The sequence below is a fragment of the Apteryx mantelli genome, chromosome 7 (genome assembly GCF_036417845.1).
Source record: "Apteryx mantelli isolate bAptMan1 chromosome 7, bAptMan1.hap1, whole genome shotgun sequence".
In the NCBI taxonomy this organism is placed as follows: domain Eukaryota; kingdom Metazoa; phylum Chordata; class Aves; order Apterygiformes; family Apterygidae; genus Apteryx; species Apteryx mantelli.
In genome coordinates this window covers 27,479,140-27,551,228 of record NC_089984.1, presented here as the reverse complement: position 1 = coordinate 27,551,228, position 72,089 = coordinate 27,479,140, and positions in this window count along the sequence as shown.

Here is a 72,089-nt window from a genome sequence, read left to right as displayed (position 1 = left end):
ATAGGCATGACTGAGGTCCTATGAGGTGGTATTCATGTGAATGTCCGTGTGCACAGAAGTTCACATGGAGAGGGAAGCAGGCAATGGGAAAAAATGAAAAGAAAATTTTGAGGAAGCTTGTTAGCAGACTAAACCCATGCTGTTGCCTGTATCAGAATATCATATCCTCAAACTAATGAGATCCAGCACATTATTATTACAGCACCCCAAGACTGCTGGCAGTTTACAAAACAAATTAAGACACAAAACTTACCCCCAAGGAATTTACAGCGTAATTTTAGATATGCCATAGGGTAACACAATGAAGAAGAAGAAAAATGGGGACAGGAATGATAGGGTTAGGCTGTGTCATGGTGTGCATGTTTTAATGATTGCTTCACAAACTTGAAATATAATTACTTCCTTTCTTCTCTAGCTCTCTTAATGCTACCCCCCTCTTTTTTGACTGACACTGGATGGTGTTCAGACGCACCTGAAATAAAAGCGAGCCGTTTAAATGGCTCAAACAGGTGAGCCATTTTTCTTCTGCCTCATTATTTTTTGATGTCCAATTGTTTTCCCTGAAAATTAGGATGGATGGGTTTATATAAAAACTCCAACATCAGCTGTTTCTCTCATTGTGATTGCAATCCCATGCAGCTTGTTTTCCAAAGGTGTTAAAATCCAGGATATAGACAGAAGAGAAAATCATATGAAAACTATCACTGCACTTAATTAGCTGCAAAGCATGAAACTGTTCTAGCAGTATAAAAAAATATATTTGTAATATGGTATCTGCTTAGTATGAGGCAGCAGGAATTTTTATTTTCCTTTCACATATTTCCCTCCTTTTACTGACTGTAACCTTTTTCCTTATAGAATCAGTCTTTCCTTGCATATTTTTGCCTTTTTACCATTTTTGTAAAACATCCATTCCAACCATTTTCCAACCATTGCCTATTACATAGCATCTCCACACAGACATAATTTTTATTATGTGAAATTATTTTTTTCAGTCTTTCCACCTTTTTCCACCACCATTTATCTTGCTTGTCACAGCTACCCATGGCATCTTCTGTTTTCATTTATGTTGTAAGCCATTTCCTATGTTCCTGGCAGGAAAATGTAACCATTGCTACTAACTTATATATCAGGTAAACTGAAAAACACTATGGAAGGGCTTTTCATTATCCATTAACTTACTGGGGCAGCATAAACCAAGTAGACACCTAACCTGATCACTGGTATAAGTGTCTCAAAATACACGAAGCAAGCCTCTGTTGTTATATATTGTCCAGTCCCAACGGGAGCTCTTAGAAGTTACTGCACTATGAAGAACAACATGCACAATAATAATACATTTTGAAATGCACAGTGCCTTCTCATTATTTGCTCAATAAGGATCAGTAAAGTCAAGCTCATAAAAAATTCTAAAAGAAGAATTTTAATATTCTGTTGGAAGATGACCTATTTCTATTTCAGTACCATATAAAATATATTACAGAATCCCAAATCAAAATGAAACATTTGAAATTTTACCAAAAATGACAGACTTTTGATCCAAACTTTCTCATTAGAAATAATTTCCTGGGAAAATGTGAATTATGTTTGTCTAGTTCATATCCATAATGTTTCAGAATGGAAAAAAAAGAGTGTAATAACGGATATTCCAGTGAAATGAGAAAGCCAGAACTTACCTGGTCTAAACAATATGAGCATGGGATAGGTGTTTTCTTTAAAGAAAGAGTTGTTAAAATTCCCTTATGATGTAGTTTAAAGCTCTAAGGCTCCCTGTATTGGCTTTGAAATACATGGGCTTTGGGAAATCCTTCTAAAAGCACAATGTGCCAGTCTCATACAAACTCATTCTACTGGCTCAGATTTGAGAGAAAAATTGTAGTGAATTAGCTTTTCAGTGCACATGTTACGCTGGATCAAGTATTGTCCACCCCACTACTCTTCAGCATCCTATGCTCAAAATGATCTGTACATTCAGCCGAGAAAACTGCTACCTCGCATGTCGACAGAATGGTCGGGATTCAATTAGCAATCGGCTACTTCAGATTCTCTTTCTGTGGTCCAGTTCATGACTTCATGCTTTGTATTCTGCACGCTATTCAGAAATATGTGTTTCAAAACAGAAATATTAATGAGATGACATAGGCTTTGGCCTAACATGGGAAGGAATGTCTCCAGCCTTAGCTGAAGAGGTAAGATTGCCATTTTTGAGGCATTAAAATGCTTTTTTCTGAGATTCCTGTGGCTGTGGTAGACATTAAAGCGTCTGATGGACACAGTGAACTGTGAGAAGGGTCACAACTGAAGTGAAATACTTCAATACACAACTGAAGGAAATATATCTGAGTATTTTTTTGCTCCTGAAATTTGCTTTTTGAAATTTTGAGCTTTTGAATTCCGGAGCAAATTACTAATTCTGTAATGTAATAATGTATCAATATTGAAATATAGCTTTTCTTGGTTTGCTTGCAAATTTTTAAGATATGGGTCCACAAAAGTCTCTCATGAGTTCAGAATTTTATAGAGTTTATCATTATTTGTCTCTTAAGAGACACCAACATTTTCTTCATAGAGTTGGGATCCTGTAATAGTTCATCTTTCTAAGGAGACATGAGGGCCAGGTATTCCAAATTTCCCAACAGCCTAAAAGAGCTTTTGGTGTTTGCAATTTGTGTGAGATTTGTGAACTATAATAGGCTCAAGGCATTTTTAATTTATTTTAAATGAATAATTGTTTTTATGAGTAAAATAATTGTAATGTCTAGAGTTAAGTTTTTAAAAATAAGAGTGGCCAGCGCTTTAAACTTCACTAATAACCTCTCCCACCCCTCAAAAGTATGGAAGACTAAAATATAGGTGCAATGATTAAGGTTTAAAGACTTTGACTGCATAACATAGGATTCATAAAAAATTAATACTTCTTAATTACTATCAATTTTCAAAACATTTAAAGTATAAATCAAATCAATTAATAATTATTATCAAGTACATATGGACATGTAATTACATTTACTGCAAATAAGAGCAACTGAAAAAATAGAAATTAGGATGTCAATAAAAGCTGAAAAAGATGCCTTTGAAATCATTCATTACCCATTTAATAGAGCTGTGTCTTGTAGTGCTACAAGCAGAATTCTAAGCGTGGTTGCGTCTGCAGAAATAGAGAAAGTAAAGTTAAGATTTGGTGGAAATAAAGAATCGATATAAAGCCTGGTACTGATTCTGATCTAAAGCATATTGAAAACAAAAGAATACTCGTGTTGATTTTAGATTATGTTGGAGTTTGAGAAAAAAGCCCCCTGAAGATTTTAAACAAAGATTACTTGATGTGAAGATTTATTATAAAATGATTCTAATTTAATCATTTTTCATAGATATCTTTACAGCCCCTGTCATGAGATATGAAGCCAACACATTTTTGTATCAAGCTCCAATAAAGTTATGGTGTTACATATGAAACTTGGTATTTTTAGTTCTTAACTAAGAAATCGGAGAGAAATTAGGAAGTTCAAAGCCATCTGAACCAAGCCTAAGAAAAAACTGTTGAAAAGAGAAATGGCAATCTCTTACAGAAATCTGCCTCTGTACCTCATTGAGAGAATCTGCAAATGCTAAATAAAAATTTTTACACTTCTGGGCAAGAAAAATTATAAACAAGTTTTAAAGGAATGTAATTGTTCATTGGCAATGTAACTGTGAAGACACAATCAACATTAAAATAGGAAATATTATCAGACCTGACAGGTTTTTTGCAACATGCAATAAGGAAGTCCACTGGAAACAACAGTTGCTTCTTTGCCAATGAAGAGAGATAATTTCCTCTTGGGGAAAGAGGAGTATTTCCTTTCTTTCTCTCTTTCTCTCTCTCCCTTCTTTTCCCCCTCCCTCCCTCTATATATTTATACTCCTGTACTCTTGTACTCATTAAAGAACCACTGTGCTATTCTTCTGTGATCTGATGTCTCTGAAAAGAGTTTTCAGCTACTATCAACTATTATGTACCTGTATTAAAATGGACAGTTTTTGATGAAAATTTTAAGCAAAGATTTTCCATATAAAACCAGAGTTAAGAATCGTGCATGCCACTAAAGTTATATTTCAGTTCAACAAAGATTTAACAGAGAGAGATAAATGTTCTGAGTTTGAAAATGAGTTTTCTGGTTTTGTATATATCTAGAATGAAGATTTAATTGGACTATTACTGTATTTCTCTCATGGTCTTAAGGCACTACACAGATTTCAAAATGCATAATATTTAACAATATCTATAAGTAAGCCTTTAAACAAAGGCTTTACATTTCTTTTCCAATTGTCAGTCTCAAACAACCCTTTAAAATGCATCTTAAAGAAAAGCTTTAAAACATATGAATTTTGCAGGTCTGAGGAATTTATATCGGGAAGAGAGTTTCTGAGCCATCTGTGTCTGGTTGCAGTGCTCTGGCACCATGCAATTCTTGATTAAAAGAGCTATCATGTCGCCATGGTGTAGTCTCAGGCATGAAGTTTCCAAATCACACAGCACCTTCTAAGGCCAACTGGTATCTGATATTTCAGTTGAAAATTTATTGGCGATTTATAGAGGGCAAACAGGAAAGTCTACTTAAGTAAGCTGCTGCATTCCCAGAACTTATAGTTCTCATAACATCAGTACACAGGTCTCCATGTAGAAAATTACAACAATCTTAATAGAGAGGCAAAACTACAGATAGCTTTTGGGGTATCATAAGTGAAAGGAGAGAATCTCCATGTAGCGTATAGATGCAAGAAGCAAACTGGCCTAGATATTCTGGAAGTAGCTGGGGATCTAACAGGACTGTTAAAAGGGGATGACAAGCATCTCTCATCAATCACAGGTGCCAATATACCCTCTTTTATTCCCTACCCTCCAATCCACCTCCGCCAGCTAGCTGTGTCCGTTAAACATTTGACAATTTACTTTGCCCTGCAAAGACACGGGTACAGCTCAATGCCATCGTCCCACAGAAGCCACAAAGACCCCAAACAGAGGCAAAGCCAAGCAAAATTCTAACCCTATTCAAAATCTGACACCATTTGGGGAACCAAACTTTGTAAATTAACCCTATCTGGAAATGAACTACTACAGTTGAGAAACAAATAACAAAATTCTCAGCTAGCTATGCAGTGTGTATATCCAGGTCCAAATCCAACAACTTAAGCCCCACTTAGCTAAAGATATAAACACAGTGCTGCCTGGAACTGACTGTCTATCAGGGTTTTTTCAGGAATCGCATTACTGAACTACGATTCTGGCATTTGTAATTCAGCTCTCAGAATCCTTTTTAGAACAACCTTGGCATGCAATGTCCCTCTGGAGGAGTGAATGTTTTCAGCAGGGTATCCAAAATAAATTTTTACTTTTAAATTCTAAGTTCTTAAGACTCTCATCACTTTAAAACAGTTTGGTAGCATAAAATTAAATGGTACAAACCAGTAATCTATCAAGTGGACTTGACAGGTTTGGTATTTAGAAAAAATGTTAATAGCTGAAAAACTGAAGTTTAAAAAGGGCTTCCTCATGTGTGTGAGTGAAGTAACTACTTTTCATGCAGATTTTTACTGCTTATATTGTATGATGAATCTCTATTTCAGAAAAACTCATTATAGATCCACAATACACAAATGTGTCCGAGTATTAAAATGAATTAACAGCATACCATGCTCCATTGTAGGGTTGCTGGACCAACTATAGGATATGCACTTTAAATATATTTACTTGAAACAGCACACAAGCACAGCTACTTTGCATTGGTAATGCTGGACTTGTACTACTAATAATATGGAAATGTAGGAAGAATCATCATGGTGCATGAAATTAGTTGCATACTGAAACAAACAAAACAACTAACTGGATTTTTAGATGATGCCATAAAACCTTCTATACATACTACTTAAATTTATTATTATCATCTTCCATCTGGATCCCACAATAAACTGAAGACAGACCTAAGTAGGAAACATGATCCTTTAATAGGAATATGCCCAAAAGCTGGGTGTATTTGAAATTTCTACTGGTGCTGAAAATTTGGCTTTTAATTATTTTATTTATTATGTTTCTTTATTTTGAGTTCTTGGGTACAGTCAATGTGGAATATTATTACATTTTTGCCTCACTTCAGCAAATTGCACTTTCTCTTCTACTGGCATTCCCCATTATCAAGAAAAATACTGTGTTAAGATAGTGCCATAGCCACCAGTGAACTGCTGGCTGACATTTAAAAAAATATTTTCTTTGTAGCCTTTCTGTAGACAGGCAGAACAATTAATTATTTAGTAACAATAACTATAACGAATATAACGATATAATTGTAATAACTCATATGCAATAATGGAATCTCTTTTGATGCAGCAAGAGATGGGGCACAGGCTGGCACTGGAGACCCCACAGCTCAACCATGTTCAGTTGAAGAAATGCAGACATGGAGTTGGAAAAGACTGGTTTTAGAGGTAACAGAGGGAACAAACAAATAGTATTTAACATACATAAAAGATACCATATATCACAAATTCAAATGGAGATGCACACTAATGAAGAAAGAGAAAGGTATAAAAGTATTTCAGTAAATAAATATATTAAAATGATCCCAAGTGGCTCCCTGAGGAACAAGAAACCCTCAACGTGAACTTCATATTCTTCCTGGTGAAGGACTCCAGATGCTGACAACTCACTGTAACACCCCCACACACCACCGCTGCTGCCACCACCATCACCACCACCAGAAGGAAGTCACTGACCTTAGGACCCAGAGGAGCAGTGAAATGGTGAGCATAAGACCAGGAAAAGGGGTAGAAACTAAGAAATATAGTGAAGTGTATATATAACAATTTTAATTGCATTAGCATTCTTTCTTTTTCTGTAACAATTAGATATGGACTAATAATAATTAAAATGTTAAGATTTCAATTATACTAACAATGAATTATTGGCACACACTCTCTCTCTCTAAGGTCTGCTTCCTCTTTGCCCATAAACAAGATTTGAGCATAACAAACGGCAGTACTCAGTTACCTAAAGCATTCAGAAGGCCACAATGGAAGCAGGATCTAACCGTGCCAATCCACCTCTGACTGACCTCTGAAAGGTCCATATCTTGTCATAAGAACTTGAGGAAAATCAGCCATCTAAAATAGATCCACTGAATCTACACTTAATGACATCTTTTGGCACGCAAATTTGGCATAGTAGTTTTGTTCAGTTATTAAATCACACAAAATCATTTTCATTGTGTTTAAATGCAATATTCCAAAATGTGAAAAAAGGTTGCAAACAGAAGTCCCTGTATTTAAGGCTTGTCCTCAAGTGTATCAGGCTAAAGAGTGCACATCTTCAGTCTATTTCTCCTAGTCCAGTTTTTTATTTCTAGCTGTATTTGAAATTGGTGGGATGACTGACAGATCAAATAAGCAATTACAAGCAAGAAGAGGCATCAATTGTGCTTATTTTGGAGAACAATTTTCTCATTGTTGTCTAACCAGTAGAAGAAAGGGATAGATATTCCTTGTTACAGTTTAAAAATGGAAGGCGGACAAAGAAGGTAGCAGATCAATAAAGAAATCAGTAACGTTAGCCAGAGGATAACACAAGACCTTTGAGTGCTGAAAAGCTTCCAAAAATACCATTTTCAGGTAATGTACAGAAAGAGCTAGATAACGTAAAAAGAAAAGGTGGGAAAATATAAAATTGGAGATATTGTTAAATATATTTTGCAATAAAAAGGGAAAGATACGGAAAACAATCACAGTCAAATCTACAAACTTATGTAAAAAAGGGAAAGGGGAGGGAAGCAGCTAAGGACGGACCCTTTCTAGTGAACTCAGATGTTACGATCTTAGACTTCAGCCTGGATCATTGCAATTGTTCTTAAGAATGAAATTGCTGACCTTAGCCGAGCAGAGCTTGGTTTGTAATCCAAAGCAAACAAGACAGGACAATGACGGCACATCAGTTCCGTGCTCTGCTCTCTTCACTTATTTCCATCTGAATACAGGGATTCAGCGAATACAAATCCAGCAATAGGCTGCACACCTTCAAAGCACTCTCTATAGATTCAGACCACATTATCTGAGAAGTCATCTACCTTTGTAAACATGTAAGGCATGTCCACATAGCAAAATAAAAAGTGGTACTTCAAAGATCCTTGCGAGAGTGAAAACCAAAGCTATAAGATGAAATAGTGCAGCACAGCATGGATTCGCCACCTCTGATTTGGAAGCAACAGCTAAATTAATCACTTAATACTAAGAGTCACTGCTAAGATAACATTTTGAAAATGGTTCCTCTGGCTTTATCTCAGCTGTACAACAGGTACACACCAGTACACACCACAACCATACCAACAGGTCTCAACTAGCAATCAGTTCAGGCAAGGACTTGCCTGGAGTGTACCCTGACTGCTTTCAGGCCCTTCTATCCAGGTTAGGTTCCCACAGAAAACAGAGTACATGAAAAACGGCCGGTATGCCCTGAGCTTACCTGAACGAGAAGATGGGATGTCCGCACTTGCAGCCAAGAGCTACTGAATCCAGAAGTTTACATATGACACAAGACACCTAGATGTAGTACAATTTTATACTATCTCTTCCGCAAAAGAAGGAATCCCTGTGAACAGAGATTATAGAGCTTAGCCAAAATTACTGAGTGAAAAAGCAATGACAAAGCAATTAAAATGCCTACATTTTAGTTTAAAAGAGTGAAAGACTTTGTTTTTATGGCAAAAATTATTCCTCCAAAATATTGATCCAGTACAAAAACAATAGTCTATTTAAACACTGGAGTATGAACAGCGGGATTCACTATAAAATTCAGGCAGTCAGTACACTTTTTAGAAATGAGAAAATAGATGTACGGTACAAGTTGCAAATCATAAATGAAACGTTTATCACAACATGATTGGGGTATCATTTAAAATGCCTGATTTCATTCATGGTCCACAATTGAAATTAGGAAGGAATACTTCCCAGGATATAAACAACTTTTCTATATCTGCATGGGATAAATTCATGGACCAATAAATGCTAAAGATGTGCAACACCTAGCAGCATTAATTTATGAAGCTTGGAGTCAAGTACCAGCTGGCACACAAAAAAGAATACAAGGGATTTTGCACTCTCATAACCACTACTAAATCAAATGTTATTTCTTTTAAATACTGTATTGGGAAAAGCTGTTTTGAATTATCTGTGGCAAATCTAGACCATCTTTTTTAGCTCTGCTTTGCAGTTGTAAGCTAGTATTTTTATGTCCTCATGTATTTAAACACTGCAGTATAATCTAGTTCTTGTATCTTGGCTATTCTTTTTCTAGACTTGTCTTAGGTGATACTAACACTCACGGGTTCTGAGTTCAAGGCAGTTAAGATCTGTGCAGTTTTGCTGCCAGACTGATTGAGAAAAGTATCTGCATATTCTGGATCCCTGGCTAACAAGTTAATTGTTCAAAAGTTGGTAGGTGGAAGCTGATGACATATAGCACACAGTCACAAAATATTTATTGCTTTTGGACAAATCTGAAAAATACAAAATAGGTTGATGAGATTCCTTTCTTTTTTCTTTGTCCTAGGGTGGATTAACAGTGGTTATTAAACATAAGTCAAGTAAGAATAAAAACATATTAAATAACAACTAACATAGTTATATTTACTTCTAATTTCTTATATTTGAGGACCATGCAGTTTTGGTTCAATGATAAGGTTACACATTTATTGTTTGATGAAAAATTGTATCCCAGTAATTGGGATATTGGGACTTAGGAAAGGAAGTATAACAAGGCATCATTAACCCTCCTACCTGAAAAATGTTGTGTTCTGAAGTGGAAACAAAGATATAAAGATATAAAACTGATGCAAGCAGAGGAGCTATATAAATGCATAGTATTTTTCACTGATGTGCATACAAGATGGCAGCTTAATACAGCCACTTAAGTCTGAAAGAATTCATTAAGGTTATAAACAAAGGAGAATCCTCAACAGAAAATAAAGCAGCCTTCTTAAATTTATAGTACAGAAACTATTTTTAAGATTCATAATTAAATATATAAGGCAAAATCCCCAAGTGGTTTGAATTTCCAGAGCTCTGCATGTGTTAAGCCATTTCACTGTAGGCGTTGAGCCACTGAAACTCTGTTGTTAAAAAATTTTGCAAAAAAGGTACACATATATAAAGTGAAATAATCTTGTCAGTTGCTTTTGCATGTGAGTAAAATTTTTTTCTTTGTTATATCACCTGAGTTTAGCAGCTGGATTGCTACAACATATACCTAATCATGCATTCCTCAAAGCTGGAAACACAGGTAACAATTAGATAGTCAAAGTGGAACAACTGCATGCATCTGCTATGCAATAATGAATAGAAGGAAGCACAACCCAAATAGTTGGATGTGCCTAAACTTCTGTATGTAGGAGCCTCCAATCACCCAGAGAGAGACCATCTGACTGAGGGAACTGTTGATCACTCACTAGTCATTTGGATAACAAGTTATAGGTTGTCCAGGGCTCATGCATAGCTTGTTTAAGAAATCCCTACCCTGCAGACCCTGAAGTCCGGCCTCACTTGGAATTGAACCATGCCAGAACTCCTATTTGGGAATAACAGTTCTGTTGAATTCGAAAGAGCTACAGCAACTGAAACCAGACTGTGACTTTGAGTATACAAAGGGCTAATAACGGAAGTTCAGGAGAGCACATGCCATTACTACTCATTCCAATTAACTAGAACAATTTTTCCCACTGTAAAATTTAATACAAACCCATAAATGATACATGCAATATAGCATACAGTTCATTCCATATAGAAAACAAATCTAAATTATTTAATTATTGATAGAGTAGTCAATGGAGCAGCAGTACAGTCTACATGCTAAAGCTCAGCACAATAGAATTAAAAATTGGAGGTGAGTGAGCTGGGAATATCTTCCATCTACTTCCTGTCATTTCAAGCTGCAAATAACCAAATGAATTTTCACAGGCAATTAGTTGTTAGAAATACCTGTGAAAGCAAGTATACTCCCAATGTCTCTGAGTAATTTAGACCGGCAGGTGTTGAGGAAGCAGTACATCTCCAACAACACACAAAAAAGTTGCATAGTACCATTGGTAAGACCAAAGTAAATTAATTTCAGGAGGATAAGATAGCCTACTGTTTTTATCTTACATTTAGCCAAGGAACAACCAACTACAGAAGCTATTCACACAGCTGTCTTTGGAGCAAACCCTTTCCCTCTATTGGAAGACTATTTTACAGCGCAGTATTGTGAACACTAATTATGCCATAAAACAGTTACCCAATAACACACATAGCTTTATTGAAACACCCAAAAAACATCAAAATTTGATTCTGGTTGGTTTCTTTAAGTGTGGAAAGGTAAAAGGCCAAGAATTCTATGTGAAAATAGCAAAGTGGTATGTCAGTGAACAAAAAAAACAGTGAAAAAACTGATTAAGTAGACTTTTCAACATATGCTCACACTTAAATATATTTATATGTGTGCTTGCATACAGAACACTCAGACAGGGACTGTCATCGTTTTGTAGTTTGAGCAATATCAGATTCATGCCAACACTGTCTGTTAAGTGCAGCTGTCATCCCACTTTCTGTTACACTATCTATTTTAAAATAGAAAGAAGGTACATTAGTGCACAGCTAAGAGATACCTGTAATTTTGGGGTGACTGAAGTCAAGCAAAATTCAAAACTGTGCCCAGAAACCTTTCCATCCCTCATATTTAAGTATAGAGATTTTTTAGTATCAGCTCTAGGCATGAGCTGATTTTCTAAAATCAGCCAGTTTCCAAAGATGACAGTGATTTACTGAGAGAATCTAGAGCTATCTATAATAACCAGATCTAGCTGAGTAATACCCACTGAATAATTTATGAAAAAATGTATGATATTATTTGACAAATGAGTAATTTTTAAATGGACATTTTATATGGACATTCTAGGTAATATTCACAAAAAAAAAATACAGATTTCTAATTATTTCAATAAGAAAAAAGTTTAAAACCACTGTGTTTCCTTTGTCCCTTTACGGAACAATTCTCTGAAATGTAATCCAAACAAATCCAAAAAAAAGCATTTTATCTGGAAGAAAATAAATCTTTAAATTTTGATATAGATTCTGTAGATTTCATTTGCTTGGAAATTCAAATAATGGATATAGATTGGATGAGTGGTCTTTTTCATTGAATAGAAACACAGAATTGAGTATAATTTTGCTGTAGCACAGATGATCTGAAGAGAAATTATGATCACTACTTCACTACATGACTTTGAAGTTCCCATGTAATTTAATTATGGAGTATGGCCCTGGTGTAATGTAAATAAAGCATCAACTACATTTTTACATTATGCAAATGTTCTGAGATATATGGCTATATAAACAGTAGGAATTTGCTCAGTGATTATAATATTCATAATCTGTACAATTAGTTTTCCAAGAAAAAAGCAGCTCATCTACAGAAAACAGAAGGAATGGAGAAAAGAAAGAATTAAGTTCATTCTACTTGACCTAACGACTAAGCTGAGATATCTAAATTAGAAGCCTGGTAACCCTAGGCTTCCTCTGTAGTCAGAAAGAGAGAGCGAAGGTTCCATAAGTCTGTGAGTCTGCTTACTCAAGAGAAGACTACCTGCTTTCACTGGTGAGCACCAGCAAGGATCTCAATTTGGGGATCTCAGTTTAATGTCTAAAAGCAGGTAGGATGAATCCGTGGGTGCAAACTCAAGCTGTTGTTGAAGGCCTGGTATGTGTGTATGGAGATGCACAGGATGACCATGCCGCTGAGCTTGTGCGGAGAAGTCTCCACTGAAACTGTGTGTAGTGAGGCTACAATTTACCAGTCAGAGAGAGAAACTTCTATCACACAGATCTCATGTACCCAGTGAAGTGTTATATAGGGTCTAAGACCAATTTACCAGCCCACAGGTTGCAGGAATATCCTTAGTAGTTTCCTCTAAAGTCACAAACCAATACTAGTGTCATAATTACAGTCCTTCTACTTCTGAATAAGCAAGTTTCAGAAATCAGTGGAATTAACTAGTGAAGCCTTCTGGAATGAAAAGCTCAAGAATTTAAATGTAGAGCAAGCTTTATGAAAAAATTGAAAAAGTGACCTGAAATTTATACCATAAATAGGGTTACAAGGCTTCAGTGCTAACTGAATAAACTCATCCTAATACTATTAGAAGTAAGCAGACAGCCTACAGAAAAATGAAGACAGGAAATGTTTACCAAAGAGGAATGTATCCTGGATTTCAGAAAACGTACAGGGAAAAAATGAAAGCTGTCAGAAGTCATGCTGAATTTGACTTTGCACCAGAGATTAAAGCACATTATTAAGAGGTTATTCAGACAGAAGATTGAAAACAAAAGAAAAGAAAAAGCAGGATTTCAACAGAAGAGCAACAGAGTACAGCTCAATAAAACCCTTCAAATTTGGGATAATAGGGCCCTGAAACTATAAACATGCGGCCAAAGGAAGAACGGCTAATAGGAATGATGACATGAAATGAAATTATCTTTTTAGAAATAAAAGCAAAAGTAGACTGAGTTCATCTAGTTAAACTGTGGGGGAACAGGTATTCCTCATACTAGAATGTTTAACTAGTCTACCAAACCCATGAGGTGCTTCAGAGTGAGAGTATAGCAAACAAGGAACATATATTCAAGAAATGGTTAAAAAAAAAAGGGGGGGGGGAATAGGCAATTATAGGCCTGCCAGTCAACAGTATGCAAAAAACTGTTGAAAAAAATAAATAGTTATATAGTAAAATGGAAGTAGAAAAAAAGCAACATAGGTTTACCAAAAAATATTGTCCCACACTTATTTTCTGAAGTGGGTAGCTGAAGCTTTTGACATACCAACCATGGAAGACTTCAGATGCAATTGATACACCTGAAACACTATTCCTGTAAACTGGAGAACATACAAGTGGAATGATAAGATCAGTAGCAATTGACTAATGAAAAAGCAACTAGTAAAATTTCTTCCCCCAAAATTTTTGGAATGACATTGACACCAACCACAGCTCTGCTACAATTTCACAAATTGCACTATACACTGAGGGTAAAAAACAAGCAACAGAACTGCATTATTGCAATTGGGAAGATCTATGTTTTATCTCCTAATAGTGCACTGCTCCATTTGGTACTCTACCAGCTAAGACAATCTAGCTAGGAGACATGACATCTTTCTAACCACTTACTACTTTTTTTAGTATTATTTTGCATTGATTTTCTTTAAGTATTTTATCCTTCATTTCTTAAATTGACTTTTACTTATTTCTGACTTTTTCTTTTCCCTTTTAAAAAGTTCCTTATTCCTATCCCTTCCTAAAGAAAACATTAAAGCAACCTTTGTTGCTTTGTGTAATTATGTCATCAAAATTAGGACCTGCTACCTGAGAGCTTGTTTACTAAACACTTTTAAAAAAATCTTTTGTTTATACAACAAATACACGACAGTGCTTACAACAAACTGAAATGTATCAGGATGGAGAAAGAAAGTTTTAAATGAAGGAATGCAACAGGAAGGTAAGGGAGTTTCCTCGCACGGCAAGTGGATTGCTATGGCAGCAGGACTTCACTGTTTAACAAAGCAAGGTGAATTTACAAAAATGAGCAAGAATCTCATTCAATGTTTAAACAGAGAGTGACTTGGGATACTTTCTTCTAACCTCTTCCATTCAAATCTTTGAGTTGCTTTTCTCCAAACGGCATTAATTTAGCATTGGTATCTGCAAAATAAGAAGTCTAACACCTAAAAAGTATATCCTGATATCTTTACTTTGGCTATACATTAGCATCATATTCTGTTTGGAGAACTGTAAAAAATGCATGTGATTTCTTCCTACTTAGAACTGACAAGCATCTTCTGAGAGTATAATCAGAAAATCCACATCAATGTGCTGTGCTGTTGAGAGATTTCACTTCTGCTTTGTGAGAACAGTCCAGTATTTGACTATTCAGGTCATAAGTACATAAATCCAAAATAACATCCTTGAGGAAAAAAAAGTAGGATAAAGGGCCCTTTTGGGATTCAGTAATCCCTGCTCTTTTCCTCTCTGACTTTCTGAGGGTGAAACTTCACCTCAACTGAAAGGCACAAGAACAAACTATTCAAAAGAAGGTAAGGATTTATTGATCAAATGACGAACAACATCCCAAGAGTTTCAATAGCTCCAATAACTGATGTTAAAGAGAAGTCTGAAATTTTCTGGCAGTTTTGTGACTCACATGAGTATTCCATAAACTCCCTGTTTAAATTCTATTTTTTGTTACATGGCTTACCTCATATTTAGGAGTGCTGTAACACCCACTGAATTTACTAGAAATTTCACTTGGTATGTGTGGATGTTGGGTTGGACCCCTAAAAATTTAACTTAGAAGGGGAAAGATCAGTCAGGTTTTGTCGTCTCTGTGAAGACGACGACAGCAGTGTAAGTACTATTTTTACATCATACACTGCTACGTATTAGATGACACAGTAAGAACAGCAGGTTACAGGAGGCGAAGGGTAATGCATTTGCCTTCCCGGGCTTTCTCTTCGGAGAGCAGAAGGCAGCCCGTCCTGCTGCCGAGCAGAAAGGTGCTTTGAACTGCAGACGTTCCAAAGAGCTTCCTTAAAGCCCCCGCGCCGCCAGCGCAGTGACAGGCATATCCGAACAGGCTAAGAATGGACGGGAAAGTATGAAAGGAACAAACTTTTAGAAGACCTCCCCTTCGCAAATACACAGTTACAATTTTAGTGTTACTACTCTAAGATATCTTGAGGCAACCTAAGTTACTGAATTACAAAGCCATAAAGCTTAGTTGATTTTTTTATTACAGCATCTGCAAAGCTATGAAGATAGTTTTAGTACAAGGTTTTAGGGAAGCTGCAGAGAAAGGTTTAGAATTTGATATCAATTAAAAATGTTACAGTTCCATTTCTATATCATTTCAACACAATCATTTATCAGTTGTGCAAAAAGGCTCTCTGACCAAATTGCCAGATATCATTAATTCATTTATGACTCAATCATTAAACCATTATGAATCATTAAAAAGATTCATTTCAGTCAAAATCTAATCACAGAATTTGTGTATGATTTTTGCCACTATACTTATTGATATCAACAATGGATACACTAATATCCTACGTAGATAAAATATTTTCTTTCTAAGTCTTAGATTTAGTCAGTCACAATTCCTAATCCATTTGAATTTTTGTATGAATACTATTTTAAAATTATTATTATTAAAAAGTTCTGTTTTTTTATAAACTTTTTTTAAACAGACTAGTTTTTTATAATCAAAACAAAAACACAAAATGTGCAATCCAAATAAATACTGGAATACTCAGCTAGGTGGAATGGTTGCATTTATGAGGACAGAATACATGTGATATGAAGCCATATTTTCTGTAATATTAGTGAGTTTTCACCTAACTCATAGATGTGTTTTTAAGCAATTATTTCCTGATTCTAGAGGATTTCCTGCCTTACAGCTGTAGTCAGGCTCTTTACCACTGAAATAAAAGAGTAAATATATAAGTGATTATAAACTGGTAAAAGTGAAAATTCCTTAAATTCATTTCACATCCTTCATTTTCAAGACCTTGTAGCAGTGTATGCGGAGGTTTGCAGGGAACACTGAAGTTTAAAACTGAAGCTTAAAAAGCAGTAAGGAAACGTATCTGGAAAAAGTGCAAAAATACTCTAATTCTTCCAGTTCTTCTGGAGATACACCAACTCTGACTGTTACACATCAGCAAAGCTGCTGTGAGTGTGTATCTGAACCTTAAACACGATAATAACTTGGTATTAGGGAAAGAAAGGGCAATCTTCTTACCATTTGACATAATTTTGCAGGTCATTATAAATTTACATCAATTTTATCAGTAACCAAAGATATTTAGTTACAGGATAATAAATTTATAAGAACTTACAGTATAAGCCAAAAATATACTTTATAGGAACTATATAGTATAAGCCCCAAATCCTCAAATGTTACCTAGCAACAAGTCTACAGATGGTCCTATATGCTAAAATATATATTTATGAGTTTTGAGAGAGTTCAGCTAAAAGATTTTCCTCTTTATTTAATAATTCTAACATTCTTTAATATTGTTCATTTTCATGAGTACTCTCGAGTCTTAAACGATTGCTTTTAAAAAAAGTTTATTCTTGGTACTGATGCAATTTTTTCCTTCTCAGCTAATCTAATATAAAAAATAACATATAAAAAATAAGTTATTTCATAAAATGCAGTCTAGAGAAGACTTTTTTTGCATAACGGAATGACATGGTTAAGGTACAATTTATTTCAAAGGTACTAGTTAAATGATAAACAGCACGATTTGGAATTCCTTTTCACTAGTGATTTTATAACAGGAAACTCTTATTGTAACATCAATTTCTGTTCTGCTGGATGTTTAAGTTCATTTGAACTGTTTGAATAAATTACAGCTTACCAGCATTATTACACTGTACGGGGTACTTGTCCTCTGGAAATTTCCTGACATGGATTAATTTAGCCATGTTACACATCACAGTTGCTGAGCCAAATATGTAATACCTAAGGAATTCCCTTATTACTGTAGTATGGTAGTTTTCAACAAACCAGTAAAAATTTTGCAGATAAAAGACTGCAATAAAGGGCTTGCTTTGCAAATTTTAGTGTTATATTTGCAACATTATAACCAATGAGCATACTGGATGAATTTAAACTATAAAAATTGCACAGAAGAAATCTGTACAGAAGAATTTGTCCCTAGACTGATCTAGGCAAGGCAGGAACCAGATGACATACCTCTCATGCATCATATGCATACGTCACACACAATAGCAATCCGCATTCTTCCTCACTGTTGCTTCCATTTATTGCAAGGCATTTAGCACACTATTTAATATTCAAAATGAATATTGCATCATCCTTGCTCAACCTTTCTGCTTTAAACTTCCCCCCACTATCGACATATTCTGCTTTGGAGCTTTTCTGAGTATCACAAGAACACTTTCATTTTACCTGCTTTTGTAATACTACTTGGTTTCGCAGGTTGTTGAGTTCGTCAGAACAAGATAAGCTGTCTAGATACACACTATTGTGCAAGAGAATCTAAGGAACAGACAGTCAAACTTAGAAAAGCAATCTGTTATTTACATGACAATAATCTAGAAAATTTCCTGTTTTGACATATTTACATCATGTTTTCTAACTACCATTAGCAAGTACATTTTAAGTTTAAATAGAAGAATAGACAAGCTAAACTATTTTGGAAAAACTCCCAAGAATCCTAAACTGTTTTTACAGATATTAATTAAGTAGTATCCCTCCAGAATTAGTAATATTATTGCACAACTTTCTCAGATGGTAAAGGCTATTGGAGTCTGTGACATCTGCATAGGTGGTAAGGTTCTGGCCTAAATTCTCCAGTGTTTAAAATGTGTAGGCCAGTGAGTTGAAGGGCTGCTGAATGTCTACTGTGAATAATTCTCTGGGTTATTTTACTTATTAAACCTATTGAGATTAAGGACTGTATGCAGTGGGAGCTCAGAGCTTGTGATTTTAATGCAGTGTGATTGATAGTAGAGCTCCTCCGCAATTTTCTAAAGAGACACATTAATAGTCCGAGGCACTAAATGAGTTAATATTATTAAGCAACGTGACATTGTTTAGTAACATCAACCATGCAGGCTAAGCTTGTGTGAAAAATACCGGCCATTACATGTCAGTGACTGAACAGCTATGTCCATCATAAGGAACTGAAGTCTATCCCAAATATTAACCTAAGTGCTTTAGTTTCTTTCCCATGAGAAAGAGAGAATGTAAGCTAATTTCAATATGCTATATTTGAATATGAACAGACATATCCATCATATTTTATTTTCATATGATAGTAACTTTTTCGTGACAATTTATTTTCTAAGCTTTTTCAAAGCATTTGATTTTACTACAATTCAGAAAATCAAGTATCTGTAACAATAAATTTGGTGGAATTATTTCAAGAATATAAAAGTTCTCAGTAGTTAATACTGCTGGTATTTATTCTATTGAATTACCTGGCACTTGCACAAAAGATGTGATAGAGGGATATTAAATACAGAGAACAAATTATCACAACAGTCAGAATATCTTTCAGCTATATTCCCATTTGTATCTCCACCTCCTGTGCATACTTTTCAGTCTCATTAATCTATTGGTTGAAATTCCACCCTCCACCTTCATTACCTTTGCTAATGGGATTCGCAGTCAGTTCAGCCATTCCATCATTTTAGCCATGACATCTGAAATCACTCTTGCCACTCTATTTAAATATGGCTCTTTTTAAAATAAGATAGTGTATCCTACCCATATTAAGTTGGGAAAGCTGTCTTAGATGCACACGTTCAACCATTAGTGTTCAAGCATGCGTGGAAGCTATAAATGTAAACTTACAGTCAAACTTCGAGGCTGCATGACTTTCATATGCCCCTCACAATCAGCACGACCTCTCACCCATCTTTTTGTGATCATTAATAGGATCTTCTATGGTATGATTATATAGTGATCTCATATACGATCTTATTTGGCAGCACAGGCCTCCCTAAAGGAGTGATATACTGTATTTTGTCCAGGTCCTACTTCATTATATGCCCCACACTGCCTTCAGTCCTGTCGTACGCTCTGTGTTCTATAATCCAACTTGCCAGCTTTTGCCAACTTGAAAATTCCACCTCATTTTAACAGCAGTTTTGCTTCATCTCCTAAGAACCCACAGAAATCTTGTAGGACATAAGCAAATTCAGACAATTATTTATGATACTATTTGTCTTATCTCTCAAACGTCATTTTAACCAAACTTTTTATAAAAGCTTATTTGTTGTTTTGCTAAGGTATTTTGCAAGTTAGCCACCTGATACAATAAACTGGATTATTAATTTAGATGATGAAAGCTATGTGCTACTAAGATATACTTTTTAAATCTATGCATTTCTTACTTTACAAATTATGTGTTATTTAATGCTTACAGGGTTAAATGCTTTTCTATTATTCTTACAGTTATGAAAATTGTGATGTATATAATCACATTTATTACACATATATTGATTTTATTATAAATAAAAGCTTTCAATGGACATATGCCTTTAACTTCACATCTTTGCAGCCTCCTACATTTATTAAAGCTAGTCCTCATTCAAGCCATGCTTCCTCTAATACCTTTTGAAATCTGTTTGCCAGATGGAATGGTCAGCAGGTGCAAAGTACTAAATCTGTTTATTTTGCTCAGTGGGTCAGAAACTACAAGCTGACAGATCTTGGTAGAAAGTTAATGGAAAGACAGATTTATTCATAGAATAATAAGGAAGTTAGCTTGGAAGAGATATCTGGAGGACATCTAGTCCAAATGTCAGATCAAAGCAGGGCCAGCTTGCAAGTTAGGTCAGGTTGTTCAGCCACTTACCCAGCTGAGATTTGGCTATCTCCAAGGATGGGGATTCCACAACCTCTCTCAACAACTGTTCTGCTGCTTAAACATGCAGACTGTCATTTTTTTCCCCTCACATCCAACTGGAATTTCCCTTTAATTTCCCTCACTGTGTACCTCTCAGAAGAGTTTGGTTCTCTCTTCTCTACAACCCTCCTTTGCATAGTAGTAGACAGCAATTAGATTTCTCCTTAGATTTTCCCCAAGGCCCCTAAGCCTCTTAGAAGCCCCCCACCGGACTCCCTCCAATTTGTCATGTCTTTTTTTGTATTTGGGTGACCAAAATTGAACACTGTATTCCAGATGCAGCATCACGAGTGCTGGAGGGAGGCGAATCTGCACTTCCTGCTGACTGCATTCTTGCTAATGCAGCAGAGTGTGTGTTTAGTTCTTACTAAAAAGGCACATTGCTGACTCATATTCAATTTGTTCACCAGGACTCCCAGGTCTTCTGGTGAGCTGCAGTCAACACCCAGCCTGAACTGATGCATGGAGTTGTTCCCCCCCAGATGTAGGACTTTGCTCTCCCAGTCTGGGTGTTAATCACAGCTTGGTTAGGGTGCATCTGTACCATCATCCTACTGAAGATGTTGTTAAAAAATATCAGCACCTGTACTGATCTCTGAAGGACACAACACATAATGGGCTGCCATCTAGAATTCAAGTCATTGATGGCTACACTTTAAGCCAGCAGGCTAGCCAGTTTTTCACCCACAGGTTTTAGTTCACCCATCCAGCCCATATCCCTCTAGTTTGGCTAGAAGAATCCTATAGGAGACTCTGTCAAAAGCCTTGAAAAGAGTCAAGGTAAATGATATCTAATGCTCTCCCTTGTCCACAGAGCTAGTTATCCCATCACAGAAAGCAATCAGGTAGTCAGGCAGGATTGGCCCTTGGTAAATTCATGCTGAAAGTTCATGGCCACTTTCTTGTCTTTCATGTGCCTTTAAATGGCTTGCAGGAGGACTTGCTCCATAATTTCCCTGTGGTCCGAAGTGAACATGTAATTACCTACCTTCTGCTTTGTCTTTTGAAGATGGGCATGACATTTGCCTTTTTTCTAGTCATGAGGGACCTTCTCTGAACACCGCAATCTTGCAAAGCTGATAGAGAGTGGACAGCCCTTGTTTGCTGCCTGTGCAGTCCTATGAACTTGTACACATCCATTTTTTATTGCTATATTTTTCCCTTGCTGAACATCCAAATCTTTACTGTAAGAGCCAAAGTAACCCTTATAGACAGTAGATTTGAATATTTCCACTATGGAAGTATTCAGTAATAAGCATATATTGGCATACTGTGATAACACACATATATTGGCACTAAGTGATAAACTATGGAAATATTTATATTTCTAGTAACTGCCTCCCACATATATTGCTTCAGAATCTAAAGGTATGTTTTCAGGCCTTTTAGACATCTTTTAACATTATAGGCTTAAGCTGCATTGAGGTTGCAGAGCTTCCTTCAATTTCTGTGTTGCTTGGAGCTTAAACAAAACCCACTGTCCTCCTTCAACAAGGATTTTATTTTTTAAGAAATTAAGATATTAGACTACTTTTTTCTGGTTTGAGAGTTCAAGATAGTATGTCAGCTTTTCCTTATCTAATCATTATATTATGTGATATAACACTGATGGATGAACAGACTTCGTGACGTCAAAATTATTTGACTGTCCTGGTAAAAACTTTCCAAATGAGATTTCAAGGTTATATGATTCACATTCCACAAAATGCTGAAAAGGAAAGGTAGAAAAGTTGTCATTATTTCCCAGGATTCTCCTGTGACTGTAATGGGATGGGATCAGGATCTTTGGCTTTATTCTGAGATTAATGGAGAGAGTCAGGTGGACAAAACCAGAGTTTTGCATGCATTAATGAATGAGGAGATTCTCAGACTCCCCGTCAGCTACTTTTGTCGTATTTCATAGAGTTTTTCCAGACCGTGTTTTGTTGCACAAATGCGACTCAAAATACATGCAATACTTTATTACCTATTACTACCTGCACAATCAACCTTTAAGTACAGATTCATGGCTACAAAAGAGAGAAATATTAAAAGCAAATTAAAGCTGCAAAATGAATCTTACAAAACAATTCTAAAAACACTTACGTACGTGCCCAATATAAGTATATAATTAAGAACATTATACCAAGTGTATATCCACACATACATAAAAAAGCTGGAGACATTTTTGTATCAGCTATGCCTCGCATTCATTATACTTTTCAACTTCCATAGTTTATTGATGCTTCATGGATATCCAGCAATATACGTGAAAAGAGAATATATTATATCTGCATTTCACTGTATAATGTAAAAAAATCAAATTCCAGTTGTAGTTATTAAACATATTTGATTTATACTGAAAACAGTGTGGACTTGCAGGAAAATTTATGAGGTTTGAAGTGTCTCACATTTATTTTCAACAAGAAAGGCTTGCAAGATCTGCCAAAGGTCTGCAAACTTCTTGAACTAAGCTCTGAGAGAATATTACAAAAAATGTAATTAAACAAGATGAAACTTGCATTCTTCCATGTTTCACAATTGAGTCAAAACAGGGTCAACATTTATCAGTTATGCTTGCAAACCTGTGCCTAGTTTGATGTGAAGTTATTCTCGGATTCCCAAGAAGAAATTTGAGCACAAGGAGATACACAGAATTGCATAGCTTACTTTTTTTGCCTTCTTCTAATGTTCCATTAGCATAGAAATTCAATGTTCCTAAGATTAATATTGTCAGAACTCTTTAAGGATTTGTAATCTGACAGTCAACCTATCCCTTGCTACTATCTTCAACATTGTTAGATTTTTCTGTCAGAAATGTTATAAAACCCCAGAGGGTTGGAATGAAATAATTACATGGCATACATACATCTCTCTAATGATAACGAAAATATGCCTTGGATTGTAGATAAATGGAAACCTCCTGCACTGGTAGGAAAATGGTGATCTAATATGTCTTTTCCACCTCTACTTTATATAAGTGTATGAAGAATCTATTTTCCCATAGGAGAGAATGCATCTTTGGTAACATGTATTAAAATAAAATTCAAAGTTTCTTCTACAATAGAGCAGTAGCATTGTCTACCACTGAAGCTTCAACATATTTAAGATTCAAGATGTAAAAAGAAAAATAGGTATGGCAGCTGTAAAATGAAGAGTGAACCTACCTTTGCAAAGTCTCTCCTTTTAAATCATATGCCTCTTACTGTGCCCTTTGTAAAAATAAGTATGAACCTTTAGTGAAGGAACTGGACCATGAAACACAAAGACCAGTAAACAGAAGAACTGGGCTGAAGTTTTTAATCAAAATGTTGAAAAAAAAGCTATTTTATTTAAACAGTGGTACCTGAAAATTTGATGATTTTGCATAAACTCAGTTTAGAAAAAAATTAAACATTTCTTCTCTACTGGCAAAACATCAATTTTACCATTCTATTGAGGGTGACCTTTTAGATTTTTTTATTTAATTTTTTTTAATATAGAACAAGTTCAAAAAGTCAAAATCAAATAAAAATATTTAAATTCAACACAACACAATATTTTTATCCACATATGACTTCTAATACCTTTTCACAGGAAATTTCAATTGCTTTTGTTTTATTTTCAGCAGCAATGAAGTCTGATTTCTATTCGGCTCTAGTCAGGGCCTACCTTGACACTAACTTTGCATATGTCCTTGGCAAAACTTTTTAATCTCACTATAACTCAGTTCAGTCTGGGAAAATAATAGTTCCTCATGAGTGCTAGAGATTGTAAATTAATTGATTTTCTGAGATGTTCTGATAATATAGTGGTATCAGCACAGCATACCAGAAATCATTTGAGAATAATTCCTCAAGAATTCTAGTCCCACTATTTTTTCAAACCAAGCCATATCATAATAGCTCTCAAGCAGAACTTCGCTGGAACGCACGCCTTTCCTGGCTTTCTGCCAGGAATGAATTTCACCCTTGGTGAGTTTTACTGCTTTCTTCATTCTATCAGATCCATAAAATAACATCACTACATAAGAAAGTAAATTTTTTTTTGCCACCTAATAGTATTTTAATTTGCAAATTACTGAGATGATATTTGAAGATCTGCAAAAGAAATGTCTCAATTCAGTAGAGGAACCAGAGAAGAAATTAAGCAAGTTCACATACTACTAAGTATCAGCTAAGGACTCATCAGTGTGATTTATATGATAAGTTTAAACTATTTCACTACGGACATTACAAAATCCATGGCTTTCTATTTGTTTTTAAATGCAGATGGTTTAAATGTCTTTGTTACCTAGAGTCACAGTTCCTAAAAGTAAGTATAGACTTTATTCACATATTATAGTAAATGAGTAAGGTTAGAGCTGGGTAGTGAGGGAGAGTTTATAGAGGTTTAGCATATTTTCATTGCTAGAAAATTATTTCAATTATCTTTGGATTTTGTGAGTGATAGATTTTGTGAATTCATATATATGTGTGTGTATGTATATATACTTATTTTCTGTGGACAGAACCAGCAATTCTGAACATCAATTGTAATTTTTAAAACTTTGGGCTGCTTTAGGAACTCAAAGAAAAATTAAATCTACCAGACTACTCAATGAGATCACTGGGGAAAGAACCTGAGTGAAGAAACACTTCAGAGACACTTTGACTTCTGTGCTTTAACGAAAGCATACACTTTATCTTCCTACAAGCCTTCCTTCTGCCTGCCACTACTACTGCTGCTGCAGACCAGCAAACTCATCCCCTCATTTTCTACACATAAGTAGGATGATACTCTTCCAGACATATATGAGACTCTTACAATATTTAAATGAAGCAAAGAGCTTTCTCATTAATTATTTTTTGGACTGTCAAATCTCTAGAACAGGAGCAATGTTTTCAATATGCACATGTACAATGTCTAGCAGGAAATACCCCAAATCTACTTTTTTTTCTCTAGTTGCTATGACAAATCACATAATAAACGAATCACTGTTTCCAAAGGTAATAAAGGAGGATTACTGTCATCTAATGTTATCTGTATCATAGCCTACAGCTTCACACAAAAATTCCTGTCTTAATCCTGTAACTTTTGGAATTTACTGTAATTTATATAAAAAAGAACCCTCCAGATTTAAATACTTGAAGCAGTGAAAAACATACCCACTGTTTTGGTTTTCCAAATTTCCCTGATAAAATACACATTAGGTACCTAATCTGAACTTGTCTAGCTTCAGTTCCAGCTACCAGATCTTGTTATACCTTTATCAGACAGATTAAAGAGCCCACCACTATCAGAAATTATCTCTCTACGGGAATACCAATAATAGATATTTTAAATTGCTTCTCAGTCTTCTCTTGGATAAAATAACTAGATAGAGCTTCTTTTCTTTCATTCCAAGTCAGGTTTTCTGACCTTGAATCATTGTTTTGGCTTCTGCAGGAACATTTTCCAGTATTTCAGTGTCTATTTTAAAGCATGGAGGCCATAGCTATAATGGTCTTATTAATGCAATACAGTATAGTATCACTTATTCTACTCAGTGTTTGCCTACTCATATACCAAGAAACTTTGTTTGTTACAGCATCACTTTGGCAGCTCTTACATTTCTGGCTATGCACTATGATACCTAAGACCTTTTGGCGTCATTACTTTCTCAGGAACAGTTCACAATTGTAAGTGATTTACATTCTTTTTTATAGCGTAACAACATGCTAAAAGAAAAGGGAAAGAAGCACACAAAGATTATTTGTTGGCTAGGCCATCAAGACAGGAATTCACTTTCTCGCTCCCTTACACAATTCTTGTGTAAACTTGGATACATCTCTTCAGGTTCAGATCCTCAATACAGGTGTTGAATTCAAACTAAAATTTATTATATCATTGAGAGTTTGCTACCTAAATACTTCTGAGAGGAGAAGAATATTCATACCATCCACCTTTAGGCTTATAATTTGAATTTCAGCCATAAGACTACTTACCCAGGACTTCTAAAATCCACAGGGAGAATAGGACACCTTCCATGTGTAAGCTGGGCCATCAAAAATCTATGTTGTCCTCTGGAAATGTCTACATTTCTTCACCGTATATGGAAGATCACTAAATTCCTCACAACACCACACACAAGCCTTTATACACTCCTAATTTAAGCCTATAGAACATATAACCTCAACCTTTCAGATAATATACCAGAGATTTATTGTTCCAATTCTGCACATTATCAAAGAGTGGTTGCTGTGATAATAGATTGTTGTAATAAATCATTGAAGTGGTGCCATCAAGAATATCCTGGAGACAAACATTTTTATATTGTATTTAGTGTAAATAGGAAGGTTTTTTCTTTTAAACAATTCAATAGGAACCTTTTATATAATTCTGATACAATAACAGTAAAAAAAAAAGTTAAAAATGTTTTGACCTAGGGTATTTTCCAATGAAGCCAAGAATGATTATCAACCATGCTATATGAAAGACTAGCCATCACTATTTTCTAAATGCAATGGATTAAATGTGCCTAATTCAGATTTCAAAGCATCTGGAATGTCTCACTCTTAGGGAATTTTCTCGAATAATACCTTAATAACATTTCATCATAAAGATAACCAACAGATCATAGCCATACAGCTGAGAAAGGATTACTGTGTGTTCAGATAGTTTACTCTCCTGCATCACACAGACAGGAAGATTTCCCTGAATTAATTCCAGTCTGAGATTCAAAGTCCATCCTTCCCAATCCTCTCAGAACGTATTTGTGAGTCTTCGTTGAATCTCTCTAATCTTTTGGCATCTTCCTCAAATTATGGGTTCCAAAAGTGAACATAATATTTCAGGAACAGTTACCTTCCTGTTAAATACAAAAGTAGTATTCAGCTTTCCACCTCTTTTTGATAATGTTTCTGCTTTTATGTCTTAGATCACATTAGCTCTTTAACCTCGGCATCACTATGATGTTCAACCAGTCTTCTACCCTGGCCCCAAAGTGTTTTCAAAATCACTGATTTTCAGCATACCATCCCCCAATTGATAGGCAGGGCCAACATTCCTAGTTTCTAGATGACTTTACATTTGGACATAAGGAAACTCATACTATTTACTTCCCATGATTTACTAAGAAATATCACATATAGCATCCCCATTGAAAAGCTTAACTGCAATGAAATATCAAGGATTATTATAATTATTCCATGGAGAGTCTTCAGTTAAATATAAGGACTATGTAAGGAAACAGTTAAAATTTATGTTATTTACTTGACTGACTTTCTGAAATTTAAAGCCATATAATTTATCATCAACTTAATATAAAAATGATAGATACTTAAACAGGATCAAAATTTTTGCTGTGAAGAGATGATATTGTGCATGCTATACAACCAATGCATTAATTTGAAAACAATCTGCTGAACAGTTCCTTTTTTTTCTCTCTCTCTTTCTTTCCTTGTAATCAATAATAAATCCCAGTGACATCATGTTCTCCAACAGCCTGAGTAAGTTTAACGAATTGTAATAGGATCTCTAAATCAATTCAGTTCCATTTATTTAAACAAGACAAAAACCCTGAGGAGAACTTCATGAACTCATTTAAATGACAACCTTAAAAGTTAGGACATAAGATAAGCAGTGAAAAAAAAAAGTTTAAAAAGCATATCCATTGTGCAAATGCTTTATGCCCATTTCAGTACATCCAGAGCTTTATAAAAATAAAATGCAGATCACTGAATATCAGTTAGCTACTGTTTAAATAAATTATAATTAGGAACCTATCTTAGAAAATTTTCATTTCCAAAGTTTTAGTGTATCAGTGTCTTAGAATACTGATACATAGAATACAAGACCTCAGAGTCTGACTTATGCTTCCATGGATCAATTTATGAATAAATATAAACTAACACAGGTAGAATATTCATTTCAACATAATCAGTTCAGTCTAAGCATCTGTCCCTTACGGATCCCCCAAAGGAAAGAGAGGAAAGTTAAATTAATAGAAATATGCCATATTGTTTGAATTTAGGTAAAACTGAAAAGAAAGTTACACTATATGCATGTTCACCATGATGAATTTGTGGAAAAGCAAAATGGGAAACTAGCCTTAAGTGTCTTTCACAAGAACAGCATCTTACTAATTTAGAGAAATCATCTCTTTTTTTTTTTAATAGTTGTTGATAGAATAATCAAGGAAAGGTATTAAAAGCTAAAAAATAATCTTTCTAAAAGCAAAAAAAAAAAAAAAAAAAAGTATTTTCCCAAAAGGATTATGTTCAAATGGCATAATTTGCAGAACTCATTCCAGTAATTCAGATTAGGAAGTCAAGATGAAATGGGAACAGCTTGTTAAATCTATTTTTTTAGGCAATCAGTTGCAGAAGGCTCCAAATGCATTGTACTTCCACAGGAAGGCCTGTGACAGATGGCCCACTAATGCAGATTGCAAAGTCATCTACATAAAAACAACACTGGAATCTACAAGGAATCACAAGGACCACTAAATTGCCTAAAGAGGAAAGAATATCACAATACATGGAACCCTCTGGGGCATCTTGTTAATTATTGCAGGGTCACATTTCAGGATGAGATTTTATTCATTACTCTAGAGCTAATTTACAGTCAGTTCAGTGTACGGTTCTCAAAGCCCAAGGCCAAAAAAGAAATTATAGTAAAAACTCGTGAAGGACAGTTTGAGAGTTTTCATTAATAGAAATCAGTTTCTCATCACTGGTGATTAACTAGAGACTAAGAACTAGTTCCAGTCAGGAACCAGTGGATCATGTGAATGAACTGGTCTAAATTCCAACCTATAACAAGCACAAAAGTTCCCATTCAGGGCAACGGCTGCTGTGCCATTCACTCCTAGCCTAAATTAAGCCTGCAGTTGCAAATATGAATTTTAAACTGTATTATCATTCAAAACTTTGATTTGATTTGAGGTCACATGCTCCGTATTTCCACTCTATCAAATCTCTTAATTGAAGCAAGTATTTCTTAGAGCTCCTGGAGAGCAGCTGCAGATTTCCACTTGGAGAGTGTACAGTGTCTGCTCCTATCCTATTATCACCTGCAGGATGAGTAGCCTTATCCAAATACGCCACACTTCCCTACTCTCTTCGGGAACATCAGAGCTGACTGTGCTGCTGATTTCATGTTGTGCTATACCTCCTAAAAACAGTGTACTTCTCTCAAGGAATTTATATTTTCATGTCTTCAAACTGTATCACAAAAAAGGCTGCAGGACATTTATCCTGTATAATATGAAAGGTCAAGAAAAAGCTGCACAGGATGGAGGAGGGGAGTCCTGACAGTTTTCAAGGGGGAGCCGAAAAGAAGGGAGAAACAGTCACTAACAGCAAACACCAACTGGATAATATGCAAGGCATAAGAAATAGCATTAGAAAGAACATTTTGTCTCTTTCATTCTTAGGTCATGGGGAGCTATAGACAACAACACTCTTTCCTTAAGCTGTAGAGAACTGTATCCTATAGCAGTCAGAAGCTTGACTCAAAGCTCAGTTTCTTTCACAGCTTCCACAAGACAGACAAGAATTTTGTAGTTAAAATTCAGATTAAGCCACATCAAGAAAGAATGTAATCACTATTTTTTGCAAGTAAAACCTTTCTGAATATCAACTACAATGCCAAGCCTTCCTTAATAAACCAATGGAGTCTTACCATTTACTTCACTGAAAGCAGGATCAGACAAATAAATCTGCTTTTACTAAGAGATAATTTAATTATCTGTTCAATTAGGTCACACAGTCTGATTTGTAAGCCATCAAGAGCTATGCATGACCCTCTTTTAACTCTTCTCCTACTCAATTTCTTGTCTTTCAGCCCTGGATGGATTTTAAAAATAAGATTGCTGCATACTAGAGACAATATACAACATTAGAATATTCTTGAGAACGTTCTGCCTGTGAATCTTTTCATTAAAAATGTTTTCTGCTCTTTATTTCCTCTCTTATCAGTAATGCCAAGTTCATCCTATCCTCAGCATGTTTCCTAGAACTACTTCCTCTTATTGCTAGCCATACTGTTCTACTGTTCTATCATATTATCTTTCCTGTAGTTTAACTGTGCTTTTGTAACTACAACTTGAAAAAAGCCCCAGCAAACACCTCAAAATTATCGAATGTAAAGCAGAAACTTCTTAAAAAAATCTTTTGTCTATAAGCTTCTGATTCACAGTTGTCTTTCGGTCACCAAGACCCTTTTGTGTATTTCTTACATTTTCACAATGTCATCAAAAGCAGACTATACAAATATGTATCTTCTAAAAAGAGAAAATGGAGAATTTGAAGTAGTTTTTAAACAACATTCATCGCTCATGTCACTCACCGATATTCACTGAGGTGTATTTCTGAGTTATTATTTGTGGATTTCTGTCTGCAAGACAACACTGAACTGGTATTCTAAACAAGCATCATTCACATAGATCTGAAGTCCAAACAGGGTCCTTGAAATATTTTCCTTTTCAACATAAGTCCAGTTCGAAGTGATGCTGTGTCAAGCTGTTTTGAACTAGCTGAGCCTGACCCCCTCTGCTGTCAGACGACACTTTGAAGTGCATCTGTCTCACCAATTCAAGTGGGCTGGAGAGCCAAATTGGCAGCCTACTAACTAAAAAATATGAAGAATGTTAACTATTTATAATAATAATTCAATTACCACTAAATAATAAACAGAAATGTTCCTCTTATCGTGATCAAGAAGCATTTCTTAACAGAGCACACCTCCCTCATCTATCTATTATTGTATTTTAGATAATATATCAGCAATATGTAATATAAATAGAAAAAAGGGGGAAAATATATCCTTTATTGCTTCCCTCTGACAGAGATAAAGAGCTCAAGCCTTTTAAAAGCACCATATTCCATCTAAGTTCTCCTAATTTTTGAATGTCAGAAATATGAGCTATTCCTTCATTTCCCTCAAGGACTCTGGCAAAGTCTTTGGAGTTCCTAAATAGTAATACCACATGCAGCTTATGGCTTCACAGGTTAAGAGCTTTGAAAAAGGCCAAAGTTATCTTTCAAGTTATTTATAATATTATTAGGTGCATTTTTAGCTAGACATTTTTAGCTTAGATTTTTTTCTGCAGGATTAAAAGCAGTGACTGAAATGTACTATCATGAGAACTTTTAAAGGTCATTAGTAAACAGAGCCAACTGCACCTGGAAGAGAATTTCAACTGTTGCATGGTGGATAATTTAAAGAGAGCATCTAGTAAATTGTAATAAAAGACATTTTTCCCCATTATTTCTTAAAAGGGTGACTGTTTGAACAATTTGCAGAATAACCAGGATCTCCTCTAATAAATGTTTTTAATTGGAAAGTTGAGCACAGCATGCACTAGAGGAAGCTGAAGCGTGGCCAAAGCCCTGATTCTCCATGCGTACATAAAGCAGTTGTGTGCTGGCACTGGAGAAAGGAAAATCATTTTATCTCTTTGAATAATGTGCATTGCATAATGTGTTATGGAGGTGGAAAATAACAGGCTACAGCCTTCATGACAGAGTTTTTAATTGAAAGACTGTACATAGTTTGGAAAGTGGGATGCTGTCTGTGAAATGGTTATACACTGACTACTAGGTAATAATAGTCATCACTGTTAAAATATGAAAGAGGGCTGTTAAGAATGGAGAAATATACATTCCTAATTGGTAGCTAGAGGAAAAAGCTTTGAAAGGGTTAACCTTCTTTTGAAATATCCCATATGAAACTGATGAAAAAGAAAGTCTGAAAAGCTTGTAGGTATATTTATAAATCTTAAAATAAACCCAGGAGGCAGCTGACTTGAAATACTGGAGGGTCTTTCATGCCTAAAAATTCTAGCTTATGAAAATAGCTAACTATTCTTACTTGGCAGACGTGAAGGGATAAGCATGAGCAGAATGATCTCCTACCAAAATCCAGCAGGGATCTAATACAAGTGGAAAACTTGTCCACTCCCTGCGGGTTCCCCTCTCTGCCTCTAAGCAGCCCAGGGACACTAAGCTAACACCGTCTCAAGTCCTGAAGGTGCCCAGAGGTGGGGCACAGAGGAAACAGATATTCATGGGAACAAATCCCCGAGGCCCTTCCCCATTCCCTGGAACAGGACAGTTAGAGGACAGAGGTCAATGAACTCCAATATCTTCTACTACAGTAACTGAAAGAAGATTGGCTTAGTGAAACTGGTTTACTTTTGTACAGTTAGGAAGCTCCATTTACACAAAAAGTTTGCTGAACTATTTACAGAAGCAACCATTTGACAGAGTAAAAACTGTTATTAGTGATGCATTAACAATCAATTGCTAGTGAAGTGCAGGCCTGCCAATTTTTTGAAGTCAGCTGGCCTAAGTTACAAATGGGATATAACATATGGCAGGATATCAGATAGGGCAGATTAAAAACATTTCAAAAATAATTCAAAGTTTTTTAGGTGCTACAAAATTAATCATGACTGTTGACAGCTGTGGTCCAGGCAAAAAAATGTAATTTAAAAAAGTATGCAGAGCTCTTAAAACCATACTGGGTTTTTGATGAAGTGCATCAAACTACTTTTTATAGGTTTTTTTTTTATGATAAATGATTATATTGATGTCACTACAAAGAGAATTTGTTATTTATGAGACTGTTGTACATTACCTTTGTGCTTCTCTCCAAAGGGTGTCCATGAAAGAATTATAATAGAGGTAGGTTTTGATGTTAAAATAAATTCAGATGAACTTTTCCAGGTACTGAAGAACTTCAGTGTATTACAGATGAGATCTGAATCTCTTAATCTCAGTTCATGGTCACTATATTGTCTTAATATCTTAATAACCAGTTATCTGAAGTCTTGGCAGAAATAGTTAAGGCATTTGCTCCACATGAACTAGACACTACTGTAAGAGTAAAATTACAGCGTGGCTGCTTAAAGCCAGTAACAGGACATAAGAAGTAAGCGTCAAAAAAACTTGAAATCATGTTCAATGATACATTTATTCTATCGGGAGCGGAGAAATTGCAGGACTGTCCACCAACCTCATCTATGAACCCTCAAGCTGCAAAAGGAAATTACAATGCAAATGTTAGTATCTTTGCTCTTTCCAACAACGATGCCCTATTTTCCTGCCGCAGCAAATCACATTGCTTTCGCGGTGCATTCGCAGTGCTTGTGCCGGCACTCAAAGGCCACGCACTGCAGCCCTTCCTCCAGACACTACGCCTGTGTCAGACGGCAGGTATATTCGAGTAGGTGTGACACTTCCCAGAACCACCCCACTTAAGGAGCTCACCCAGTACAACCAGCTCTTCCCACTCAAGTAAATCCCTGATTCCCATCCTCGTCTGAAAGGCCAGGGGAAAGGAGCATGGCCAGATGTCGGCCTCACGAACTGTTCAGCAACCGCCACACACTCCTGACTGCTGTCTTTCCCATGAGCCTCCCCACCCCACCATTACTGACACATACAGCAAAGTTCATTCACATTTCTGACCTCTTCACTAATTTTGCTGTTTTTTCTGATATTCCTACCCACCTTCTGCATTCCAGGAGAAGCTTCCAACAGCCAAAGCATCTCAGATTGTGGTGCTACTCAAAGCTTATGTAAACGACACTAGATCTCATCAGGACCCAAAGGGGATTTACTGAAGGAAATTCCGCATGTTATAAGAACAGATGATGGCAATTCAAAAGGTGACATTCCTTTGTTTAAGTCCATAATATAGCAATAACTAGTTAAAATGGGACTAGTCTGCTACTGGATCTGTTATATTACCAAAACACCAATAAATTCAAATTGCTGATTGGTTATGATTACTGAAAATTCTGTGCTATTTTTTCAATGGCAGTGCAATAAAATGTGGTAAGGGTAATTATATTTTGCACTCTAGTTTCAGGTAGATGTTTATTTGGTTAGTTTTCTTCTCTTCTGAATGTTGTGAAAGACGGTTGAGATTGATTTAAATCTTGCTTAAAAGCTACTGATATCTACTGCAGAAGTGAATAATACTTTCTAAGCTTGTAAGCAGCCTGTGAAATCTGAGTGCTTTATACACTACAGACAAAGGGTTTTGATCCAGCTTGTTAAATTCACTAACAATGTACTGGTAGTTTACTGAAGATTTCTCTTTAAGACCATTGTAAAAGCTCTGTGTTTCCTCCTTTGCCGTGTTTAGGGTAAATGTTTGTTTAACAGTTCCAAAAGAAAGTCTCAAACACAATTATGAACACTTATGCCTCCCCCTCTTATTTGACAACATGAAGAACAGTTCTTAACACAGGCATTAGAGTTAAATGCCTGAAGTTAGACAGTGTGAATACTCCCCTTAGCATTTATTCTTTGTAAAGTATATTTAAAGCAAGGGTAATAAACAAACAGACAGTATTTGCTATTCATTCTTTGTTGTCGTTCTGTTTGAAGGCTTTCATTCATGTAGCAGAAAAAGAAATATGTACGTGATCCATTAAACATTACACAGAAAACATTCAAAGTGAATATCCAAGCACTCCTTGGCTGAAAGCTGTTCATCCCTACTACTGTTATTTGCTGAACACATATACCAGACCACAGTCAATCACATCAGTTATGACAAAATTATAAAAAATACTTAATAGAGAAAAAGGATTACTTTTACAAGATGTGGTATATATTTTATTTGCCTTAATTGTTCTGACTGGGCAGTCAGAATCTGGAGACACAGTCAAAAAAATAAACTGGGAAATGAAATGATTTTGCAACAGGAATGTGGATTGCCTAATTACGCGTGAAATAAATTTCAGATGAGATTTTTTTTTTTAAGGCATAGGGAAATAATTATGTAAGTTGTAGGGAAGTAAGTACTTGTGCAATACAATGCAAAAAAAAAAAATCCCCCAAACCACAAAAAACTAAAATCCTGCAGATCTAAAGAGTGTCTTTAAATATATGGCAGTGCACAGAACACAATAAAATATGAAGAGAAAACATATGAATGAATACCCCATACCAGGCAGAACTCTATTAAATCGTATTATTCACTGAGCATGTTGAAATTACGAATTATTAAAAGCTGTCTAAAAACCATTCAGGAAATGAATACACAGTACAGATTCAGGTGTGTAGTCAAAGTATGAAGGGAATCTTCAGAAATACACTCAAACAATACACCTGAAAACTAGTCTACACACACAGAGATTGCTGGCATCAGTGAACCATGCAACAGCATTTTGAGGAAGAAAAAATAGCACTAAAAATGCTTTACAATATAGGACAAATCCTCTATGACATATTCAATAAAGCAAAAGAGAAATTTCTCCATGGTTATACAAAGTATTTGGACAAAATGTCATTCTTTGTCTATGATGATGAATAGGTTCTTGCTAGCTATAAAAAAGGAGAGAAAAAAGAAAAATGAAACAAGGATATTCAGTAGGAACTGAGAAACTTTTCTGCGAATTTTTATATGATGACAACTCTACCTTTTTCAGGAGATCCTTCTAAGAGTGTATTATTGAGGTATGTGAATTAAAAAAAAAAAAAAGTTGAATTTTCAGAAATTTAGCATGGCCCAGGGAAATTATTCTGATCTCCTTGGGATCTCAAGCAGACCCCTGTAAGTTCAGAATTCTCTGCATTGGAAGGAAAAAGTCACACAATACACCAGAGGAATTCAATGCTTTTAAAGTCTTTTTATTTTACATGTACACTACCTTCCATCTTTTTCCAATAGTTTTCCCTTTTATAATTTTGTATCATACAGATTGCCAGTTAGCATAAGTAAGATTGTTTTTCTTATTTACTTTTGTGAATGCCGTAGAAGTAGTCCACTGCCCTACAGGAGTTCACGGACAACAGACTGAAAAAGCTTGCTCTAGTCGTGGCTATACGCATAGTATGTATTTCACTTAAGCAGAAACTCCTAATTAGGAAGCCTCACAAAAGGCAGGACTTTCCAATATGTAAAGTTACCGCCCAAGAAACTGGCAGCTACAACCTTGTGAACTTACATTCTCAAAAAATATTGGACTATCAAAGCTCAAAATTAATGAGAAGCACTTAAATAAAAATTAATTACTACTGTAAATACATTTCTTGCTTCTGAATATACTATTTTCTTCTCTGAATAGCCTGTTTTAAGAGGCCTTGAAATTTAAACCTGTGAACTGGAATAACTCCACAGAAATTCAGGTTCTTTCTGCAGGAGCTGGCTCTGAACTGGAAACCAATAATGTCAGGCTTTGCAGAAATGTAAAAGTGGAAAATCACAAGAGAGAGGTATTATATTCTCCACCTTACACACAGCAAGGATGTTAGATGGAGGTATATCTCAGATTATCAGAAATAATACAAGATTTTATGCTAAAGAGTAGAAGATAAACTGTCCATTATTTTAGATGATATGAAAGAATAGCTTCAGAATATGCTTTGTACTTCCAACAGATAAGAAATACACCATTACCATGAATTAATGAGACCCTATAAATTTTGCTAATAACACCATTTTTATTTAGTATATTTTTACTGCGACTTTGATAATATTCACATAACTTATTTCATTACAGTTATTTCAGAGTGAATATTTTTAGCCTCTAACAACATTATCCTGCAAGTATTCTCAAGATTCTTAAGTAGTAAGACCATTCAACTTGTAGACATACAAATTACAATTATGCACAAAATGCTTTTGGATAGGTATGGTCTGGCACCAAATTTTAAATAACTGTACATCCTAGTCCCTAAGCAGTATACACAGGAGAAAATAAACCAAAGCAAATAACTTGGCAATGTAAGACCATCACTAGCAAGGAATGACCAGGAAAGTCCTCCCTGTCATCTTCCTTTCCTTCTATTCTCATATTGCTATCTAGTTTCTGACAGCTGACTGAAACACTGTGTTATGAAAATTAATTGGGAGCATACCAAAATAAATTTATTGTTAGATATTCTTGCTCATGTCTAATCAATTTGAAATTTAATTCATCATCTACTATTTTTAATTGTCCTCAGGAAATATACTAGACGAGAGTACCAAAGGGTACAATTTTTTCTGTTGGTCTTATTTCTTGCAGTCTAAGAAGTAGGTTATTAGCTGCTGAAAAACTTACTACAGTTCTTTCTGAAAGGTACATACTCCATTAGGCATATATTGAACTACATCAACTCTCATTTTAGGTTATTGACCACTTATCTGCTATTTAGTCTCGTTTTTGTGTTTTGTGGAACTGTATTTATGTGTTGTTTAGTAATTTTCACTTCTGCTTGGCACTGATAGGGAAAAATCATAGGTGTCATTACAGAAGCAGAATTGTTAGCCATACAGTTCTCTGAAAATTACTGCAGGAAAGGCTGTCCTTCCTCTTTGCTTGCTTTTCAGATACACTTTCAAAAAAAACCCTCCTAAGACAAAGTTTTTTTTTTTTTATGTTAAATTTACCCACATTTAATTATGTATTTTCTGTCTTGCATGTTCTAAAGGAATGCTAATCAACTTTGAATGGGAAAATAAATGGTATTAGCTAAACTGCGTGATGCTAAGAAGGCAATTTATAGATCTGCACAAATGTACCTAAATCTGTTTGCTTCAGCTGGAGAGAATTTGCAAAGATTCCCGCTGAGCAGCAGCATAAATTTGACAAGATAGAAAGTTTGTTGTTGCTGAAAATCATAGGATTGTTTTAATTCTATAAAAACACCATGAGTGACAGAGGAGCAGAAATGGACTGTTCTTTAGCTGTGGCATTCATCCACACCTTCTTCCTGTTCCTGCACATTAATCACTCACAGTTATGGGATGGGAAATGAGAAGCTGTACCTTTATTTACAATTAGAAACGAACATGACTGAGACGCTATCAAACACAGTAGAATACCTGAAAAAATACTGATAAGCTTTTGTTCAGACAGCCTTGGTTCTCCTGTCATTCCCGCCAGTGTAAATCAGTCACCCTCCCCTGGAAACTAGTGCAGAAACACCAGTCAGATAAAATATATATATATGATCAAACTTTGAGGACAGTAGAGGACTTAACTGATTGTGGCTCAAATACTAGGTTTATTCCAAAGGAACACTGTAGTCCACTGATGGCTGGCTCCATTTTCCAAAATCTGTTCTGTTCAAACTCATGGAAGAGAACCTGTATCAACTGTTAGTCTCATAACCTTCTAGATCTTTACCACAAAATCCTTCAGAGCTCCTGAAGCCATGGCCTGTGGAAAGCCTTCTAAGGAACACAGGGTAGGCCTGGGAGAAGTGGTTAAATTCACAGAACTCTCTGGAAAATCTAGTTACTTCTGAGAAATAATTCCAAGACAAAGACAAAGATGAATAAGCAGAGCTTGTGGTTTGCTGGAATGGTCATTTTTTAAGAATACCTGAAAAAGAAAAAATTTTAGGTGGCATCCAAAAGTTCTGAAGTCTCTTCCCAAAATACTTGCAGACAATTTAAAATTAAACAAGTAGGTAATGAAATTATTATGCTAACCACTGAGGGATGTTCATATTCATGTCTCTTGGAAAAAGTCACCTATTCATTAATTTTAAGCAACAGAAATGCTTTTGACCCATGATGGGAAATGTTTTGTAATAACAGGATAATGATTTCCAAAGCTTTTGATGATGAAAAGCAGACCATGAGAATAAGAAAAGGTTTTTTTAGGGAGCTGGCCTCAAACCTACAGTATCAACCAGCCTGTCAGAGATGCCCTTAGAAGAGAAAGTAGCAATGATCCAATGAAAGCTCAGCTGCCAGTTAAGAAGGCATAAGACCACAGTTACAAAGCCTATGATGATGGCCCGCTGATGCAGTAGCACGCACACCACAAGCCATACAGGGCCGTGTAATCAAGCATACAAATAACAGATTTGAAAAGCTCAGCCATATATACCTACTATGCAGTTTCTTTGTGCACTCTAGTGATCTTGCATCATGATGCTGCAAGTTTTAGGTGACCATAATGGTGAGTTCCAGGTTGTTCACAAAGGACAACCAGATGACTTTCGCAATACAAACATTTTTCTAAAATGCCAGGCTTCTCAGAGAAAAAGAGGAACTCACTATTCTCACAAGCAGCATTCACTTCAGTGCAGGCTCCCTGTAAACACTGATCCACACTGATTCAACACATCTCGTGCTCCCTTGGGTCACAAGGGTAGACAAGAATACAGTCCCAGATGAACATGGTGATTACTTGCATACTGGGAAGACTCAAAAGATTTTAAGGAAAACATGTAATGACTAGAATCAGTAATATAGGACCTTTAGTCTGCTTGCAATTCTACAGAGTGTGCACGTGCAGCATAGGTTAAAAATTTAACAACTGTGAAGATGCCAAGGGCCTCAGCAATATTATGCACAACTGGACAGGCAACCTATTATTCCTAAACTTCAGCATACATAAATGTTGCCAATGCAGGGCACAGGAACAAAATCAAGACTGATTTGTGCATATGTCTGTTCAAATAAGCATTAGGAGACTAAGAAAGAACTGGGTGCCTGAATATTCTGTAGGAGCTGGGCATGTGAGGCTGCATTTGACAAGTTATAGTTTGGGAACTGAAACAGGCAAAGCTACACACTAGCACTTGCTAATACAGTTCCCCTTCTTAATGGTGGGTTTCTCCTGTTCTACTTTTTCTTTCTGTTTTTTCTTTTTTCTAAGTTTCACACTGTGTGAGACAGGTTATAGAGCAACAAGGTAAGCATGTACAGAGAGGAAATTAAAGTATGATTGATGGAATCAACACAGAGGTAAACGTTGCAAACCAACATCACTGAATGAAAGAGCTAACAGGGTAGTTATAGTAACAAGTGCAAAAGAACAAAATGCATTGAATAGCTAATGCATTTCGAGGACAGGATATAAATTGTTCTGGGGATTTATTTTAGTATTGTTCTTATTTACTGCAACTTTACTGCAAAAGTTGAGGATCACCACAACATATGGAGAACAGCAAATAAGCACAAGATAGGTCCTATAAGACCAACATGGGCATGCAGTAACAGGTGCAGCAACTGTCTAACTATCACCTGAATTTCAAGGTATCGGCTTCCAAGAGTTTCCTATGGCAACCTGGTTCCTCCATTTCCCCAAGATGTCCCAACTTTCATTCCCAACCTTTCACCTGCATTGGAATTGCCCATTTTAGAAAACTGGCTTTTCCCATAAAACCCAGATAATCTAAAATAGATTTCTTCCTCTAGATCAAGAACAGACCTTCCATTTTTCATGTCCCTTTTCCATTACACCAATCAAATGCTCAGCCACTTAACCCTCTGTACCTGTCATCCACTGCAAGAGACAGATGGTATGAAAATAAGAGCACAGTAGAGGATGAGTAGGCATACTAACACCAGGAACAAGCCATGGGACAGCAAAGAATGGAGTTGTATTTTAACATTTATTCCACTGTGGTAGCCCTGGAATCAATTTTACTCAATTCTTATTTTCAGGAGCTATCCTGCTCACTCAGGGAGCAGTGTGAGCTCTCCATGAGAGCCTACTGTCTCATGTGTGACAGGCCAAGGTTGTCCTGTCTGGTCCTTGCTCCACCTCCAGCAGAAAACCCACACTCCTAGTGCTCTTATGATTGTCTTTGGCAGAAGGTAAATGATACAGGGCAATTCATAATCATACTTCTTATACTTCTTAAAAGGTCTTTACCTCTTGTACCCTCCCCCCACCCACACAGGCTGATGCCTATTACGTGGTGCACTGCCCTTTCTTTATCTTCACAAGCAGAAACTTGCTGCTATGGCAACTGTACTTTTGGTCAAAATCTGAGAAAAGCAACTCTGCAATCAGAAATTAAAGGAAAAGGGGCCCCTGTATGTACAGAGTTTCACCCAGATTGCACTTAAAGTTTGTTCGTTAACTTAAAGCTTAAAGGTCATACATGGACATACCAATCATGCCTGTCTAATCATGCAGTTTTGCTTAGCTGTATGTCATTACCAGATTTACAGTTAGCTGCACAAAAGGTAGGCATCTAGTTTAAGTTCATTCCTGAACGCCCTTTCTAGCCAGTGGGAGACAGAACTGTACAGACAGGGACACCCATCACCTGAAGGGGGCTGAAGCAGACGGGACGAATCACTCTCTGGGATGCCCAGCTTTCCGCCTGAGCGAAGAGGGACTCTGACTAAGTTGTTTCGCTTGCCACATGGCTCGCACAGGGCTACCGTTAGGCAAGCTGAATCCATCCATCCCTCAGAATCCATCTTCATTAACCACTGCCATTCACACAGGATTTTTGGTGCTGTAATAAATAACCCTGTTTTTACACTAAACATTTATCGGGGTCTTTCAATATGTGTGGTAAGTTTTTCCTGTTATTCCTAACTAATTCTTCCTATGCTACTGCTACCCAGCTGTTTCAACATGATTTAATTTTTGCTTACAGCAGGCTAACAGAAATGCCAACTAAAAGTTTTTGTAAAGTATACTGTAAATACAATTTGCCTTATTGCAAAAGAATCAGGACCTATGTTAAACCGACTATCTGCCCTTCATATATTCTGTTGGCAGGAGAATATTTGACGATGCTCGGATTATTATGAATTTTAGCTGTTATTAACTTGGGCTTCATTAATAGCAACAACACAGAAGTAAGAATCCCTCAGAAACATCAATTTTCCCTCAGCATTCAGTCTATGATCTTCCATGATCATGGTCATCTTAATTTCAAGAAAACATAGACTGGAAGAGATACCATAAATAAGAATCAAAACAGTGGTTCAGCAGACAATTTTGGGTTGACTAAGCTGAAGCATATAAACAAGAAAATGATGGCAGGTGAGGTAGACAGGGGAAGGTCATCTGAGTTACCACATGCAGAACTTTAAAAGTTCCCATCATTCCTAGAAAATAGCAATAAATGTAGGGAAATTGCTGGGTACGTGAAAAAAAATATACACACAAAGATTGAAATGAAAGATATAAACGGGTGCAAAGATACTTTAAACTGAAAGGCCTCATTAAGGATGTATCACGATGAACAAATAATATCAAAGTGCTATAGGCTTCAAAGTTAAAAAGAACTTTTAGCACCTACTTTGTATTGAAGTTGATGAGCTGCTGATTGCTTTATGTTTTCATAGGAAGGAAACCCACATTATGTCATTCATGTGGGTTATGTTATTTGTGTGATTTTACAGAATGGGTAAGTCTGAGAAAAAAAAACTCCAAAAACTTGAAATGTGAATAAAAAATTTCTAATTGCTCTAATTTCATATATTGCTGTTATCTTCCAGAATAATCTTACTGAAAAATTAAGAGGTAGTCATCTCAGAAGACTCTTAAACATACTCTTTACTTCAAGACAACTTATTATTGAATAGTTAGATTCTGACACTTAATACAACTCAGCAAACTAGTTTATTTGCATATTTTTGGGTTAAAATTCTTTAACTACTAGCGTAGGACTTTTTTTTTTTTTAAGAAAATTCACATTTCATGGCTGTGACTATACAGCTGTCAAGAATACATAGCCTATAGTATAGTATATAGAAAAATGCACTATTTTAATCTGCTTACAGACATAAATTAACCCATCAGCAGATCTGAGAAGCATTTGTGTGTTATTAAACTTTGTGTGGTATTAAACTTACCAGCTGGACAGGCAGAGGCACTGAAAGCAAAGCAACTTCTCTGCTGTCACAGACCAGAAGAGCACAGAAAACAAGTCAGCCTGCAGCCCCAAGCTCCCTTCCTTTATTCTTTCAACCCTGTTCAGAAAGCACCTTTCTTTCCCTTAAAGAAAACTACAATAAGTTGAAATAGAAATTTTTCATCTTTAATATTAAAGTTAGTTTTCTGAGTAACTGGAAACTTTAGGACAGAAATTGTATTGTCATTGAAAAAATTCAAAAGACAATTCAACGTAATCTGTATTTTTCAGCAACAGAAAAAGTCAGTATGTACAAATTTTGAAATTTTAAATTTGTGAGAGGTTTTTTTTTTTTTTTCCTTTTCAGTACTAATAATATGCATTCTAATAATAGGCATTTTAATGAGCTCATTCTGATTGATTAATATGAAAGCAGGACACATATATCCAAGAGCAGAACGAAATGATCAGTATATCACACTAAAGCCAGTCATAGTGGCTTTAGATTTTACTCTAAAATCTCTGGCTAGGTAAGCTTCTCCAGAATTTATTTGTGACACTGTATATTAACAGCATAATATATATGAAAAACAGAGTATCTCTAATCACTAATTCTTTTTTCAGCAGAGTCCTTTGCAATAACTCAACAGACTAATTTCTTTAAAAGTTTCATTCTATGACAGCAAGTATTTTTTTGTGGAAACTTAAGTCAGAGAACTAAGAAACCTTGTTTAAGCAAAAATGAGCACTGAAGGTTTTAGCTTTCCCTGAAAAAAAAAACAACCTAACAACAAACCCCACAAATGTCTAAGATATGTAATATTACTGCCACTTACAGTACAAGTCTGACCCATGGCCTGAACAAGTGAGTTAGACTGATCCTGAATTAGACTTCAGCAGTGTAATTCATCTCATTTAACTCTAGGACAGTCTTTGAGAAAACACTATATATACTCATATACATATGTAGCTATGTAAGAATATGACAAATCCTGCCGCACCCCCCCCCCAAAAAAAAAACAAAAAACAACCCCAACACCTTGTTTTGATAGCTGTAGAAATTTCAGAAACATTCACATTTGGGATAATATTTTCCTTCTACATTCTCTGAACTAAATGGCTTTAGCCATTACTGAAAAATGGGAGAGTGAAAAAAACACATTTTTACCAATGCAAACACGAAGGTTTCAAAACCAAAATTAACCTGGCCAAGTTGAACAAAAATCCTCTTTCCTTTTTCTGATGTATTAAAAATGCATTTTAACATATTATTCTGTGTCATAAAACGCGCACAATAATATGCCCAGGATGTTCTAAGGCTGTTACCGTTATCCCCCTGCCTTTTCCTAACTTCTTGATTTTTGAGCTTTTTAATTATGCAACTTTTTTAGTCGAGCGCAAGGGCGAGGTGAAAGCTTGTACATAAGAATTAACCTGTAAACACTGAATTCCAAGAGAGGCACAAACCACTGTGTAGTAAAACAAGTACGAGACTTTAAAATCAATATAAAGAACTAAAGACCTCACATACATCGCTTATCTGAAATTAAGATCTGATGCAGGCAAAGCATCCCATCAGTCAAAAAGTGATCAGTTCCCAGTTAATACCAAGAAAAAAGCTTGAAAAGGAGGAAGGACAGTTTAAAAAAAAAAAAGGGGGGAAGCAAACCACCAAAGAAACACACAGTACCTCCTACAACGGTCCCTCAGTCACGCATGATCCTTAGCTCTGATACCAGAGCAAAGTTACACCGCTCTCACAGTCGCATTTGGAAACAGCCAGTGACTAATCCAGAAGCTTCTTCAGGACAGAACAGGACAACCCTGAAACATGAGACTGACTCAGCAATCAAAAAAAAAGACTAGCTTACAGTGTGAAGAGCACTTTGAGAAAGTACCACAGTTATTCCCTTTTTCTTTTCAGCAAATCATGCCCCTTTTCTTTTCTAAAGCCAGGAACACGAGAGTACATTGGCTACCCCATGTTATGGTAGAATAAAGTAGGATCAAAACTTTGCAGCACAGATACCCAATGGCAAGAATTGCTCCTTTAGCTGCCCAGGCTTAGCGATAAATACTTGCTGTTAAATCAAAATAAAATTTCTACACAGTGATTAACTGGGCATTAAAACCTAGCTGGACTCACAGCTCAGCTGTCATAACACTTCAGTCAGAAGCCAAGCCAGAAGCCTAGGTTTTATCCCAAGATAGGTCAAGACTCATTTTATAGCCTCCTACCTCACTTAAAATACAAAAGAAAAACGTACAGCAGACTTTGTGTAGCTATCATACTAGATCTGCAAATACAGACCAGTTTGATTTTATTTTTCTGACTACACTTTGCATAACTGAATGGGCAAAGGTCTCAGAGAACTGCAGTTTTGGGGCTGGAGAAGAAAAGGCTAAAAGAGGATCTAATTGCTTTCTTCAACTATGTAAAGGAGGGGTTTAGAGAAGAGGGAACCAAACTCTTCTCAGAAAGGACAAGAGGAAACAGTTCCAAGCTTCATCAAGATATATTCCAGTTGGATATAAGGAAAAAAAAATCACAGTCGGAGTGTTTAAGCACTGGAACAGTTGCCAAGAGAGGCTGGAGAATCCCTATTCCTGGAGACACTCAAAAACTCAACCAGATAAGGGGCTGAGCAATCTGACCTACCTTGCAAGCTGGCCCAGCTTTGATCTGGGATTTGTACTAGATGACCTCCATGTATCTCTTCCAACCTAAATTTTTCTATGATTCTAAGTTGCAGCAGACTTTACTGCTACCAAGTATGCAAAAAACACTTCAGGGGCTGCAAGAGTGAGTGTATGAGAATATTTTCCTGATTGAGAAAATATTTTGAATCTTTCTACTTCTTCATGCACTGCCTTAAACAAACACAGGACTCTGAATTGTATCGTTTGCGGAATGTGCTAGGGTGTTGCCTTGCACAATCAACAGTTTCAAGAAATGAGGTCTCTCTACCTAGACAAGAGGGTGTATTTTCTGGACAATCTCTTGACTAATACAGGGAGCACTCTGTAGTTGTCCTGGCTCCTGAGATGGAGAATGTGATTCCTGGAATCCTCCCAGTTGCACTTTTTCTGAGAGAAGGTGTAGACTGCCCCCACTTGATATTTAGATCAGCGCAGGCTTTAGATCAGTGCATGACAGTACCAGGTATACTGTCCAAAATCTCTAGCCATTACTACTTCTCTGCTAGGCTGCTTTCCTGTCTGTTCTGTTCCCTCCTATATTTGATAGAGGTAGCAAAAGCACCAGTACCAGATAAGAAGGGAAAGGAGGAAAAGTAGAGTAAAAAAGGATTATTTAGGGGCTAACTTACGAGCCAGCCCCTTTTCCCGCTTGTACACTGGACTGCTATAGCTATATAAATAAGTTGACTGTGATCCCCAGGACTGTGGAAGACAGCGTGAACAACCGTGCTGGTTATACCTCCATACAATTCTATAATAAATGCAAGACAGCACTTATTGTCAAAAGATAGTAGGCCAAATTCAGAAGGTCATCTTCGCTCACCTGTAACACATGATGAAAAGAAATTTCCTGCACAACTGATGGGACTGCTCCTAGAGCATTTTAAATATTACTCATCAGGTAAGCAGGCAGAGATTTCAGCTAAGATCTGGCAGTTAGGAGATAAAAAGTAGTTATATAGTCAACAAAAGGTAAAAATGAAAGCACGACTGTAGAGACACAGAACATGGAGGAACCTGCTGTATAAAACTGAAGCTGGCAGCAGCTCGTTGGAATTTTGGAGAGTCTGAACCAGGTAAAGTTTTGTGAAAGGTCTGAGACGTGAGTAGCTTGAAAGCATTTAGAGCTAATACAAAATATTACAAAATCCAGCTTTCCCCCTTATTTATTTATTTATTTATTTTTAATCAGGTCTGTCAGCTTTAAAAGAATGTAAGGAGCTTCAAAGCACTCATTCACAACAGCAGGGAGCAAGCACATTTGTCATGGTCCAACCAGCCACTGCATCACAGCAAACAATATAGCCAGTTTTCAAAGACAAGTGAGCTAGTGCTGCTGAGTTAACACAGTGTTGTGGTTTGAAAAAGGTGTTATCAACATGGAGCACAGCATCCCTGCAAATCTTTAAGAAGTTAAAGTTGTACGTAACATTTTGAGAACATGTGGCCATTCGCAGACACTAACCTGAGAGGTGTGGTTGGCATGCTTTCTCACCTTCATATCTCGCTGTTTGGACTGGTTTTGCCAGGCAGCTGAGTAATTTGGGGACTGAACTGCCACATCGCTGTGATGTAACACTCTTCACCTGCTGGTTCCTTCTGAACTTCATTGTCCACTTACACTGCCAAAGTGGTCTAGTTTATAGAAGTGTCGTGATACTGGCTGTACTTTAATACCTTTATTCATAGCTACAACTACATTGTTTTTAGATCTGAACATCCTCCATTAGGATGGAAGAAGATTCCAATTAAAAAAAAAAAAAATTATCTCACTCACCCTTACATCTCTGACCATAAAGTCATAGAGGAAGGCCCATGCAGTTATTGTTTGTTTGATATCAGAAATACCTTTTGTGCCTATCCACTTTGCTCAAATATATCAGAAGAAAAGAGAAGATGTTTAAGGAAAATGGGTATGATGAGAAGGAAATCTCTTCTACCTTTCACAGTTTTCTCCACTTTCAGTGGCAGTATGGAATGGCAGCCATTCCCTGTGAGCAGCAAATGCATAAGAGTATTTGCAAAGAGGAAAAAGACAAGGCATTACGAATAGAGGGAGAGGAATAGCCTGTACTTAGTTTTTCTCTTCTTCTGCATGGCAGTAACCAATAGAAACTGCTATGTATCTTCTGTCTTGTTTTGCCCTAAAGGCTGTTTAGCTGGGTCAAGTCACATAAATACTTCTCCACAACTTTAGTGGGTTAAAAAAATCTGACTGAGCAAGAGTGTGTAATTACCTAGACTGTTTTTGTTGCATTTTTGAGTACTATAGATGCATATTTTTATTTATACATTCCTCTTAATTTATAAATTGATATGCCAAGCAGCAGAAATCCAGTAACTGGGGGGAACTTCACTGCACTGACTTCAGTGGTGTTTCGTTCTCCCCAGGAAGAACCTCTGCTTTGACCTGAAGGTAGTCTTGCCAGTAAAGCTTTTTACAGTAAAATCTCTACCGATTTCCACAGACTGGTAGAATTCACAGAACAAACTACACTTAAGTACGTGCATTTGTTCTGAAAAGCAGGGTAATGAATGTTTTGTCATAACTGAGCTAGCATTGACAACTGGACACACATAAGACCCTGAATTGTTCCTGAATCAGGATCCAAACAGAAAAAAATTTTAGATTGAGGTCTTCTGGAGGAGGGATAGATTTTACAGCTTTAAGAAAATAAAATGGGGCAGCAAACTCAGGTATTCTGGGTTATAGAATATAACACCTATTCTATTTCTGCTTATAAAGACTGCAACTTAAGGAGTCTAGCAACAGGATTAAAAAAGTATTTTTTCTCTCTGTGAAGAGAAGTGTGTAACAAAAATTCAAAATAAATAGTTCACAATACACAAGCAGAACACTAGGCTGCCATTTGGATCTTTCTAAATAACCAGAAACTAACAATAGGTGATACTACTCAAATTTTCAATATTGAAAACATTCATTTATTTATTTCAAATGAACTTAGAAGCAGTATCCACATCTTTACAGGTAAGATTGTCACAGAGCCTAATTAGCTGCCCGGGGAGAATGAAGGACCAGAATTCACACTTCCCCTTACCCGATCATGCCACAGAAGCTGCACAGTGAATGAGGCAAGTAGAAAAAGACCAAGAACATGCATGAAGAAATGCAATAAAACACAACTGCTGTATAAAAATACATGGTGCATCTCATTGCGGCTCAAGTGGGAATCCCCTGACAGTCTCCAAGATGATGCTCTCTGGCCCGCCACCATTGCCTTGGAGGAGCAGCAGCGGCTGCTGTTGGAAGAGGACATGTAGCCCAAGAACCAAATAGCTCCAGCTGGCTCACAGCTCATAGCCAGCCATTTTGATTAAAAAGCCTCTCCAACTAATGGATCACAAGAAAACAGACCTAAAAATAGTATCTAACTTCCTTTAGTAAAGAGGCTAGACCAGCCTGTAACCCACTCCCATACTGAGGAAAAGGCAACTAGCACTGAAATTCTGATTCTAAGACACGATATATTTTGTGCTCTGTTTCTGGAGCCATCCAGCCACATTCTGGCATTCAGAGCAATCTTTAAAATAAAGTTAACTCCCTACTTTAGGAAACGTGATCCTCTAATTAGTCATTCCTATATCCAAATACTCTTACAGATAGGAGTCACATTGTGGCCAGTGGGCTAAAACTAGTTCTGACGATCCAGGCAAGTGATCCTTAGGGTTTTGGTTTAGTCAAAGATTCTCATTCAGATAAGTTTTTCAAAGCACAAGGTTGCAAAAAACTACCTAAAAGATGACACACACTCCCTAAAATGTAAGAACTGTATTTTACCTTATTCAGATTAGGAATTGGTTTTATAATCCCACACTGGATGCCATGGAATATCAGGTTACACCTGCAAGTATTTAACCTGAAGGGCACTTCTGCTAGTGCCCCTTGGCACATCTAGAACAGCAGAAAAGGTATGAAATGGAGAACTACAGCCCACTCCTCACTACTCAGTTTTACGAGGGATTACTTTTGTACATTCCCTTTCTGTCTTATAGGGAGACCTCCTATGTTAGCCAATGCGTGAAATTATTTTGTCATTGCTGCCAAGCACAGCAGCGGATTACTAATAAGGAACCATATTTGGCTGATTTGCGTATCAAGAAGCACAAAGCTAACTTCAGGAGAATGATTCAGTAGTGAATTCAAATGCAGTCAGAAACAAGCTTTGCAGTTGCGTCTCTTCACTCAGCTCGGATAATTTAGCAAATAAGGACTTATAGAAATACTCAGCTGTTTTGAACACCGTGGCGTAAGATGGACTGGGTCTTTTGAGAAAACCTCTATCACATAGGCTTGTTTCACTAAGAAATCAAATGACGTTTACATCTGACTCTTTCTGTAGTTTAGGTTTCTTCCACTCTAGATCATTCTGTCCTAGGTAGATGGGACGACAACTCCAGTAATTCAAATCAAACAGAGTAATACTTCTTTGCTCTCATAGTTGACAGCTGTTCTTCCAGCTGTAGGAGACACCCTGAACATTTCCCAAAGCGGCAAAACCCCCAAAGGAACAGAAAAAAAGGGTTTTCCACAAATTATTTTAACAGCGCCAGCTTGCAGAATGCACAGCTCTTTTGAGGTCCAGGAGAGGCCTACAATGCCCTGTAATTCATATCTAGATCAAGAGCACACAGCTGGCAGCTACCACTGCCTTCTCCCAGTTGTTGTAACAGGGTTTTAAAGCACAAAAGATTGTCACCCAGGAGTTGGTACCATCAATCAGCATGTATCAGTGCAAATTCCCTGTTGGATCTTTGGGGCACAGAGAAGAAAAAAAACATACTGGTTTTCATGGCCTTTTGCTTTCCAAGTCCTCAAAGGTCACCTCTTCTCAAGACATCACTTCGTAGCTTTCAAAACATTTCTCTCAAGTCTGAGAATTGAGTGTGATAAGCAAAGTGGAGATTTACTCACTGAGTATTTTCTCCTCAATTCATTCTCTGCAGATACAGGGGTCAAAGCAGGTTACTGAAGTCACTGCAGGCTACTGAATAACTACATTACTGAAAAACTACCAGACAGTACACTACAGCCATCAAACTGTATGGTGCTAAATCTATCTTTGCAGGGTCAACAGGAATGTAGTTAAAAAAGAAATTGTGCAGAACAAATTACATAAAAAGTAATAAAGTCATAAAACATAAGCAGCATTTTTCTCACCCACTCAGAGAAACTGCTAGCTTAGTAACATACTGAACAAATGAAGATAACAGCAAAATAATGGGCTCGTCAAAATTAAGGAAATCCCTGTGGAGCACATAATAAGAGGAGCCTGGATATTGCTTTACAAAGAAAATCTCATTGCAACAATGTGTGGCGAAGAACATAATATAGTACAGTATAGCAGGTGGAAAGCTGGTTGCTGAATGCAGAAGGAACCCAGCATACTGGAGAAAACAGCAGGTGTTAATCCTCCAGGAACTCTCACCCCTATATTATTGTCGAAATCAGTGAGGCCCTTCAGCGATTACACTGAGAAAACGTCCATCAGAGAGTAAGTCTGCCTTTAAATAGCACAGCTTTCTTCTGTGATTCTAAAATACATGTGTGTGAATACAGCTGTGTGCAAGGAAGTCAGGTAGTTGCCTCGTTTAAAGCCTGCTCCACCCTAAAACCATCAGAATGAAAAAGTTATTGTTCGATATTTTGACTATCTAGCAAAGCTATAAACTGGCTCTTCTAATGAAAAGTATTGTTATTTACAACATGACTATCAAAATGATGTAAACACAATGAGGAATAATGTATTGCAGGTGAGTCTGACTTTTAGAAGAAAAAGAATCCACAAAAATAAGGGTTTTTTTTCCCCACTAAGAAATATGTATGACTGATATTGATTCAGCAGTACTGAATGACTGATTTTGATTCAATCTGCAAAGCTGAAAAGTTCATGTATTACATGTAGATAGCCTAAAAGAGCTAGGCCTAAATGCAGTAAGTATCACTTAGAATCAGAAATAAAATGTGTCGCCAACTATCACAGCACGTCTGACTTTCCTGGCTGCATTAGGATGCCTGCAGTACATCACGTTAATCTGTGACAGGATATACCATAGGTGACAAAACGTGAGGCAAAGCCAAGGAAAAGATGCTTGCTACTGCCTGCCAGCTTTGTTGCGCATTAGACGTGGCAGAAAGTCGAAGCTGGTTTGGGAAGAACACTACAGAACCTCCCCCACTCGTCGAATGAACAACCAGCACAGAATAGAGTTTATCCAAATTAAGACCTGGCACCTCATTTCTCAGCATATAGCCTCCTTCTTTATGCAGGATTCTATACGCTTTATTACTACGAAGCCCACTTAGGCAACTCTTATTTTTAACACCACACTATTTAAGAGAGATTTTTTCACAAACTCTAGCCAGACAGATTACTAACTATTTTTAGCCATTTTTTATTTATTTGTAAAAAGGAACATCCACTGTTTGGAGCTGATTCTGACCAACTTGGTATCAATAGGAACAATTTTTCTTACAGATCAGAAACTAAAATTTTTTCAAAGTATCTTCAGAAACATCTTGGACATGAAGTTAAAATAAATTTTGTACAATTAAATAACATCTTAAATTTAGAAATACCTAAAAGAATTAATTACACTCAATTCAGTAACCGGAAACTCTGATGTGGCTCCTCATTTAGAAAGAAACTCAACTCAATTTATCAGATACTTGAAACTTATTTGGGGTGTTACAAGCTCAAAGTTACTGCTAAGTCATTGGGTAATATCGCATGGATCATTCTGCCCGTTCTGTTTCACCTTTATTTTTGGGGCATAATTTTGATTAAAAAGTAATCACATTTACAAGGTTAGTAATTTGTCTTTCTTCCTAATTTAAACATCTAAAGATAAATATACAGCATCTTGCTTACCATTTCTTTCTCAAGGCTGAAGGCATGTTTGGCCTCTCAGACAGGGAGGCCACACATTTAAAAAGGCAAACAATGAACTTGCACCCGTAACTATTATATGAGGACATTCACTACCAAGGTATGTCACATTAATGAACAGCGTGGTTCATGCCACCCGCACAGACACATTAGCAGCACCAGCAGCCCTGCAAGGCCTCAGAATCTGTCGTCACTTTGCAATGTGGAATCGAATTAGCAAAGCTGTGCTCAAACGATGAGATTCTGTAAGGTTTTTAAATGTCTCAGACAGAAATTCGATTAAGATTAATTCAAGCCAAGCAAGCAATTTTGGAGGCGTTGGAAGCAATTTCCTTTCACATCATGGTCGTGTGCTGCTGACATGAATGCCTGAAGAAAAATGGCTAAGTTACCAGAGACAAGATCTTACTCTAGAGAGAGAACTAAATCAAGTCCTTGTAAGTTTAGTTAAAAAAAAAATAATACTAAGGTAACAAGTCTTGTAAAGAAACATACAAAATATTTATCATGCATCATTAATAACTGACTCCAGAGACGGGGCATTTCAAATACCACAATCACATTTTCAAACTGGTTTGTGTCACCAACTTTTAAAGGTGAGTCTCTTCAGAAGGATTCGCTGGAAGAATAAGATTTAATCTAATGTCATTTTAGAAAAATGATAGCAGTGCTCATCAAATTATTAGTGCACTGGTAAAGCATTTTGAATCTAAATCCTTCACCACTTTCATTTATTTTATGATGTTGAAAAGGTTATCCTTCAAAAACTGTCAACCAATTCATATAAAAGATTTAATGTTTTAAGGATAGATAAGAGGAAAACATGTCATTATATCTTTGAAAGAAGATGGATTCTAACAACTGTAAAATTATTATCTTTCAAAAGATGGAAAAAGAATATACAGGCTTTTCATTTCATTCTCAACTCAACATAGGCAGTGAAAAACTATGTAATTATTTTCTAGACATAAAAAAGTTCAGGGAAAAAAAGACCAAATTTTTACTATTGAAACAATCTTGTGAATTTAAACGAAGGTTTTCAGCCTTTTTCAGTTTGTAGCCCCTCTTCCCCCCCCCCCCCCCCCCAGTGGAGAGGCAGACTCTTGCACAGCTATTTCAAGGTACTGACAGGTTGTCTGATTTTCTTAGTCACTGTTCACAGACCTTTTTAAGTAGTTGGTGTACCAAAATAAAGTATAATAAAAAATAACCAAATAGCCTGACAGTCCTTCCCACATAGACATAAGAGACTGGCTTTCTATGCAAAGGGAGACTTGATTTCAAGGAAAAACAAGTACCATGAAAGGGAGAAATATTGCTACAAAGTGAATATATGAAACTTGAAGACTGGAATTAATAACAAGCATGCACCAATTTCCAAGTAAGAAAGTATCCTACAGAAAACTGAAAACACACGTTAATAATACAGCCATACAAGTTGGTTGTATGTGTCCTTGCATAAGGATTAGCAGTGATATGAAACAGAAAATAAATAAAACAAAATATTTGACCCACATACTGAAATCATTCTAATGGTATTTTTGAAACTGGCTAGAACAACAAGTGAAAGAGGGCCAGCGTGCTCTTTAGGACAGGGAGATGACGAGGGCCTTGCAGATTCTTTGCTCCAGTTTGCAATGCTTGAGAAATCATAAAGCAATTTCTTAGTAAACTCAAGCACTTGACCATCTTCTTCACCACAGGCAACATAAGAGAAATGACTATGAATGTTGATTTCTTCATTGTAAACTACTGACAGATCCCATTCAGCTTTTGCTTTCTTTCATCAGAATCTGTCTCTGGTGAGTAGTCAATCCTCTTTGCCACTGAATGATTCTGCTAGCAGTATTTTTAACTCAGCATACTCTCTGCTGTGTAAAAGTATAATTCAAACCAGTCTTCTGACTTTATAGTTTTGTCCTAAGCTTTAGTCTTCACCACTCCTAGTGGTGACCTTTATTAGAAATAGCAGAAAAAAAACCTCATGGTACAAGAATCATAACTGGACAAACATACTTTCTCAGACATAAGATTTACAGTGGTGGAAGAAATACACCATTGAAATAGGCACTGGTCCCATTGAAACAGGGACTTGTCACACCCTTTCCAATTTGCTCCTTTGCCTAATGAACAGCAATCTTTTGACATATTATAAATACTTCTGGTAATTCTCATCCTCAGAAGGCAAAGGATCAACACTCTACTAGAGGCTGATGCAAAAGATGTGCTGCCCTGCTCAACGCTGGTTATCTGAGTGAAAAAAGGAGAGTCGATTCCTTCATTCCACTAGCTTTGAACTAGACAGTCACAAGAGCTCTGAAATTCTCCTACCAAGCTGCAAATGTATGGCTAATTATGATCAGACAGAGGGGTAATGTTAAATAATGTGAATGGCTGATAATGCTGTAATTGCTGTTTTCCAAAGACTGGCATTGCTATCTGGACTTTACCTGGTGCTTTACAACTTCCTTTCTTTCAAAAATGTTCATTCGTGTGAGGAAGGACAAAAAAGGAAAAAAAAAATCATGATTTTGATATGTTTGAACCTCTGTATGAAAGCAGCCTTTGGACAAAGCTTTTCACTAGAAAAAATGAAAGCTTTCATTACTGATTATTCTGACCACTTCCCAGTTTTTGCCCATTCCTATCTATGTCACCTATTGTCTATAAACATTTTGGAGTATCTAAGAAATCAAATGAAATTTGAATTTCTGGAGTTAACAGACAAATGCTAAAATGGCAACCTCTTTTTTGGTGACATGTATAGTTCAGATTAAATATCATTCATGCAGTGAATACCTCTTTCAACCACCAAAAGGTTTTCTCCACTAAAGTTTTAGATATTTTATAGACCACAAGCCTTACTCAATAATAGGGAAATCCCCTATGAATTGGAGTTTAAAGCCACAATTCAGTGAACGGAACATAAGATCAAATGTGACCTGGAAAACCTTAGAAAAAAGAATGCCCCTATCTCATTGATTAAAAAGACCTCAATAACCAACATCAGTCAAAGCTGTTGTTGATAAAGATACAATACAGATTGACTTTTTGGCTGTTAATCATATAAACTGTATCTAGAAATCACCACAAAAAATACAGTAGGCAGTTTGTGACACAAACTCCAGAAAGGGAAGGAGGAAGGCTGTTGGGTGATGAATGTATTCAAATATTCAGTAGAAGGCAGAGAGAGAGAGCAATTAAAAGCTATAGACAAGAAAGGAAAGAAAAATTTTAAGACTTAATTTGACAGAAGATGGGAAGTTATTTTGTTTATTCCATGTAAGAAAACCTCTCCACATGTAGAGAAGATGTTTCTGAATAAGATTGCTGTTTCAGAGAAGTCTTGAATTGAGTTTTTAAAAACAAGTTTTTAAAAACAGTTAAAAACAAAGTATATTGTTTTGCAGCTGTTTGTCTGGCATATCTTGCTCACAAACCCAGGGTTAAACTGTTTCTCTGATCTGAACTGTAAAAAAATCATCTCCTTGGGTGAGAACAGAAAGGAAGTTTTGCTTTCACCTATGACATTTGCTACATTTCCCTCCTGAAACACCTTAGTCACTTATATTGCTTTCTCTCATCTCCTGTTCTTTACCTTTGGTGTGGAACAACTCAATTTTCAAAGGACAGGAATAGTTAAGCTAGTCCAACATACCAGGTTTAAAATAAGAATAGGTGGGCAAAATTAAATGGCTTGTGATAATTACTTGGACTAAATGAACTAATTGGACCTTCTGGCTCCTATGACACTGTGATAACATTGTAGATCGAATGACCCTAAGTGGAGAACAAAGAACGTAATGTTTAAACAGAGGCTTGCACAAGTCAGAGATTTATACAAAACATTTATAAAAATTTCCAAGTATGAGGAGAGCAAGAACCAGAAAATGAGAGAAAGAAGCCCTGGATGTGAATTTAACTGAAACCAGAAGAGGACATGAGTTATAGGCTTTTGTGAAGAGTTCAGGCAGTGGTCAAAGCAGGCAGTGTTACACACTGGTGATCAACAAATTTATGGGCATAAGGAACACAGAAGAAGAAGAGTTCAGTATCAGAGAAAAATCAGAGCTAAAAACAACATTGATTGAGTCAATTTATTGTTTGTATTCACTTGAAGTCTCTTCCATCTTGACTTGATAAATGCTATTTGCTTGAACCCTGTTTTCCTCCTAATTTATGGTTTTTGTACATCACTTCAACAACCTTCAGTTCCATAACGATATTACCTCTTCTCTGCATAAATTACTTTTTCTTTCCATGTCCACAGAGAAAAGTAACACAATAAGGAAAAATAAAAGCAGCAGAAACACAAAATAAAATTGAAACAAATAAGTATACCTCCCTAGTTAAATAACAAGCATGAACGATAACCTTCCTCAAACATTTAGAGGTTGTACACACCTGAAAATGAAATCCAGTAGTAAGACAAATAGTATCCCAAAGGAAGTTATGATAACTTCTTGCAGATATACTGATCAATACCACAGGAAATATATTAGCTTTATACTGTGGAGAACAATCTGAGTGTAAGGGATAGTGAGTAGATCATTTTTGAGTCCTAAATTTCTAAATCTACCCTTTTAAAAATCTCTAGCCTTACTCATTTGGAAGCTGTTCCATTTTTTGAAATAGGAGGAGCAGACTGCCTGCAGTTATTGAGGTAAACCATGGATTTATACTCTAGCATCATTAGTTGTTTGTTCTTATTTCTTTCCTAGTAATCCATAGCTCTTTTTTTTATCACTATTGAGCTGACATTTTCATGGAACTACCATAATCCCAAATTCTCACTCCTGTATAGTAATGGCCAGCTCAGAGCCCATCATTTCACATGTGACATTAGGATTTTTGCCTTTCTTATATGATTTTGCATTCATCTGCATTGCATTTCATCTGCCTTGCATTTCATCCACCTTTTTATTGTTCAGTCTTCTGTCTTGTTATATCCTTCCAAAATTCTAATAGTTCACCTTTTTTACTACCCTGGATAACCAGTAAACTAATAGAGAAACTAATCCAAAAAAGAGCTCACCATGTGTCTGTCACATCAATCAGCTTTGTCATCAACAGTCAGCTTTGCTACCTCACTCATGGCTTCATTCTTATTTTCAAAGACAGGCTCATTGCAAGTTATCTGAGCAACTACCTTATGCTACAGGGGGGAAAAAAGAATTGTTATATTCACCATTCATCTTGAGACCAAGATACAAATAAGTATTATGGAGACAAATCCATGACTGAAATTCACTCACAGAAAGGACCTGGATGACGATGAACTCCATTTTCCCTATGGTATAAAGCTTTAACCAAATGTGTGAGAACAGCATCAAATGAATTATAAACAGAGACTGTAGAAAAAGCAAAAAGTGGGGAAAGTTTTTATGTATAACATACCACATTAAATTCTGAGTCACACAGATGTCACAACAACAATGCTCTGTAAGAAGATCAGCCAAAGTGATGAAAAGAGATCAGCTGCACTGTCTCTACCTATTTCATTTCAGTGAAATAGTGTCTAGCTAGAGCCAGAAGCAGATCTATGAGTTTAAATGCAATTGCACAATGTTGGAATAAAGGATTCAAAATGAAATGGTCATTCAGATGTGTGAAGGAAATACGTTTTTAGGTCAATATAAAAGTGCTCTCTAAGGACTCTACTTTTACAAAAATATCAAACTTGATATTATTTGAAAAATTTAAAGATTAAATATCATTCTCTGTCTTCAGTCTCCAAAGCTCTTTATACAGACTCAGTGGTGTGGAAAAGTGGCTAATACACGATTTTGATACGTCTCTGCCTGTCAAAATAGCAGAACAGTTCCATGCATGGAGCAGCTGAGACTGTTCAGAGATTGAAACCGAGAGGCACTGAGTCATCTTATGAGATAAATGATATGTAATATGTGGTAGAAATCTGATTCCATTCGGAAGCACAACGAGAAATCAACATGAATATTACTTTCCTAATCATGCAAAATTGCCAAGTTGATTTTCAAGCTATTATCCCTGTAATCAGATAAAAAGTTTTCAAAATCAAATTGTTCCCATTTGTGGTCTCTTGATCATAGCTTCTCTAGATTATTCTAACAATACATTCTGTTTAAATTAAATGTTTGCACCATCTGCGCTGTAAATGAAGGGGGAAAAAGGGGTTTAGAACACCATCTTGCACAAGCCTGGAGTGAATGCCAGTATTTCTCCAAGCTCCGCTTGGCTACAAAGATGGGGAAGCATTCTTCAGAAGTCAGTTTACTTACTCATTCATATTTGAGGCACAGACTTTCCTCACAAGCCAGATAAGCCGTTTCTGCTTTTATATAGGGAAAACTTTCCCTCCAACATTCGCTGATTCAAAGTGCACAAAGAGCATTGCTTCAAGTATCCTGAAGTTGAAAAAACTCTCCCTATCATTTTTGTTTCTGAAATGTTTTTAAATGATGCCACAAACCAGTAGCTTCTGATCCTAGCTTGGGAGAACTGACCACCATCTCTTCTCTGGCCTGCATAAATTGATTGTTTTTATGTGGGAAATAATAAAAAGACAGTGAGGAGTAGTCTTACTTGAAAGATCAAGTTAGTTTTCAAATCATACTTGACTTCATGCTATATTTTAGCCTTCCTCTTAATGCCTCTTGGTGACAAAGTTCAAGCACTCTTTCTTCTGTTATAGTCTTATTTCTCAATGAATGTGCAAAAAAGCCTCTATTTTACAATTGTTTCAGAGGCAGGAAAAAATGAACTTTCTAACAGACATGATTAAGTGCTATGGAAGCATAATCTTCTACCTTCAAAGAGGACTTCACTGTAATAATTTGATTTAGTTGAACGATACAGACAAAAGAGATCACTAAATATATGAATACAAATAAATATGTAAAACCTAAGCTTATATATATAAATTTATGTATTAATAATATATAAAAATAATTTTAAGCAGTTTAATACGTAACTTCAACCTACACTGTCAACTACTTATTTCACTAGTTAGAAAACCAGACCAGAGGTGATGGACAGATCAAGGAGAAGGACAGGCCCTCTCAAGGAGCCAACTTTTCAAAAACTGTTTCAAAAATTCTCTTCCTCCTTTTGATCAACCAGAGAGAGATGGGTTTTGACTAACACTTCATTTTTTCTTACCCTCTTACCAACGTACACATAGTCTATTTTCCCTGGTCTTTGACCTTTCCAGGTCTCTTTAGTACTATAATCGTTTTCCCTGTAGACATGGTATAGAAACTGTACTTGTTAGGCTTCTCTAGGTGTTACCAATCAACTAATCATCTGTTCTGGTTGTCAGTAAGCAATTTCCCTACCAAATATCAAAGTAGAACAGGCCCTAAAGCTTGTAATTGTTCTTGCTTGCTTTCTTCTTAGCAGTCTGTAGACACAGGTAGATTAATAAAGTGTGGGTCACAGAAATGCATGCAATTCATTAATTACAGGGATCACAAAGATAGGGATATGTAAAAATTCAAGTCCGCAGATCAAAACCTACTCTTATAGTTTGCTTCTATATGAGACTCGGAACTAAACTCTAGCATTCAGTTTTATTTTGAGCATAGCCTAAAATTACAAGACAACTGAATTCTGCCATTAGAAATAAAATCTCATGAAACCAATGGAAGTAACCAATCAGGGTACTATTTTCAAATCTTCACCTGAACTCAAATCTATCTTATTGTTTTGGGAATAAAGTTTATGTGGGTTTGTAAAGTATTATAACTCCTACATTGCTAACCTTACTGTTTTAACTTCTGTAGAAGGGCCATAAGTTTGTAAAGAAAATAGATGAGATATTTTGCATATCATTTAATACAGTGTGATATAGAATATTTGATAATATACAGAATTACAAAATTTTCTTATATCCACACATACACTCACACTCACATACATACACACACACATACACCAACTCCTATTTAGGATTATCCTGTTTATGTTAAGATTAAAATATGGAACACTAACTAAAAAATGTTGGAAACACATGTGAAGTATTATAAAAGCTGCAATGTGTGAAAATCTCTAGTCACAAACTGTAAATGTGTTACTGAAAATTGCAGCATTTGTCTCTCCATATTTCGTGATCAAAGCTGTGATTTTTTCAGCATGTTCAGAAACAAATTGCTCTGTTTTGAAACTTAGTAATCTGTAACACGTTACTATCTATGGTATTATAGAAAGAACCTAAAGTATTTTTAATACTAACAGTAAGTGAACTTGGAGACATCTGGCCAAGTACAAGTGACTTCTGCCACTATATTTGCCATTTCTAGTGAGAAAACTTAATGCTTAGGGGTTTGAATAATGTGGACTTTATACCTGTAAATCGCAAAGAATAAAATACAGCTAATTAAATGGATGATGAACAATGCTCCCATCTGCTTGAGCCCACAGTAGAAGTATTTACTAGTAGAAATTTATAGGATTGTAATATGAACAATTTACCAAGAATATCAGCACTTTTCCTGCTTTGAAAAACAAACACAATATCCACCACTGTACTCCAAACTAACCGATTTCTCATCGGACATCTAACTTTGAGAAAGAAAATCAGTTAAAAATAATCTTCTTCACATATACATCTCCAAGTATCTATAAAAGAAATCTGAAGCACCTGCTGAAACCATTTTGGGCTACTTTTATTTTATTTTCAGAATAATGGCATTCCTGTATCTGAATCGAACACTGAGGATGAGTAGTCAAAGGCAGAGAAATATACTATCATGTTGATTATTGTGTAAGCATTTCAGATGCATGTATGCATAAACACTGTCATACAGCTTCCAACAAGTAACAAGTCTCCCATAGAGAGCTTGATTGGGTACAATGCAGTGTATACGCTGTGCATTGCTACTATATATTCTCTTTATCACAACAATGAATTTCTTTTCCTCTATAAAATAGTAATTTTTACTAATACTAGGACATTCAGGTTGCAACAATGCATGTATTCAATAATTCATCCAGCCTCTGTAAAATTCAATATAATCTCCAAACATAGAAGACAGTTGGGTTGCTACATTTGAAGAAAATGTTTGAGCATTCCAGCAGAATTTAACAATCTCTAAAGGTATGTGTTTTGTTCAAAACTGGCTTGTCATATGTTGTTCTTTAAGGACGTAACACAACATTGTAGTTATTCCAAATACAAGTAGTATTCCATGCTATAAAACGTTAGCTACAGGATTGAGATCATCTCCATCCTAATTCTTTTTGTCAGTAATTAAAGCATTCTAAAATTCTCCAGCATCCTGGAATGATCAAGGTCTACGTACATTACTGCTTGCTTTTCTGTCACTTACTGGGTTTTCAAGGAGAATCTAACATATCTTTTACTTGGTTCATGGATACATATAATCTTTTCCATACACTTAAAGTTAATCAGCAGAGGACAAATGTCTATTTTCTTTTTTTTTCCCCCCTTCAAATATTATAAGCAGAAAGCTTGCATGGAATATTAGATTCTTCTTTAAAGAAGTCTGACTTCTAAAGGAGTGATATAAAACTGATTTGATGGACAAGTAGAACGAGGGATGTAGCTTTATAAAGTGGATTGGTATCCATTATTTACCAATTTACGGTCTATGTAATTTCTGTGGTAAAAGAAGATTATTATATTTACAGTGGATCAGAGAAATCAACTACAGAAATTGATCCATTAGACCACAAAACTTTGTTGAAACCTCTGTTAACTTCCGTAAAAACACCTACAGAATTACTTTGTCCAACATCTTTTGTATCCCTTGAAGTCAGCAGAACATTTCAGGACACTGAATACTACAGCTGAATGAGCTGAGCAGTTGGTTGTTACCCTTCCTACAAGCAAGTGACACTGGACAAAACTAGAACAGATCTATAACTGGAATCTCTGCCTTCTTATCCATCTGAAGTGATCACAGCTCTGTTGATGTTTGAAGGCTTACAATGGGCTTACTCTTTTAGCCAAATAGTTGCGGCTTGTCACTGTTACTACAAACTTGGTCCTCATCTCCTAGGCCACCTCTTGCTGAGATCCCTGCAGTGCTTCAGTTCTTGGAAAAGTTCCTCTTCTTTTCCCTTATCCTGTCTGTAATACAATTGCTGCAGCCTAACACAGAACACCACAGCATTAATAATAGTGACCTCTCACTCAGTCAGTTGTCCAGATATTTTCAAACATGAATACAAATATCATAGTCATGTCAGTATAAACACATTTTAAATTACTATTGTTTTTGAACCTTCAAATCACCATACTTGGATTTGTGCTCTTCCTTGGTCAAGTAACAATAAGAACATAATGCACTATTATGTGGCCCAGCTGCACTCACGATTGTAACAAAGAATTGTAAGTCGGTTTGTTAGCAGAAAACCTAAAGGGCCATCTTCTTATTGTTAATCAAAATATAGATTAAAGAATGAACACTGATAAACAAAGAGTGGTACATGCTAAAATAAGCCAATTCCCAAATTAGTTCTGCTAAAGTGATTCATCAGTCCCTAAGCCAAACAGATTCTGTAAATATTTCTCGAGTCTTAAACTGAGAAATAGATGGAATCATATGAAATCACATGAAATTTGTGGTACTGAGCTGTAAAAGCCAATCTAGAATAGATCTGAAGGCAAGTACATATTTACAAAATCACCTTTTTTTGTTAAAGAGTCTTAAGAAAACAAAAAGAAGCAGTGTTCCTAATAACTCTGTATCTAAAACACAGTAGGATACACTAAAATATGCAGCAACTAGTTTAAAATAATCACAGAGTAATACTTAGTAAGCCTAAAATATAAACTTTGTTACAAGCAACTAAATCAAATGCTCACCATCAAATAAGTAGTATTAAAGAAGGTAGTTCATACATTCATATTTTTGTTCTCCAATAGCAGAAAATTATGTCTCTATGATAATGGAATATAACAATTCACTCTTCTCCACAGTAAACAAACACCTGATTATCAGTAGATATAAAATTATCAAAAGGACTAAAAACTTCTAGGCTTGCTTCTATTGGACCCAAGGAACATGTGAGAAACTAGAGCGAAAAACAGACTAAAGCAAAATGGTACCAAGTTGCAGAAGTCCACTCTCCTAACAACCCAAAACAAAACATTTTTTTAAAAGACAACAAATTTGTGGGCTTCATGTTTCTGGTGTATTTGGAATTTTCAGAGCTAACTATGAAGCAAAGAGCTGAAAGCTTTAGTATGTCAGCAATCCATCATTAAGAACAATAAAAAAACCTAGATGAAGCAAGTGTTCTTAATGACACATTTGTGTTTGCCTAATCTTTCAGAGTAGTAATAGCTGGATACCGGAATCCTTTATCATCAATTTTTGCTTATTCTGCCTTTGACTTCTACAGAAATCATCTTTACTGCATAAGTCACCACATATCCATGTTTGCAGATTTCTGCAGGACTTCTTCCTCCAAGGTATTCACATGCACCTTTTTCCTTCTCTTCTGTTTTAGCCCCTGCCAAGCTGTGTAAATTTACATGCCAAAAATCAAAACACTGTATTATCGTACAACCTGTATTCTACTCCAAAGCTTAATGTTTTTGACACACCAAATCTCAAAAGAGTGGTAGCTGAGCACACCTGCCAACGTAATGCTTCCTCAGTCAGACCTGTCTGCAGAAGACAAGAAAACAACTGTGTGACTGATACCCATTTGCCAAAAAGGCCAAGTGCTGTCAGTTTGCCAAATTCATTATTTCTGTGTAACCTGAATGTTTCAACAGAGGGCTGTAGAAAAATTTAAATCCAGTCTCAAGTGTAACAACATGTCACAGAGGTCTATTTTGGTTTTGATCTCCTGCATAAAACTGACTATAAAAGAAATGCACGGCAGTCATGACCAGTTGCACTGGCAATCATGACTGGTTGCACTGCAACCATTATTATATATTTCCTTTATATTTATATGGGACCAAAACTAACCCTCTGGTCAATCTCCCCTCCATTTAATGACTCCACAGATCCAAATTACCAAAGACCCCAACCTTCAGCTCCAGTGAGTAGTTGGTAGATATTATTTCCTTAAGAAGTGATTTTTTCCCCAGCTTTTTCTGAGAGAATTCTAAATATGCTGTAATGACATTCAGATGATCCCTCATTCCTGAAAACATTATGCTTTCTCATACAGTGAGAAGTAAGCTTCAGAACATATAGTAATAGAAGCATCATTTATTGAGCTCCAGCATGGAAAATAATCACTAAACTTAAGAGGTAAAATTGCTTTTCAGACTGGGGCTTGTACACATAATGCCCTCAAAATCAGCCAGCCCATTCTAGATCCTAAAAGGTTCCCTCATTTTGGTTCACATTCTCTCTCTTAATCAGTTTATCAACTGAAACCTTATCCAGAAACTAATTCCTTTGTCAGTGTCAATTCAGATCAATTCAGACTGGTATGACATGACTCCTTGTCAAATTTTCAGTAAAAATCATTATTTTTGCAGCTTCTCTCCACTGGCTCGAGCTTATCAATGATTCATTTTCTTCCAAACAAGGAAGAACTGTGTAAAAGATCTATGTGAAAAAACTTTTTTTATTTTTAAATAGATCACGCTACTCTACACTTCATTTTCTGCATCTGCACACCAGGGATAATAATGTCTACTCAAAAGTTACTCACATATTAAGATGCTTTAGAATCAATGCAAGTTCTACTAGTTGTCAGCGTTGCTGGTTCAGTTTTGCTGGGAGGTTCTACTGTTGATGGTGAGGGGAGGATTTGCTGCCATATCGTACTTCGAAATGCCATGTCCACCAATTTAGAGAATCTGCAAGCAGCTGGAAATTGTAACTGCAAAGAGAAAGAGGAATTTTCCATTATAAACCACTTACCTTGTCGTGCTTGATCAGCATTAGTAAGAAGTAAATAAATACAAGCATGAAATGCTTGAAAATGACAAAACACCCGCTTGGATTCAGTGAAGCTGACATTTCACCCAGGACGTGATTATACACAGATGCCCAAGAAACTGAATCAGTGCTAAGCTGTACAGAGACAAGTATAGCGTATAACCAAACATGCAAGAAACCAGGCCGACATCAACGATACCATTTCTTTACATGATCTATTATAAAATAAATATACACCGTTCCTCAAATATCAGTTAGGGCCCAGGTTTTAACCTGCTCGATCATTTCAGCTAAGCAAAACCAAATTATCAACAAATCCTTCAGCATGAAAAGCTCAGAATTTTACCTCTACCTTACTTTCACCATCAGGTTTCCCATGTGCTCACTTTCTAGCATTTGAGCATATTTCCTTACCCTTATCAATTTTGTTAGTGGAAATTAATTTTTTTTCTGATTTTTGTTACACTTTACACTTTTCAGACTAAACACTGGGGTTCGCAGTGTTAGTTATTTTTACAGAACAGTACGTATAAATACAAATAACATAAAACCACAATGTTCTAGAATTCTAGATTCCAAAAACCTACCATTGAAAACCAGAAAGAAATAATTTTCCACCCTTTTTTCCCCCATGTGTAAAGTCTTAACACAAGCAAGACTCATCCACAGAAATCCTGACCCCCTTCTATTAACTAAGCTTTGTTTACAAAATCAACTCTAAAAGACCAACCTGAGGAGGAAATACATGCCCATTCGGTAGCATGAGAGAGAAGGAAACAACTCTTCCTTGAGCAGAGGAAAGTAATTTAAGTGAAGGAGGAAGGAAAAGAAATAATTTCTTGACAAGGTCACATTATTTCTGTACTTCTCTCTCTTTTACACAACGTTTGGAATAATTTTTATTTTATTTTCAGAATTCCCCAACCAACCCCTCTGTAGATGAGTTTCTTTATAAGGAAGTCAGAAAAGGAAAGAATACATTACAAACTTTAAACACATTTTAAATGAAGACTTGTCTATAAACTCTTCATCATACATATGCTCTAAATAAGCTCTAAATAACATCATTGTGTGGCATCACATGCAAGTTTCTTTTAGCATTTGTTGGGTGCAATTGGCATGATTCATTCATGCCTCTTCTGGTAATGATGTGTCCCCAAAATACTTCACACCACAATTATGCAATCCCTATTTTTCTGACAGTAGTTACCATGTATGTATTGTACAGTACTGTTTTCCCCGTATTCTGCAGACTTATTTTGAGCAAACCAGCATACCTTGAACAGAATAGGAAATATATATTTTATATATATTTTTATATATATATATATATCCCTCTCAAAACAGACCAGCTTCAATGATCACAACATCAATTGCTAGCCAGACTTCTGACCAAAGCGGCAATCTATGCCATTACTTTATATTCATTCACACTGTCAAATATTGCTCTTGAAGATATATATTAGAATATTACAGAAGAAATTTTGCAGTTGGCACATCACACATGAAACCGGTGAATTCCCAGTGAAAGACTTTATTATTTTCCTAATTTCTACTGGGAGTCCCAGCAGTGCCCTTTTCTTTGTCTTTCACAAACAATTAACCTTTTGCCATGGATGCAATTGGCTGAGAGCAACCCTAAGAGGCTCAGAAAATAATTTACAGGAGAAACTGTACAAAGTTAATTAGTATTAGTCTAAGAAGGTTATTCGTATATTATCAAACTCAGAAACTGGCCAGCATGACCCCATCGAACTTTAAGCTACAGCTGAGTTCTGCTGACCTTAGTAGCACAGTATAAATGTTTATGAGGTTCAAGTACAGACACAGCACAGACTGTAACCACAGCCATTTTAAGCCTGAATGAGACAATTTTCTCCTGAATGTAATGGTAAGTACAAGCACGCAAAATAAAAAATTACATTCTATTACTCGTTGCCTATGTGGAAAAAAAGAGAAATACTGTTCTTTCATTTTGTTAACCGAGCTCTCTATTTCTTGTTCTTTTCTTTTTTTCCCTCAGATCAGCTCATTCCATTTTTACAGATTTCTTCGTGCTAAAAATGAGTACCCTTTTCAATTAACGATGAACTTGCATACTTCCAAGTGGAAGCAGTGAGGCGCGGGGAGCTCTCAGTACGGCAATTACACTGCCTTTAGTGCCGGCCGTTAGATTTCCAAATACCCACGCTGGTTGCCACTGGAAGTTAACCATTTGTTAACAGTTATTTGAGACTTCCTTCTGGTAACTACGGCAAGTGTGACTATCAACAGGCAACCTAGCACATGGCACCCCGTTGGCTGCCCACGTGTTTTGTTGTTTTCTCTTGGCAAGAGGCAGAGGGCCAGAACCGTGTTCTTTTTGCAGCCCCTCAAAATAACCAGCGCACCTCGGTCTGGAAAGCTTCCCCCGAAGGAGGAGGTTAGCGGCTCTGTGCTGCCATGGGAGCAACCCGGATCCAAGGGAGGGATGCGGCAGCCCCTGCCATCAGATCTAAAACACCTCTGCCTTTTCTAAGAAGTGATCGACAGCCACTTCCTAATCCAAAATTTTGCAGTAATGATGAGGGAAGAGGAGATTTGGTGGAGGATGGGGGAACAAACCATACACTAAACTATATCCTAAGAAGAAGGAAAAAAAAAAAAGGATCAAACAAAAGTATTACAGTTGTTTTAACGCAAGCGACAGCTCCTCGATCACACTCATCATGGCCGCCGGCGCCCTGACGGGAGCTGCTCGCCCTCCCGGCCAGCTCCGCACGCCGCGTCACGTGGCCCAACGGCTCCAGGCAGCCGGGCTGCTCACGGACGGATGGTGGGTTTTTAAAATCCTAATTCCTGAGGTGGCGGGGGGACAAAGAAGAGAAGTACCTTCTGGGCAGGTTAATCCCCTCCTAGCAGGCAGGAGGGGCAGGCAGCTGCGGGGCGGTTGAAGAGCACAGCGGATGGCATTTGTTTCTCCTCCGAAAACAACGGCGGGTCCCACCAGGCCCACACGACCCCCAAGCTGCCACACGAGCCCCCGGCCTGAGGCACAAGCCGCCACGGGAGCCCACAACCAACCAACAAGCAGCTCCGTGACTGAAGAGACATTTGTGCTTGAAACGGGAATTTGTTCAGGAAAGTTCTACCCCCCCCCCCCCCCCCGTAGCCCCTTTCAGCTTTATAACCTGCCAGTCTGTAAAGTCTAATTAAACTTAAGCATGTGATTAAGTGAATTTGGGCAGCTGGCCAGAACAGCTCTGTTCCACAGATAGCCACATAAATTAGAGTCATCTACTGAACAATTTCTCATCCCTGCTAAGAGTGTCTCTTACAGTCTTTCTGCAACTGACCTCGTATCTCAAAATCATTTATATTATAGTTTAAATAGTGCCTACTACTTACAGTGTCAGGCTGAGTCAGTATCTCTGTGGTTGTTCCGTATTGGAAAGTAAGGAAGAATGATCTTTGGTAACAGAAAAACTGAAAAAGATCTGCCATATTAAATCATTGCACTAGAAAAAGAATTAATCGCTCTCTCTTTTTTTTTTTTAAATATACTGAACCCTTGGAAATTTCTTTTCTGGACCTCCCAAATTTTCAAATATTGAGTGTAATACACAAGGAAAAAAATTTCTTCGCCCAGTTTCAAACCAAAGAGGAAAATACGATTTTTAAAATTAAGCTCTGATTCTAGTGTAACAGCAGAACAGAGACGGTGTGAAAGGTGAATGGAGGCTTGGAAGAAGTGGGGAAAAAGCAGATAAATTAGATCTTGCATATACAGATCACCTACTACTAGATGGGAGGTCTGCCTCTCAGATGGTATAATTCCCTTTTTGCTAGAAAACCGCTCCCTTGCCATTGACCTCTGGGAGACTATGCACATTTTAGCAGCAAACATAAACAGTTCATCAACTTGAGCTACCTTAGTGTACCCCAAAAATAACAACCTGCTCTGAACTCAGTACAATTAGGTATTTTCTGGTTTCAGGTAATACAGAGTTTCTTTTGTGAAGCTTATTTCAAGACGTGCCAGTATTCCAATCGCAGAGAACTGTCTAGTTGCAAAAATTACATATTCATGAACAACAGGTTGGATGGATTAAGAAATATCTGTTCAGCTTTCAGAATAAGTGATTCAGGGACCAATTAACCATCCACTGAAAGCTGGCATACGAATTCCCACTGATCCAAGTGGCTTTGGCTCCAGTCCTGAGGCTCCAATCCTGCCATTTACAATCTGTGCTTGGTCCTCCCATCCACCCGCAAGTGCCCTGGCTCAGCCCTGTGAAATAAATGAGACTTTGCATATGTCCATACATTGTAAGGTGAAGTATTAGGGCCTAATTTATAGGTTTTATTGATTTATTTAGGTGCCAAGTTTGGGACCTGCCAGTTTTGTCTGCTGTTCTGAGCAATACACCCTGGCAGATGAAATCACAACTAACAGAGATATTGGCATTATAGCAAAGAGTTTGTTATGTACTCATTTAGAGATTTAGCAGGGGTTTTAAACTTCACCATGTTTCATCTTTATCTGCTTTTTAAAACTCCCTCATACATACATTGTACCTCCAAGCAAATATATGTTAAGAATAAGGTTTTTGTATATTAGTGAAATAAAAAAGTAGTATACAGCAATATAAAAAAAAAATCTTTTTTCAGCCATGTGTTATCTCCTGGCAAACTCATGTTTGTCCTCTACCTGGATTGCATCGCCAATACTCAGGAAATCCTTGCAAAGTCAAAACAAATGTTCTTAAAGATTTATAAAAATATTCAGACATGCTACAGATTGTTTTGTTCCACTACATTCCATCTTTCAATCCATTCACATCCAGTGGAATCAAATCCAAGGAAGGTATGTGACAAGCTTTCTAAATTACCTGTCAGAATGAGGGAAGGAGACATTAGAGAAAGAGCAAAAGATGTGACAAGACATGGCTAGGGTGTGTTCTATAGTCTTGGAAGAAAATTGAGGCCAAACTGCAGAAGTAATGATCTCGATTAAATATACATTAATGTCACTCTCTCCTTATCTCTTAAATCAGGGGACAAAGGTAATAACAGAGAAGAGCTGTTTGGGAGGAAGTATGCTAAAAATGCTTGAGAACCACAGAAGTTACAGCATAAATGGAATCTAATGGATAGACTGGTACTGAAAAATCTAGCTGCTAAAAATTTGGGATGAAATTTTTTTCTGCTTAATTTTAAGCATCTTTCAAAACAGATTTCAGCGTGATTATTTTCTGTAATCTGTTCTGACAAATGCATTATTGTGCAGTGCGCTTTTATGCACACACTTAGGACACTGTAGCAAAATACACATACTTAAAATACATGAAGATAGAAAAGTTACTGCACAAACATCAAAAATGAAATGAAAGTGCAGTTAATACATAACTTCATCTTCAAACAGATGACACTGAGGGAAGCTACATTTTATTAGAGCTTTGTCATAGGCACTTCAAATTTCTACTTCATCCTGCCTCAGTAAGCTCTCATCAAGAGAGACTTTGGGCTAGGTATCAGTTCCCACCCAGAGTTTTCTATGGGTTCACTTAAACTCTCTAGTGATAAGGGAATTAAATACTGTAAAGGCTATGCTGTTCTCCAAGTTTTATTATTGTCTGAAGTCTGTGAACTCAGTTAATTTGCTATTTTTACTAGTTGTTTTCAGTAACACATATAAAATATTTTTTCCTTCTCACTTACTGTTGATCTTCCTTTTTTCCTAGTTGTTACTGTACAAGCACTTTTTTCCCCCTTTTTCTAGCGCCCAAGACAAGTTGAACTTAACCTTAGCATGTAATAGAAATGTAATTCGTTTCAGCATCTTGGAAGGTAATGCAAGCACCTGGATGACATTCCAAAACAAAGCTCCAATATTTCCATTCACAGCAATGCACACATATTGTAGTGTCATGCAAAAGGTTATATGCAGACTGTCAAACTCCACTTCCGCAAGCAAATTCTTCCTTGCTCTTTATTTAGTGTAAGGCAGTTGCTAAGTAGGTCCTTATGTGCTGAAGTACTGCAACAGAATAAGTTCGTCCAACTTGTTCAAAGAACTGAAGCATACACACTTAATGTTGGACAGTATTTGTACCTCTCTGGTATTCTCTTCCATCCATCATTAGCATCAATTCATTGCCGCCCCCCAATGTGAGAGAGTACATCACTTGTATGTTTGCCAGCAAAAAGTCACTGTTCAGTGCATTCTGACTGATTTATGAGCTAAAAAGGAAAAGAGAGGGGCTGAATAACCAAATACACATACACACAGCAATATCATTTAATCAATTACATTATCCTCTTTTATGATATACTTGTGAATTATGTTCTTTTGCAGTTATAATTAGAAGGCAGAACAGATGGTGAAGCTTAGTTTAAAGGCCTTAAATTTTAAAATAACCAATGCTGCCAAGTGATCATTCACTATAAAAGGATATATGTTACATTAAGCTATGTTTTTGCCATGCTCTAATGCACTAGATAGTAATGAGACTGTAAAAACATTACTCTCAAGGGTCTTGCTTTACCAGAGTTCACTGTAATGAAATGTGAGCAAGGAGTGGAAGATTGGGGGTAGCTCTATGGTATATTGTCATCTCTCATTTAAGTGTATTCCAAGGAGTCCCCATTCTCAATAATCAACAGGATTAGCCAGTGC